General features: G+C 39.0%; 1 long non-coding RNA gene across 2 annotated transcripts; it reads right to left on the bottom strand.

Moving 5' to 3' along the window:
• Positions 1-17,668: 17,668 nt before the first annotated feature.
• On the bottom strand, positions 17,669-64,807 carry LOC124227789 (uncharacterized). Of its 2 annotated transcripts, XR_006885557.1 has the most exons (4): positions 64,674-64,807; positions 58,941-59,070; positions 31,104-31,207; positions 17,669-17,770 (listed from the first exon to the last, which is right to left on the bottom strand). It is a non-coding gene; the product is annotated as an uncharacterized LOC124227789 (long non-coding RNA). The 2 variants fall into 2 exon arrangements; XR_006885556.1 differs by lacking the exon at positions 17,669-17,770 and having other exon boundaries at positions 30,988-31,207.
• Between the last annotated feature and the right edge of the window lie 7,282 nt (positions 64,808-72,089).

Below are 72,089 nucleotides of genomic sequence, written 5' to 3'. Positions count from 1 at the left end.
CACATTTCTTTTTTCTTCCCTTTCTGGACTCCCTTGCTTCAAACTAATAAAATAGGCTGCATAGTTCAGGGAGTTCCAATTGATGCCTACATCGCCTTCTAAAATGCATCACCCATTTACAGGTTCTAACGTCTCTGACTGGATGAGGTTGGCAAGCTACTAGCAGGGAGGAAATCTTGCTCATTCTTTGATAAAGGCTTTTAATCAGTTCAATTACATTAAATAGTGTATTATACCCTGCCCACCTGAGCAGAGGAAGACATGGGTCAAGCTTTCTGCACGTGCAACACACATCACAATTTTCTCTTTGAAATTTCTGTCAAGGATTGTGCCAAGTTCATCACACCTGTAGGTGGGGAAGTTGGGGAAAAGGAAGAAAAATCTCAACAGACCATGACAGAGTGTCTGTTGTTCTCTGCAGCCAGAGGAAGAGACATAACTCCTTGCATATAAACACTTTGACTGTCTGCTAATCGCTCCAGTCACTTCAGCTGGGGTTTCCTGAAACTCAGATACCCATCTAATGACTACTCAGTCCCAAGAAACTGGTTCCTTAACTAAACAGGAAGCATATCCCAAACACTCACCTGGAGGCTTCTGAACAAATGAATGTTTCTATCAGAAGAGTGCTAGAGAATCCTGCATGCCCCACTCAGAGCACATCTTCAAAGCTCCTTCAGGAAATATGGTCATCTGTAGTGTTAATTAAAAGAATCTCCCCTCCCCCGCCCCATGCATTCTGCACCTGGCTAACGAAAATATGGTAGATAAGAACCCTTAGAACTATTCTCTTAATAGTCACTTAGGTACTTCTATCTGGGAAACTCCCCTCCTTTAACTAAAACAAACCTTTAGAACAAAGATTTTGATGAGATAGTTTTCAGGGAAACCAGTCTGCGAGAATTGCTTTCTAAAACAAGAGTTTGCCTATAAAAGGGTTAGCCTAAAGGAGCATCTTTAGGTGAATATTAAACTAAAGAGGGGAATGAAGTTATTTAATATTAAGCTGAAGTGGTAGCATTAACAAAGCCAAGAAAGAAAGTCTGTTTCAATACAAATAATTTGTCATTCATTTATTCAACAAATATTTACTTATTACCTAGTAGGTGCCAGACACTGTACCCCTGATATAGACAGAAATAGGCCCCACACTTCTGAAGCTTATAGTCAGGTTGGGGAGAAACAATAATGAAGTAAACCAAGAAGTAAACTCTTCAGATGGTGATAAGACAATTTCAGAAAGTGATAAGACAGGTGAAGTCCATAATAGAGCTTAGTATAACGGTGTGTGGCTAAGAAGGGGCTACTTTAGCTGAGCTTCTTAGTGAAGGGCTCTCTGAAGAAGCAACTTCTGACTGGACAATGGAATGATGATGATGCTGACCATGCCAGGAAGTGGGGTCAGAGCCTTCCAGGTAGATGGAAGAACAAATGTGGTTACCCAGATAAAAAATGACAGTGAGGTTACAGCTAAGAGAATAAGAAGGAGATTTAAATCATATGTCACCAGAGAGGTGGGCAGGGACCAGGCAGTGTCTACAGGGAAGGGACTTGGCAATTTAGTTGAAGCACAGTGGGAAGCCACTGGCATGCCTTAAGATGCGGATGAAGTGATTTGACATATATGCAAAAGGATCACTTTTGGTAGTAGTAATATGGCTAGAGCAGAAGCAGGAAGACCACAGGAAGCAGGAAGGTAATTGTCACCAGGACAACCAACATCAAACCCTCAGGTTCTGAGAAGCAGAAGAGTGAGTCTTAGCTCCATCATTTATATCTAAGTGTCTCTGGTCAAATCACTTAGTTTCTCTGAGCCTCTGAGTTTCATAGTCTGTAAAATGGATATTCTAGTTACCTAATGAAGCTGTAACTACTTCATAAGGATACTAGGAGAATCAGATAATATATGTGGAAGAGTTCATTATTCCTGAAGCACAGTAAATTTCCATTACTACTAATAAAGTATATTTCCTTGGATCCTACGTTTGAAGTTAGTGCCCAACATGTCAGAAGGATATAAGAGAACTAAATGGTAAAATAAGCAGATATACAAAAAGAAGCATTTATGTTAAGTACATATGAACTTTTACTTTTTTTAGTTTCTACATATTTTTCTGGATACTTGAGGTTTATTGTTCCCAAAAATAATGATAATAATAATAAAATTTTGAATGCCTACAATTTCTAAGATACCGGGCTAAGTGTCATATTGATTAACTTCCATGAAATAGATACTACTATCCTTCCCATTTTACTAAAAAAGAGGACTGGGGCTCAGAGAGGTCAAATAACTTTCACAAGATCAACAGCTGTTGAATGCATTTGAGTCCAGACATTCTAATTCCAGAGTCTGTGCTTTTAACTGCTAGCTCTGCTGCTTATAATAAATTTGAGGGTTTTCTCAAACTAGAAGTCAATTTTGTCCTACAGAAAGATTAGGTATTTGATATATCTTGGTAGTAGCCAAAGGTTAAAAGTAGGTGAGTGTTAGCTTCTTTTCTTAGATCAAACTCTGCTATATGAACAAATATTTATTAGCAAGCAGACCCCAAATGTATGTACAATGTGAGCTTATACTTTATGAGCTCACAGCTCTCATCAAATCTTTGGTCTTCTGAACACAATTTACATTATAGGTTGACCTGAAACGAATGTGACAATAGCCAGTGGCAGAAAGCAGCAACAATGCCTCTGTCAGGCAAACAGGTGTTCCAAGAATCAGAGGCAGAATACAGGACAATTCAGGGATACAACATAAGGCACTGATCCTAAAAATATTTCATTCCTAAGTATTTTATCATTTCTGATGCTATTGTAAATGGGACTGCTTTCTTAATTTCTCTTTCAGATCATTGTTAGTATATAGAAATGCAAGTGAGTTTTGCATGTTGATTTTATATCCTGAAACTTTACTGAATTCGTTTATTAGTTCTAACAGATTTTTGGTGTAGTCTTTAGGGTTTTCTATATAAAAGATCACATCATCTGCAAACAGAGATCATTTTACTTCTTCCTTTCCAATTTGGATGCTTTTATTTCTTTTTCGTGATGGATTGTTGTGGCTAGGACTTACAGTACAATGTTAAATAAAAGTGGTGAGAGTGGGCATTCTTGTCTTGTTCCTGATCTTAGAGGAAAGGCTTTTAACTTTTCACTGTTGAGTATGGCAACTGAAACCACAGAAATACATCAGAGAGGATCATAAGAAACTACTATAAACAACTATATGGCAACAAACTAGACAAGCTAGAAGAAATGGAAAAATTCTTAGAAACATACAACCCACCAAAACTAAATCAGGAAGAAGTAGAAAATATAAACAGACCAATTATTAGTAAGGAGATTGAATTAGTAATCAAAAATCTCCCAATGGACAGAAGTACAGAACCAGATGGCTTCACGGGTGAATTCTACCAAACATTTAAAGAACTAATACACGTCCTTCTCAAACTCTTCCAAAAAATTAAAGAGAAAAGGAACACTTCCAAACTCATTTCATGAGTCTACCGTTACCCTGATACCAAAGCCAGACAAAGACACTTACAAAAAAAGAAAATTATAGGCCAATATCCCTGATGAACACAGATGCAAAAATCCTCAACAAAATACTAGCAAACCACATTCAACAGCACATTAAAAGGGTCACACACCATAATCAAGTGAGATTTATCCCTGGGATGCAAGGATGGTTCTACATATGCAAATCAATAAATGTGATACACCACATTAACAGAACAAAGGATGAAAATTATAGGATCATCTCAATAGATGCAGAAAAAGCATTTGACAAAACTCAATATTCTTTCAAGCAAAAAATCTCTCAACAAATTAGGTGTAGAAGGAATGTACCTCAACATAATAAAGGCCATATATGACAAACTCATAGCTAACATTATACTTATTGATCATAAAAATAAAGGGCAAAGAATTGGCTACATTCTGTGTTCCTATAAGGGTGTAGAGGGTATTAAAATACTTTAGTCTGGTGTTCATCTAATATTTTTTCTTTATTGCCCCCAAAGGAGAAAACTTTAAGTTAATTTAACTTAAGGAGAGAAATTAAATATTAAGGCATAATATTTTTTCAGGTGGGGTTGTGTTTTGGAGGGCCGTGAAACCCTTGCAATATCTCAGACTTTTTTTCACCCCATCCCTCTCAAACAAATTTTGCCCACTTGCGGGATATATCTCTCCCATTGAGAGTGCATGCTTTAGTCAATCTCGTTCCTTTAAGCCCCATCATTTCACCAATGAGAGCCCATTTTACCACCATTCACCTCTTGGAAAGTGGGACTCCTGATTAAGTCAACTGTCTCCCTATAGAGGGTAGCTTAACCTAACTAATGTGTTCATAACATCACACTATGCTGAAATATTTAAAAGTAAATGACAGACATAATAACAGGAATCCAGAACAAGAGAGTGGACAGAGAAAAGAGTTGTGTACAGGGAATAGTTCAGACCACAGTAGGAGAGAAAAGATGGGGTTTGGCTCTGGAGGAATATAAACAATGTGTAAATGAAAAGCAGCCCAAATTCTGTCACTACAGTTCCTCTCAGGTATGTGAAATGGCCTTTGAAGGTTCCTATTTCTGTAAGCGCCACATGGCAGTCAGTGAGAATTAGGCAGATGAGAGCAGTAGAACCTGAGAACAGTCAAGGGCACCTTTTGGGTCCTAGTAGGAAGGACATTATTTATACCATGATTTCTTCTCTCAAAAGACGTTGCTTCTGCTGGGAGGAGTTCCAGTAGAGGCAAAGGCATGCTTGCATTCCTAAACTAGACCAAGTGGGAGGCTTTTACGGTGTGGGACCAAAGGCTGGGCCTAGAAATGATAACTTAGTGGTTTTAACTACAGCTGATATGCAGCAGGAATGCTTACTTGGCAAGAGAAAGCCTCACAGTTGGGGCTTTCAAGTTCTTGAAAGCTGTGGATCACCTGCCCAGAAAAAGTATGTAGGCTCACACAAATTCTGCAATCCATTTCAGAAGGTTCCTGGCCTATGACTCCAGTAGGGAAATTGATCTGGAATATGATGAAACTTTTTGCTGCTCAGCTTTAAAGAGATGTTTGTACCTTGGTGAATAATATGGTTGTATCATCATTTGTCACATTTCTATATTTATATTTTCTGGGTTCTTGTCCAGGATACCCGTCTCGAAATTTCAATGTTATACAAATGAGCGTTGTTTTCTCCTCGCTAGTGCATCATTATACTAACCAAGTCTATAAATGGGCTCGCCCTTTGAAATTGTGTACTCTCAGAACAGCTCAGATCTCAGGGCAGCTGATTCTGCTTGGCAGGTGTGGGATGTGTGATTGAGTCATTCTAGAATCTCAAAGAGGTATTTGTTAGAGGGAACAGCACACAGAGACTGATTCAGTAGCTCCTTGGGTTCCAAACAGCCTGGTACTTACCACAGTCGACATTTGAAGGAAACTCCGCTGCTTCTGTAGTGGTTATCAAAAATGTAGAGGAGATGAAAGGAATACAAAAGCAGAAGTTCCAATGGGCAGACACAGTGAGAGGTGTGGAAGAGGGAGTTTTTTGTGGCCTGTTTTAAAACACTCATTTAAGATAAGGCTTAGGTAGCATGGGATGAAGAGCTGGCAGTTTAGCAGCAGATGTGGTCAAGTCCGTTGGGGCCCTTTTAGACTAAAAACAATAGAGCAGAGTGTAGCTCTGCCTCTGAAGCTGGGCTGCTTGCCTTTGAACCCTTGTTGCCGTGTTCCGTGTCCTTTCATCTCTCTGTGTCTCTGTGTCTACATCTATACAATGGAGAAGCTACTAAGAGTATTCACTTCCAAGGCTTCTTCTGAGTATTCAGTGGGAAAATACATGCAAGGCACTTAGAACAATGCCTGGCAAGCAGTAAGCTCAGTGCCTATCTGTGCTCAAATTCACTGATACATTGCTTTAGAATGATCATACCTTGTGCTGTGTGGTCACGGCTGTCTGGGCCATTGAATAGAGAGATTTTATTGTTTCAAAGAATTTTCACGCTACAGTTACTACCTATTTAAAAGTATGAACTAGATATTCAAAGGAGAAAATCTCTGGCCACCATAGCAGTCAAATCAACTGGGACACAAGAGTCCATTAGTGCCTGTCATGTGTTTGGTCCTGCACAAAGCACTGAAGAAACCTACTGGAGGTGGATGTCCACACGTCTTCCTTGACTTCCATGAGTTTCTTATCTGGTCTCTTAATCAGAGTTTGGCCTACACAGTTATACATGCTTCTTAAAAAGTTACAGAAAAGAAGTGATGCAGGATGTCAGGAGGTATAACGATGTTAAGTATGGTATAAAATATTGAGGAGTTTAGCGGGCAGGAAGGATGCATTTGAAATGGGATAAAGTATACCTGTAAAGGCTTCTTGAAAGACAAGGACTTTGAAAAATTAGCAGGCCTTTGAGAGGGAGATTCGAGAAGAAAATGGATTCCAGGCAGGAAAAATAAGGCCATTGAAGGCCCAGAGGTGGGAATGGAGTGGAGTGTGTGTGTTGGTGGTGGTGGTGTTAGAAGAAGGGGTGCTGAAGAATGCACGGTCCCAGCAGAAGAAAACTGAACAGCACAGGTGAGAGAAGACCTTGTCATTGATGCTAAAGCTGCAGAGAAGGAAGAGGCTGAAGGAAAAGGGTGGATGATCTTGAGTGCTGAGTGCTGCTGTTATTTTATGGGCAGTGGAGGCTCAAAAGGTTTTTGAGCATGATTAGAACTGTGCTTAAGGCACCATTTGTAAACCACTTCATTCTTTTCAAAGTACTTTTTCATACTTTTTTTTGTTTTGTCGTTAGAGCAAGGCAGTGCGATACATAAAGGAGCCATTATTTGCCTCCTTTTTGCTTCATATTTGCCTGGGCATGCCATACACATTGCAGATAAAGCAGAAAGATCAAGAAATTGTCCTGCTCATGCCCAGAGAAGGATTAGGAGGAAGAGGATGGGATGATATGGACCACCTGTGGACCACTCTGCAAAGCTACTGGTTTGGAAGCAAGTCTACTTTTGTTCCAAACTGTGTCAAAAGTTTAATGAGAATGATGGCCTTATTCATAAAGTGTATCCATATTGTCATGATATCTTTAATATACCTATTATATTATAATTTAAGTCCTGAGACAAAAATCCAACATTTGTACACTGCTTTTAAATCAACGTAACATCATTTTATCATTTAATCATTTGACTTTCCCAGTAACTGACAGATAGATAGGTTAAAACGTGATTGATATTTCTATTATGACAAAACTAGCACTCAGAGAGGACCAGTGGCCAGTCAGAGGTGGCACAGTTAGCAAGAGATGGACTCAAAATCAAAGCAAGAACTTGAACTCTAGATTCTTTCAAAACTTCCATAGTCCATCGTATTTTGCCAGCTGTTTCCGCTTAACTCAGTTAAAGCCATTATCCATCATTAGACAGTAAGCTTCTGTAGACTAAAGGGTATTTTCGGCTGTTACTAGAACTTTTCCTTGCCTGATTATTTGAGGCCTGTGGGTGGATGCCAAGATGGAAGACTACAAGTGGCTCATCTGAAACGGGGGCTGGACCTCTCTGCATGACACAGAAACTGGTCACCAGCATCAAGTGACTCTGCCATGGTTGACTTGGCTATGAGACATGTTACACTTTGTTGATTTTTTGGCCTGCCCTTCTCTCCTCCCATCTTCTACTCCCTTCACTCCCAGGCCAGAGGAGCTGGAGAATCTGACACCGGAGCTCTACCTTTTCTGGCTGGTTACCCATCTGTGTCAAAGTGGTATTGGCTTTGGCGCCCCAGTGGCTGGACTCAAGACCATTCTTGGGCAGCTGAGATGATTTCTTTCTGATGGATTCTTGACCTAGGAAGCCAGAAGAAGGTTATTTTTGCTTAGAGAGACCTCACAATTTCAATGATGAGTTTGGTTTTGGACATTTTTTAATGTCCTACTCAGTCCTTAAGAAATGAAAAGGGCTAGGTCATTTTCAAAGAAGTGACTTTGCAGGTTGGCATGTCAACGAGTGGGCCTGCAGCTGAGCTCATGCTCTCCAAGGCATATTTGTCCAAGATGAGGCAGAGAAACCAATAACCCCCCTGTTGTTTTGCATTACCTAAAAGCCAACCCTCCCACGGGGCAGAGGTGGATGTAGATTTTGGCATTCACACAAAAATGTTGAGAAACATTTGCAGCCTCTTTAGAACCTTGCAAAGTTAACAGTTTACCATGAGAAGGGACTGCTGGAGTGGCACATCCAAATTGAACTGAAAGGAGTAACTGCCTGTGGTGGAGATTAAGTAGTGTGATAGGGGAAAGCCCAAGATGAGTCCTGCCCTATGCATTCCATGGGATATCCTTGTGTATTCCAAACAGCAGGAATCTTCTCCTCTGAAACTATTGCCACTTAGCACTAAAGAAGTTTTGTTGAGTGAATGAATGGCTGCCCAGTGCATTCATCACTAAGACTTTAATGAAAACTTTACCATTCCCCAGAAGGCCCTTTGATGAATACATTTGTTCTTACATTCGATCAACAAATGTTATAAAAATCTTCTAGACATCAAGCACTGTACTATGGTTATGATGGATATGACTAAGTCAGGGTTCACACGCTTGAGGAGCTTATCATCTAGTAGGGAGGACAGATAAGTGACAAATTGAAACAAGGTGAAAATGATGAGCACAGAATGCTGTGGAAGTTTATAGTGGGAGAAAAAAGTCCAGAACTGGCAAATCAAGGAGAGGGTCCAACGGTTAAAATAAACAAACAAACAGGAAATCAACTAGAAATCAATTCAGGAGTTACAGATAAAATGATAAAAGTAATGAAAACTACCATTTATTGAATATCCATTAAGTTTAAGGCCTTTTACATACATTGTTTCAAATATCCCATTTTATAATACCCATTTTCCAAATTAGGAAACTGAGACTCAAAAACTCACTTGAGTCCACACAACAAAAGATTGCCAGGGCTGAAGTTAGGATATATCTACCACTAAAGTTACTAAATACCTTGTGACTACAAGGTTGGTCATTAATTAATATTTCAATTTTTTACCCACTTCTGTGATATTCCATTATCCCCCCATATCTAATTCCAACCTAATTCTTTCATTAACTCAAGGCACTCTCTCTTTACGCATCTTGCCTACCTTATTTTTCACTGTAACACTTGTCACAATCTAACATACAATATGCTGTATTTCATCAATTCTAAGATCTCCTTTTCATATTTTTACATCTCTAAAGTTAGGATACATCAAAACATTAATGGCATGGTAAAGTTTGTGATGTCTTTTTCTTTGTTTATACATAAAAGTAACAGTGCATTTTCAAATTGATGGCGTCTGAAATTCCTTAAATAGGCAGTATTTTGCTGATGTTATATTGCTTATTATGTGTCTCCCTCCATTAGAATATAAGCTTTGAGAAGGTAGGGTTTCTGTCTGTCTTTTTCGTCCTTGTTCTCCCATCACTTGGAATGTTGTTGAATAAATTAATGATTGATTAGATATAGACAGTCTATTACATATCAGTAGCTCTGCGAAGTGCTAGATATAGACTGAGAAATAAAATAGATGTGATCCTTGCTCTCCTGGAAGAGATGCAAATTAAACAAACAAATAAATACATAAATAAATGTTCAATATTATGTTAAGAGTTGGGAGAAGTGAAAACATTGAAGATACCATGCAAAGAATAAATGGGATAGTTTCTAAATTTAGGTTGTAAAGTCAGGGTGGCCCTCTCCAAGCTGATATCAGAAGGGTGAAGGCAATAAATCCAAGAATCCAGACTAATGTGCATCCTGACACATACAATAGGCAATCTTAACCATCCCAGTCCACAATGTTTTCTCCCCATTTGCAACAATCTATGGCACTTATTGTATTTGCATGCACTTTTAGTTATATTTTTGCAGATATCCTTTCTATCCACCTGGATTACAAATGCATTCATCCTTCTGGTAGAACAGAAGGAGCGCTGGATGAGGAGACAATCAGCCTGGGTAGTACTTCTAGCTTTGCCCCTCCTTTACAAATTGAGGAAGTTATATGAACTCTCCAGACCTTAGTACCCTTACCTATAAAATTAGGAGATTATATCTGAGAATCTCTAAGGTGTCACTGAGCTTCAACATTTAAATTTTGTAATTAGCAACCCATTTTAACAAACAGTTATTGAGGAGCTACGACATGCTAGGCTGCTAAACTTTCTGCAGGACACTGGAGGAATTAAGACGAAATAACGAAGACACAATCCATTTATTTAAGGTGTTTATGATCTTAAGGAGGAGACTGATACTTTGATGACTTCAGTATAACGCAGCAGATAATTTCTTTTGCTTCTGAACTTTCAACGACTGTCATTGTCTTTCCTAGGTGTGAGCAACGTTTACCCTTTAGTAAAGGCATTTAACTCTTCCTGCCACCAACAGATGGGTCAAGTGGTCACATCAACTAGACACAGCTGTATCGGATTTGAGGGCTAATGGACAAGATGGAGCTTTGAGAACCTAAGCTGTTTGTAGAAAAAGAAGCCTCTGTATGCCAGGGTAACATGGGAATTGGAAGAAAGGGTCACTTTGCTCCACCTGAGTGGGGATGAGAGTTGGGGTGCTGTGGGGTGGGGCAAAGATGCTATTAAGGCAAGTTTTGTAGGGCTTTGATGTCTCAGTTGAATTTTGAAGGAAGAAGGAGCATTAAGCAGGTATACCAGTTGGCATACCTTCGACTACAAAATATAGACTACCCAGCTGAAGATAGCTTCCATAGGAAGTACAATCATTATTCCACATAATATGAAGTACAGAGCGGAGAAATTCCAGGTTTAGTTCGATCGCTCAAAATGTCATTGAAGACTCAAGCTCTTTCTACTTTTCTGCTCTATTTTCCTCAGAATACTGGTTTTTGTTCTTAAGCTTTTCCCCTTATGATTGCAAGATGGCTGCCAAATGCCTTGGCATAGTATTTTAAGCAACTGGATAAAAAATAGCTGAAAGGGGATAACTTTTCTCAAAATCCTTTTTATCAAAGCAAAGAACCACATTTCCCCCACTTTCCACCCCAGTCTCAGCCGATTTCCTTTCAGGTCCCAGTGGCCATGACTGGGCCACATGTTGATGCTCTAATGCAAAGGAGGCTGAGAAAGTATGTACCTGGCATTTTCAGTCTCCATATTAGATGGCAGATTGTGTCTGCTGGGAGGAAGTGTGTGTGTGAAGCGGAGAAGCGGTGAATGGTGTGGTTGCTGGGTAAGCCTCCAACACTGTCTTCAAAACAGGAAAAGAAGGAGTGAGGAGTTAATAATGGATCTCATGCTCAGGCCCTGGCACAATCTTTTGCTTTCTGAATTGTAGGCATTCAATTGATATTTGTTGATTGTGAGATCATTGTCATAGAAATAGAAAATCAATGTCAGGTCAGGGAAGTGAGTAGTAAAATCAGTTATTCTTTCCAGCCATGACTGGCCGAAAAAATTTTAATTTTGTCACTTGAATTGGTGACTGTTGATATTTCTACTGGGTGGCTAAACTAAAATACTAACTCAACATCAGGAGAGGTAGTGGTGGTGTTTTTTTTAAAACCATGTCTAATTTGGCAACAGTTACATAATCTAAAAGCAAATCAGGGAAAAATCTGAGTTCAATGGAAAAAGACCAGATCCTAGGAAATGAAAGTTTACTAAAAACACCGTGTGTGGGATTCTAATGAAAAAAACAGAGTGTAAGATGGTCCTGGGGCTATGGAAAAAATTTAGTACGTCCTACTAAAGTACTTAGTGTCTATTGGTTACACATGGAAACCCACAACGAGGAAGCAGAAGAGGGCACCAAATTAGTCCATTTTTAAAATCAACTATATATCCAAAGCAGATGTTAACATTTTTTTAAAACTTTCTTTGCCTTTCTCACAAGTACAGACAAAACAGAAAGCCAAAAAGTTGTCTTCTGACTATAATAAAAACAACAACAAAAAGGATATTACACAGCGACTGAAAGAAGACATGAGTCATTGTGTTGGAGGGGTGTGAATTATTTTAAATAATTCATATGAAATAATACAGAGAGACTTCGAAATCAGATTGAGCATGTTGCAGCACACTCCACTGATCCTTTGAAATGACTTCTTTCCATGTCTTTTTAAGCCTGTTAAATCCTTTCACAGAATTGTGAGAGGTTGTCTGGAAAACGGAAAATGTTCGAGATGAGTTAAAGGTATGGGGTCATTTCCCACTGCTCTTTCTTCGATGAGATTGCTCCATTTTTAAGTCACTGGGGCTATTTAACTCCAACCACAATGTATTTTCAGTGTTGTTTTCATCTGGAGTTTTATTCCTTTGCTGCACTCCGCTCTACTTTTCTTCTCACGAATGCAAAGGCATGCCATAACTCAGGAAAAGAGGCCACAGAGGACCATAGGTGGTTGACTCCTCTTTAAATATTTCAAATATCATAGAGTTTGCTGTGATGTGTCAAGCCAGGTACCACTTTCTGCTGTAAATTTTTCTTTCCACTTGGACTAGATTCACAGACTTCTTGGAGTTATTATATGCTTTTGTTGATCCACTTTCTAAGGCCACTTGGGAGTTCCAAGATTCCTCCAAGTCCTTGAAGGTGATGATGTGATGTCTCCGCTTCTTTCAGCACCTCATAAGACCTGGTGCAGTGATTCTTCCTTAGGAGTCTATGTTAGAGTTATATAGGGAGCTTTTACCTGCACACAAGTGTCTGCTTGCCTTGGCACGCAAAACCAGAGTCTCTAGGGTTGGGCTTGCCAAATATACCTGGAAATGCTTCTTTGAGCTATTCTGATGGATAGGTGTGGTTCAAACCATTAGTCTGTTGGAAATCATAAATTTACTCTCAAAAAAGAAAACAAACAAACAAACAAAAGAAATAGAAAGAAAAAAAAGTCTGCATAGGCCATTCCTGCATCTGATTACTACGATACCTAACCAGTGTGGTAATAGTAGGAACTGGAGTGGTATAATGGTTAAGAGACCAAGTTCCTGGATTCAAATTTCTACTCTACTGTGTGACCTCCATCAAATTAAGTAGCTACTCTATGCTTCAGTTTACTCATCTGTGTAATGGGTATGATGATAATGCCTGCAGTAATTTTGGGATTAAATAATGTGCTAAATATAAGATTAAAAATTTATAACGTATTTGCTGATAGACTGGCATAAAGCAATTATCTAAGGTCAATTGTTATTATCCCACACTGCTCAGAGGCTCAGATTGTAGTCATAAAGTATTTTTGATAAAAAAATGCAAAAGTGAATGATTGTAAATAAGGGCATTTTATTTGATAGGCAGAATATTTAAAAATCTGAGATCCATAGTGGGATTTTGTTTGGGTCCTTGGTATTATGAATGTTGGGTCCATATTTTAATTAACAATTATATGAGCATTGAGAATGCCAGAGTCCCTTTTAACAGCATTTGTAAAACCCTAAGGTATCATAAAATGACATCTAGAAATCACTGGCTTGGGTAACTAAGGATGGTGTTATTTCCTGCAGACCAGGAATGCTTTGGGCTGCCCTATCCAATAAGATTAAGAATGCATTAAGGGCCAGGCCCGATGGCCTAGTGGTTGAAGTTTGGGGCACTCCACTTTGGTGACCCAGTAGGTCAGTAGCTGTGCTACGGTGGTGGCTCATGTACAAGAACTAGAAGGACTTACAACTAAAATATACAACTATGTACTGGGGCTTTGGGGGGCAAAAAAAAGAGAAAGAGAGAGAGAGAAAGGAAGATTGGCAACGGATGTTAGCTCAGGGTGAATCTTTGCCAGCAAAAAAAAATATATATTATGAATTAAAAAAAAGAAGAATGCATTTAGTGTATTAATAAGAATGCATAAGAAAACGGCAATTCTTAAAATGATATTATTCCATAGAGATATTTGAAAACAAGCATTCAGTAGTCATCATAAATAAAATCGGACATTTCTTGTAGCCCTTTATGTTTATTTTGTGCTTTAGAGCTTTTTTTTTTAAATTATGAAAGGAAGTTGGGCACAGTAATCTAGTCAGTGCTTGGGAGTCTCCCACGGTTCTTAGCCTGGTCCTGAGCCTCTTCTGGGGATGTGTGAATATGATGTGAGTGACTTTTTAACACTATCTTCTCATAGTGATAGTATTTTGGGGTGGAGTTAGTAGAAATGTTGTAACAAAAATCTTTGCTTTTACCCCCAAATGTACAACATAGACATTAAGGCATCTGGTTCATTCAACAGAGAAGAATCATCTGACACAAACTTCTCTTTCAGCAACTCTGATTTACCATTGTACAGCTTTGTTAGCTTGGTTTGTAATATACTGTAAGCTCCACAGACACAGGACCAGATGCTCGCCGCAGTTCCTAGCATCAGCATCAGCAATGAGAGCATTCCAGAATTTTAGAATTGAAAGGAGTCTTATGGTGGGCCAAATATGATCCCTCAAAGATGTCCACATCCTAATGCCCAGAAGCTGTGAATACCTTAACCTTACGTAGTAAAAGGGACCTTGCAGACCTGATTAAATTAAGGGCCTTGAGATGAAGAGATTATCCTCGATTGTCAGGTGGGCTCAATCTAATCACAAGGAGCCTTATAAGAGGGAGGCAAGAGGATCAAGGTCAATAGAAGGAATTTGACAATGTAAGCAGAGATTGGAGTAATGGGGCCATGAGCCAAGGAACACTAGCAGCTTCTACATGCTGGTAGAAGCAAGAAACTGATTCTCCCCTGGAGTCTCCAAAAAGAATCAGCCTGATGATACATTGATTTTAGCCCCATAAGACTCATTTTGAACTTGTGACATCCAGAACTATGTAATAATAAATCTTTGGGGTTTTTAAAAAGCCGCTAATCTGTGATAATACATTACAACAAAAATAGGCAACTAATACAGACCTCTTAGATTATCAAATTCAATCCTCTTTATTTTTTTTTGAGGAAGATTAGCCCTGAGCTAACATCCACCACCAATCCTCCTCTTTTTAACTTTTGCTGAGGAAGATTGGTCCTGAGCTAACATCTGTGCCCATCTTCCTCTACTTTATATGTGGGACACCTGCCACAGCATGGTTTGATAAGTGGTGGGTAGATCTGTGCCCGGGATCTGAACCAGCGAACCCCAGGCCACCAAAGCAGAACGTGTAAACTTAACTGCTATGCCACTGGGCCGGCCTCTTCTTATTTTTGATTGAGTGATAGAAGGTCCAGAGAACTTGGTTATTCATTTATTCATTCATTCAACAACAATTTACTGAGCTGCTAACATCTGCTGTGCACTGTTAGCAGTAAGCATATGATCCATTCTATGCCTTTCTGAACCTTTCTCCCAGGACCCTGGGGACCAGAATCTGAAGTGGAGAGACACCCAGAAGAAAGATATTTGGAGTTGATGAATTCTGATGGTGGTACACCTGATCCCCAGAGCTACAGTCTTTCCATTCCTTCCAGAGGCTTAGTAATTTGCTTTTCCTTTGATATTTTGAGACACCTAGGTCCTTATGATAAATTCCTTCATTTGTGCAAGTTGGCTAGAGTGGGTTCCTGTGGCTGTTACACCCACTCTAGTAAATTATCTAAATAGTCAGTTGATAGCATCCTCTGGTCCCTCTAAAGTTTGTGATGGTGTTTTAGATCAACAATTTATTTTTAGCAAGATCATCGTATTCCACAGAAATAGTCTGCAGATCATTAGCCAACTGATGTTTACCCCAACAAGCTAAGTCCACAGCCTAATTGCAGCATTTGGGAAATATTTTTCTCTGTCTACGCGGAAAGAAAAATGTGAGCCACACACTGAATTTGCAATCCTCTGATATCTGAGCTGCTAAAATCTGTTATGGAAAGAATAGTTTTGTTATAAATATGAATTTCATAAAATTTCCATGAATATTATCTACCATCAGCAACTAAGAAAATTGCCTTTGCTGGCTAACTTCTAAAACATAGCCTCAAAAAGGGTGATGGCAGATCTTTAATGCCTTAAATAAGTAGCTGTCATTCTGTTTAAGGAGTAGCAAGTTCTTCTAATAAAGAGAAAGGATAAGTCAGAGAGCGGAGGCACTGCCTGTATGGGCACAAGTCTATGAGGTTTGGCTGAATGATTTCAAGCACAGATCCTTGATGAATCTGGTCCTAGACACCCTTGAGACATCATTGTGTCTCCTCATACAGAACTTGCCAGACTCCAACGACAGCAAGGTTCAACAGATTGGTTTAATGATTGAAGTTGCTCCACTATTTGATTTTCTTGATCAACTCAGTTAAGCACACTATGCCTTGAGATCCTTGACTAAAACATAGGACCACTAATAGTGTCTACATTCTAGCTGAATTATAAGGTTTAAATGAACTAAAACGTGGATGGTAGTCATAGAGATGTTCATAAACATTCTGATTCTCTTCTTCTTCTAGACAAGATTGAACATTCTCACCCATTTTGGAATGTGGTGGCCAAGCGACTGACTTTGGCCAACAAAATATGAGCAGAACTGACACCTGTCACTTCTGGGAGGAAGTCTGTAAGAGCCAGTGTTAGATTCACCGTCTCCTTGTCTGCCTTAGCAACATCGGTGGTCCAGATAGTGACCTCTCCATCCACCGGGTCCTAGAGTGAGGGTAATGCGATGCTGAGCCCCTAGCTGACCTGAAATAAATCTTTGTTGTTTTAAGCCACTGGTATGTTTTGGAGCTGTTTACATCTACCACATAAGCTAGCCTGCCTAGAATTCCATGGAAAGCATTTAACACCTAGTAACCTGTCAGCCTGGATGAGTGGTGAGGTCACAGGGGTGATTAATTTACTCACTTAACCAAAGCTTACTGATCATCATCTCTATGCCACACACAGTGAATTCCACGGTGAGGGGGCAGATAGAGTCCCTGACTTCATGGAGGTCACAATTATGCTGAGCCTGCTACCATTCCCAAACTGAGGTTAGCAATCAGAAAAGTTTCACATCCCTGCAGGAGAGGAAAATCGATGAAGCTGGGTGGGCCAAAACTCTTCATACAACAACAGAAGGGCAAAGAATAGTTATTCCTGACAAAACCCAGAGATCTAATGGGGACAGTGGGTTGATGTAGGTTCTGGGCATACCCCAAGATGTGATTCCTGCCTAGCTGTGGCCCCATTCTTGATGTTTCTTCTCTGAGTTCCCTGACTCAGTGTGTTACTACTGCAACCAATAAAATGGCCTTCTTTTATGGAACTCATTCCTAGTTCACTCACATGAATTCATACCCTGCCTTGCCCCTGCTAACCCAGGAGATCAAAACAAAACCAAATGTTTACCACCTTGATGTACCATCTGTCTACGCTGGTGTGTTAGACCCACCTGAGCTACAGCCTTAGGACAACTTTCTGAAGAAGCTGAGAAGCAACAAATCAAAGGGCTATTTACTTCACTCTCTTTCTGGAAATCAATGGCATTTGGTGAAGCATGATGACCATCCTCCCTGGGTTCCTGGTAGAGGGGCTGAGCTCTGTGATGTGGGGTCTCTCTTCCCTGGGGTGGGAAGGCAGAGGTCTCTGTTGCAGTTTTGCCTGCTCCCACATGAGAAGGAGTGCTGGTGGTGTTGGACTTTGAAAATCAGGGCAGGGCATCCTTTCATGTTGAATCCAGCGGTGTGCAGTCTAGGCCAGGCAGAGATGCCCCAGGCTTGGCTGCTACTCTGGGGCTTCCAGGTTTTCTCCTTGGCACCTCACAGAGAAGGAGAGAGAAGTTCTCTAGGAGAGTTGGTGATCAGCTTCTTCTTCATGCCCAGGAAAACTCTGAAATGAAACATACAGTTTTTCTGTGTTCTTGGTGTAACATTAAGCAGGATTGATGATTTAGGGAGAAAAACACATTGACTTGGGATTCATGCTGCTTCAGTACAAATCCTGGTCTTGCCACTTACAAAACATGTGATTTAGGGTGAACTGTTTGTTCTCTCTGAGTCTCGGTTTTCTTACCCATAAAATGATAATATTAACATCTATTTTACAGGTGGCATTCAAAGAATTAAATGAGATAATATGTATTAAGCATTTAGCAGTGTCTGGGGCGTATTGTATCCTCAATATATGTTGGTGCCTTTTCCTTTTTCCTTTTAAAGCAGGGATGACTAAGTACTTGCTTTTATATCTTTGGGAGATCATTAGAAAGCATTGTGGCTTTTTGTATTGTACAATGTCTTTCACATGCATCATAATTTTTTATCCTCCCAATAACTTTATGAGCAAGTACTATTATGCTCATGTCATAGATAAAGAAACTGAGACTCAAAGAGATCAAGCAATTTGATCAATGATCACAAAGACATTACTTGTCATCGGTATGCCTTGCACTCAAGTCATTAGACCCAGAACCCCTTCTCTTTTTAGTCTTTGCTTTTTCTTTGAGATTCTGTGGGGTCTGACATTGTAGTCGCCAAAGATCAAGCCAGGTGAACACTGTCTTTGTCTACTAGTCTTCCTATTCCCACTGCCATTAGAAACACCTTGATCTAAGGTCAGCCCAGGCATGATGAGCCTTCATTGAGGAAGGAGGAGTTGTGTAAATGTTAGGTTGAGGGTGGCCCCCTTATTCTTTAAGACTGGGACACCACATTTTAATTCTGGTAGGGTCTCAGACAGGCAATCAAAAAGAGAAAAAGTGTACCTGCTATCTTTCCATCCCTCATCCCCAAACCCCACCTCCATCCCAGGGATGCTGATCTGCGTGGGCTACACCCCTTCTTGCAGGGTCACTGCTGGATGGTTGGGTTTCTCTACTGAAGGTTACTGCTTGTCTCAAGGTATTATCATTTTCTTCTGAGTTCCTTTGATCATGCTGTCTCCTCATTTTAGGGGGCCTAGAAGTGGTACCAGTCTCAGGATACTGTACACTCTTGTAAATTTTGCCTTATTAAACCTTCCTCAATTTGGCCTAATTTCCCGACAGGACCCTGAGTGACACAAGAGGTGGCTCCAAATGGTGCTAGGAAAATGTACCTTAAAAAATGGTAGATTATGGCTGTCAATATCAATTTCCTTACCCATCACCAAACCAAAGTCCTTAATTGCACAGTTAAAAAAACAGGACTGTTTTTCTCTTTTGTAAACTTAACTGCTATGCCACTGGGCCGGCCTCTTCTTATTTTTGATTGAGTGATAGAAGGTCCAGAGAACTTGGTTATTCATTTATTCATTCATTCAACAACTGAGATGCTAACATCTGCTGTGCACTGTTAGCAGTAAGCATATGATCCATTCTATGCCTTTCTGAACCTTTCTCCCAGGACCCTGGGGACCAGAATCTGAAGTGGAGAGACACCCAGAAGATATATGGGTATGCCAAAGGGTAACTTTGGCAGTATTTTAATTTGGTTTTCCCTATACAAGAAAACAGTTGGGATCCGGTGATGTGGACATAGTAAGTAATTTTTGATAGAGCTGAATCTCAAAAAACAGCCTAGCTGAACTTCAGAGGCAGTAAAATGTAATTGTCTTAGTCTACTTGGGCTACCATTAGAAAATACCATGGATTGGCTGGCTTAAACAACAGGACTTTATTTCCTCACAGCTTTGGACACTAGAAGTCCAAGATGAAGGTGCCCTCAGGGTTGGGTTGTGATGAGAGCTCTCTTCTTGTGTTGCAGATGGCCACTTTTTTGCTGTGTCCTCATATGGCAGAGAGAACAAGCTCTGGTGTCTCTTCCTCTTCTTATAAGGCCACTAATCCCATCATAGGAGCTTTACTCTCATGATCTCATCTAAAGCTAATAACCTCCCAAAGGTTTCACCTCCTAGCGCCCTCACATTGCGGGTCAGGGCTTTGACAAATGAATTCTGGGGGGACACAAACCCTTGGTCCATTACAATAATGTAGTGAGAGCAGAGGAGTCAGATTTCCTGGGTTAAAAAATCTCACTTCTATGACTTGCTAAATATCTGACCCCGAACAATTTACTAAATCTCTTTGGACTTCAATTTCATCTTTTAAAAAATAGATTTTGCCTAATGAAGCTATTATAAGAATTAAATAAGTTAATATACCCATAAGACATTCCTGAAGATGGATGTCTATGTGTGAGATACCTCAGGAATGCAAGAAAGTAAACGAAAATATTGGAATTGCTCTGAGTTATTGAAAGGACCACACAACATTCCTTTAAAGTGACATGGAAACTACACACTTTGTTCATATGCTGAAGATCATACAGTATTGCTTCACAAAAAAGAAAATACATTTCATAAGTTTTTCTGAAATAGTTTCATATATATTTGTCCGCCTCTCATCTCCTAGTGACCTCTGTCAGAGAAATGCAACATCTCCAGGGAAGTTCTTGGTGCCTTATTCAGTAAGTAAACAGCAGCGTGTCACCCACATGTTACAATAAAAATTCTCAAAGCGGATTGCATCAGGAGCTTCGAGATACCTCTGTCCCATGCTCCCACTGAAACCGGACTTCCAACCTCCATTATCTCAGAATTGATTCCTACTTTACTGCCTCCCACTCTTACATCTCATCCCCTCATTTGTATTGGTAAAACTGAATGGATTGGCTTCCTACTAATGCCGTTTATGTGTCTCCCTCCTACTCTGTCCTCACAAAGTAGCACCCTGTTGGTGATTTGCAGTTTTTTATTTATCCCTTAGTGGCCATATTTTCTTGAGTAGAAAAAATTATGTTGGGCTTATAACCAAATGTTTGATTCTGCCATTCATTTATATGTTTATATTCCTTTCCCACCCAGCCCAGCCAGAAGTTGGAAGGAGCCAGAGACTCTCAGTAATGGAATTTTAGGGCTTCTTGGTAGCTTCTCCTGGTTTTACTCAATCCTTGGCCCTCAGAGAGTCAAGTAAAGAGCTACTTCTATGCTTTGCTTTCCTTTTTTACCCTCTGGGGTGGAGGGTATCTGCTGTTACTATCTCCCAAGGAGAATGTGAGGATGAGTCATGTGATTTCCAAATCTGTATACTCAATTGGGCCTTTCCCCTGAACTCGAGATTTATCATCATCTACTTGGAAGTGTCTAATAGGCATCTCAAACTTGGCAAATCCAAGAAACAACTCTTATTTCTAACATGTATCCTCTTTGTCTCCCAAAAAATGTCAAAAACAAGACAAAATAAAACGAAAAACAGTAAAACCTCTTTTCTTCTAGTCCTCTCTAGTTCAGTAAATAATAACTTGAGTTGCTCTAGCTAAAAATCTTGGCACCATCCTTGACTTCTCTCTTTCTCTCATAGTCCGCATTCAATACACAACAAAACTGTGAGCTCTGCCTTCAGAATCTGTCTACTTCCCAGCATGGTCAATAGTGAAGCTCTACTTCAGGTTACTGATGCCTCTCACTTGGGTTACAACTCTAGCTTCCTAACTGTTCTCCCAGATTTCACCCTTATTCCCTGTATTAGTTATCTAAAGATGGATAACAAATCACCAAAATACTTTGTGGCTTAACACAACATACATTTATTATCTAACAGTTTCTGTAGGTCAGGGGTCTGAGCAAAGCTTATCTGTGTCTTCTGCTTCAGGGACTCAAATAAGACTGAAATCAAGGTGTGACCCAGGGCTAAGGTCTCATCTGAAGGTATGACTGGGGAAAGGTCACTTCTGAGCTCATATGATTGTAGACAAAGTTCAGTTCCTCATGGGCTATTGGACAGAGGATCTGAGTCCCTTGTTGGTGATTGGCAAGAGGCCAAACTTCTTTGCCATGTGGGCTTCTCCAACATGGTTTCTTACTTCATCACAGTGTGCAAGTCAAGAAAGCAATAGAGAGAGTCTGCTAATCATGGAAGCTACAATTTTGTATAATCTAATCATAGAAGCAATATCCCTTCACTGTTACCATATTATATTGGTTAAAAGCAAGTCACAGATCCTGTCCACACTCGAGGGGTGGGAATTACACAAGAGCATGAATACCAAGAGGCAGGAATTATTGGGTGCCATCTGAGAAGTTGCCTACTGCATTCTCCTATAGTTTATTTTTTGTGCAGTGGTCAGAGAGATTCTTTAAAGCATGAATCAGCATTTCATGCCTCTATTCCAAATCTTCCAGGTGTTTCCTATTTAACTCATACTAGACTCCAAATTCTTCACCATGGCCTTGCACCGTCTGCATGTCATCTTAAGCCACTCTCCCTCACTCACGCTGGTCCAGATGTACTGACTCCCTTCTGCTTCCTCAAACTCACCCAGCGCTGTCCTATTTCTGGGTTTTTGCACTGTGATTTACTCTGCCTGGAGCTCTTTTGTTCCAGATATATAACTTTGGCTTCACTTAATTCAGGCTTTTGCTCCTGTGTCATTTTTTTAGAGAGACCTTTCTGGACCATGCTATCTAAAACAGCAATTCCTTTATTTCTTTCTGCTCTTTATCTTTCTTTATTTTTACTCTCAATACTACTTTTCAACCACATAAAATATTATATACCACATTTCATTGTCTGTTTTTAACCACTAAAATTAAAGGTCCATGCAGTAAAGACTTTGTCTATTTTGTCATGCATATATATAAAATGACCTATTTGATAGAATAAAGGGGAAGTTTGTTAGGAAAAATGCAAGCACTACAGAAGGAGAAAAAAGAGAGTACTGATTTCTTCTAATAATTATCCTGTAATCATCCAAAAGAGGAAACCAAAGTACTATGTTCTGATCACTAGAGAGAGGTGTATCTTCCTTTAATTAAGATGAGCGTTCCTTCAAGGACATTCAGTTCCCTTTACTGCTATCTCATCAAGCAACTTTCTATCACTAACTCAGTTTTCTAATTACCTTGTTCCTAGGAAAGGCTGTGAATAGAGGGCTATTGGGCATAAGCGTTCTGATCACTACAGTTGTTGATTCTCACTGTTCTTAATACCTCCCTTAGTAATTCGTAAAGTGACATTACTGTTTATAAGGCAGCATTAGAGCCCAAATTTAGGTAAACTCACAGAATCAACGTTAAGAACCTGGAAAGTCAAGGACTCAGCTCTCCACTGTGATCTTCCTCTCCCCAACATGGCGGGAGCCTTGATGCAATGCATCAGGAAAACTTACCCAACCTTTCCCACTGCTATCATCTGGTATTCCAGAAGGCATATACGTTTTGAGAATGGTTAGATTCAAGATTCAAGTTTAGATGCAGCAATTGCAGATCCCCAAAATTAACCTCAATGAGCTTAAGGTTTATAGTTTGCTGCTGGGAAAAAAGGGAGACATTTCTGTGGCATTGACCACAAAGTTTACTTTTAATGGACAGATTTTCATTTGCAGCAAAACAAAATAAAAATGCAAAGGATATTTTTCTCTCAGTAGCTACCTAATAAAGTGTAAACTGGCCAACGTCCATGCCCTGCAGTGTGTTCCAGAAACACAAACAGGAAGTTAACATTTCCATAGCAATAACAATTCTGTAATAAAAGCTGAGGAGAAACAATAAAACAGAAGGTCAGGATAAAGGCAATTTACATTTTATTAACATCCTAACACTACATCAGCATAGATTTTAAATATTAAAATGGAGTCAAAGTATAGTTAGAAGAGCATTTGTACTCAAATATTTTTTCATTTTTAGGCACAGCTTTGCTCCGGTCTTGTAGTAAGGTGCAAACTTATATAACATTTCCAAATTCCCTCAACTTGTGAATTCTACCACATCATCTCATGGATAATTTTGCCCAAGCAAGTCTCTCTATTTCTGGTGGAAATGTTCTTTTCAAAGAAAAGCCGTTTGATTCATTGTGTTGTTTGTTTGCTCATATGCACTCCATTATTGTGAGACACTATACACTCTAATGAGCATAATGAAGACAGTGATTTGAAGCAAGTCAAACAAATTCTTCAGACATTCCTAGTAAGCCAACAGGGTGACAGATTGTCCTCTGGGCATGGACATAACCAGTAACTGGTAAGCTTTCCTCAATTGCCCAGTACTTGAATCTTTCTTTTCCAAACTGTTAAACATTCCTTCCCTCTAACTATGGAAGATGGAGTTGATTTCCTAAGAGAGTAATAAGATACTTCAACATTGTAGAGAGGAAGGATGAACTGAATGCCAAGGAGAGAGAAAAGGGGACATTCCCAGGTTGAGATGAGTGACCAGGAGATGACGAACCAGTGTTAAGGACAAAAGGGGAAGAAGAGGGAGTTCAGTTCCATAAACCATGAATTTGTGATTATGACCTTGAAACGAGCAAGATTCCATGGCCTTCTGTCCTTGTCAGATGATGGGCTTATAAGACAAAGAAAGTTGCTAACAATTGGGACACTGCTTTAAAAAATTGGAAAGCCTCTCATTGTGAGAGAATCTATCTTTCCTCAATTCTCTTTTGTTGTTTAAGGAATATATATCCAGTTTCTAAAAATGATTGTAAATGCCTTAATAGTAGTTTCTAAGCCTTCGACCCCTTTAAAAAGATCAAAGTAAATAAAATCTAAGTAAATTCTTGTCCCAAGGACGACTCTTCATCCTTGTTTATTTTCCCACTTCTGCTGTACTGAAATGTAATTTTAATGTGGCATATTGACACTGATTTTGAACATTAGTTGCAACTATATACGTTGCAGTTTACACATAATCCGGAGAAAAATAACTCCTTGTAAATCTATGTCCTAGACCTGGAGTGCCCTCACTTAGCTGCGTTGACAAGTGTGTTTTAATATGTCACAGTGCTGATGAGATTGAAGAAGAGTCTCCTCAACTTAAATAAATGCAAGCCTGATAGCCAAAGAAAGAGTAACATGACCTTTCTTTGACTCTAGTTGTGATAAATTTATGTATTCATACTTAAAATAGACAAATTACTTTTCTTAACATAGTCCTAAGAGGGTTAAATACTAGCAAATACTATGTGAGTCTCAAAGTCCTGTAATTTAGTATACTGAGCACTTACAGGAAATTGGGCAAGAAATTGTGTAAATGGAATACTGCCCTCTTATGGTTCCACAAATCCTTCTAGGACCAAACATAAAATCCCAGTCTCTAGTTAGGGCAATTAATAGAAGAATTTAAGAAGTGGAGGGACCTAAAAAATTTAGCCCACACTTTGATGTTACAGATTACAAAATAGAGTTGCACAGAGGCAACTCATTCCAGGTTCATATATCTAGGTAACATAGAGCGAAGAATAGAAGCCAGTCCATTACTTTTCCCATTCTAAAGCATATTTGAATAGAATTTTAATTTCTGGTTTCATAATTCAGATCTTTCAAGGGAAATCATAAAACCTCAATTCTATCCAAGGAATTTGTAACAAGATTAATTATACTAAATCAATACGATGTCAAAACTCCTCAAATGTTAGAGGACTTCAGCATTGTATCAAATCAGAGAATTTGGAAAGTTCTCAAATATCAAACTAAAAAATTTCCAGTTTCCAGGACATTTTACTTATATTCTCCCAGATCATTCTTATTTATCATCCGAGGAGTCACAGAACGGGTTGAAAATTTATCCAACACATGAAAGTCTGTCAAACATTGGATACAAGCAATTTTTTTCTAAAAAACTTCCATCTCTTCCACGATAACCATTTGCATTTTTATTTGTTCCCAGACTATTACTTTTATTTGATTCAGCTTTATCGAGGTATAATATGCATTCGGTAAAATGCATACATTTTAGTGTACAGTTGAATGAGTTTTGATAAATGTCTGCATTCATGAAACTACCATCAGAATCAAGATATAGAATATACGCAACACTCAAGAAAGTTTCTTTGTTCCTGATCTCAGTCAATCTCCCCACTCTGGACCCAAGTAACCATTTATCTGTTTTCTGTCCAAGCTATAAAGATTAAATTTGCTTTCTATAGACCTTCGTATATAAGAAATTATAAAGCAAGTACTCTTTTGTGTCTGGTTCTTTCATTCAGCCTAACAGTTTTGAGATTCATCGTTGTTCTGTGTATCAGTGGTTTGCTCCTGTTTATTTCTGATTTGTATTCCATAGTACAGATGTTCCACAATATTTATCTTCCCACTAGCTATTGGATATTTGGGTTGTTTCTAGTTTTCTGATTATTATGAAAAAACGCTGCTGTGAAAATTCATGTAAAAGTCATTGAGTGGTAATATGCTTTTTGTTTCTCTTAGGTAAATATCTAGAAATACCTTTGCTGGTCATATGATTAAGTGTATGTTTAACTTTATAAGACACTACTAAAGTGTCTTCCAAAGTGACTGTGTGACTTTACATTTCCACCAGAAATATATGAGAGCTCCAGTTACTTCAAAATCTTGCCATCACTTAGCATTATAATATTTTTAGTTTTAGCTATTCTAATGGTTGGTAGGGACATCTCCTTTCAGCAAGGGTTTTAATTTGCATTTATCTGATGACTAACAACGTAGAACCTCTTTTCACGTGCCTAGTAACCATTCAGATATCTTTTGTGACGTATCTGGCCAAATCTTTCGCCCATTTAAAAACATTTGGATTTGCCTTTTATAACTGAGTTGTAAGTAGTGTTTATGTGTTCTAGATGTCGCTTCTTTGTTAGCTATATGTATTGTCAATATTTTCTCCCAGCCTGTGGCTTGGCTTTTCGTTTTCTTAAGGATGGTTATGAAGCCCCATGTGCTATAGATTGAAAGTTTATGTTCCCTCCAAGTTCATATGTTGAAATTGCAATCCCTAAAGTGATACTATTAAGAGGTGGGGACTTGAGGAGGTGATTGAGGCTCCCTGGAGGGCAATCTTTTATAAGAGATTAGTACCCTTATAAAAGAGGCCCAAAAAACTCTCTTGCCCCTTCCACGATGTGAGGACACCTTAAGATGATGTGATCTATGAGAAAATGGGTTCCTATTTGACAACAATCTGTCAGTGCCATGGTCTTAAACTTCCCAGACTCCAGAACTGTGAGAAATAAATGTTTACTGTTTGTTATGATATTTTTGTTACAGCAGCCAAGATGAAGTAAGACACCATGCTCTTGTTTTAAGTACTATAACCTTCCTCTCACTGATCAGTATCCTGTTTAAAGATATCATTTGGTTATTGAGCCTTTCAAAATGTGACTCTCATAAATGACCACAGTCCTAGTAGGTATTCCTTCTTTTTTAAAAAATCATAAGCATATTATTTAATTACAGAAATATGGATGTAAAACTCAAGAACAGGGACTGCTTAATGGGTATTGGGTTTTCGTCGGGAGTGGAGAAAATGTTTTGGAACTAGATAGCAGTTATGGATGTACAACAGAGTGAATCAACTAAATATAACACTGAATTGTACAATTTAAAATGGCTAATTTTATGTTATGTGAATTTTACCTTAATTTAAAAAAAAAAGAAAAGAAATAGGGGAAGAGAGGAGTGTACCTCATTCAATCTCTGAAAGAAAAGTGAGATTGCCTATGGAACAGTTCCTGGAGAGTGGGGAAAAAAAGACCCACACTTAGATACATATGTTCTAAGTAGAACTTTAGAACTCCGTAAATAAAGAGAACAGTCTAAAAGTTTCCAGAGTGAAAAATAGAGAACTTACAAAGCAACAAGAAAGATTGATAAGAGACTCCTCATTTAAAAAACTGATTCGAGAAAACATTTAAGCAATATCTGCAAAATGCTGAGGAAAAAAGATTATGAGACTTGAATTTTATGCCCAAACCAACTATCATTCATGTGAATGGCAAAATAAAGACAGATGTAGATACGCCTGGCCTTAGGACATTTATCACTCCAAATTCTATCTGAAAGGTTTATTAAAGTTATATTTCAACCAACTTTTTTAAAAACTTAGAAGCTGTATTTTATCAAAAGCATTGATAAGCAAAAAGCTGGTAAAACTTTTTGTTAAGAATAAGTAGTCCTCTGGTTTCAGCTCCAACAGGTACAGCTAAGTGAGCATTCCTGCTCTTATAACAAGAAAAAGCTGGACAAACTCAAAATCAACAAATTTTCTTGGACTCATCAGAGAACTGGGGTCACATGGCAAACCATAACATCCAAATCTGGAGAGATGGTGTGTCCAGAGACAGCTGAGATCCACTGACCTGAAGCAGAAACTGCTGGAGCCATAAACTGGAATACTTAATGGTAATTTTGACACACTGTTGGAGGCTGGCTGTGGACTAGCATGAGAGTGAAGCCTTCTCCATACCGAAGGCCTACTCTCCAGAAGACAGGTCTTTGCCAGAGAGCAATTCTGAAAGCTTATCCCAGCTGAGAGTAGGGAATTCTTTCCCACTTTAGCCCCCTCCAGCCTTCTTGTCTTACTAAGTGAGAAAAACATAGTCAACAGGGGTCAGGCTTCAAGGAAATAAACTGTAAATGAGGCAGCCAGGGAAAGGAGTAGGAGACAGGAGAGGGAAAGCAATGCTACTAGAGAAACACTTGTGAAGGTCACTGCCCTAAGACACAGACCCACTAAAAGACCAACATCTATTTGTAAGATTATAGAAAATTCCTCCTCCTCCTCCCACACATTATCACCACACCAGCAGGGCTCCAGCACAATAGTAGATTACAGCTGAAAGAGCCACAAGACTCAGACTCTCCCCAGGGAGGAGTGCATAGGAAAACTCTGAGTCAAGAGGGGATGTAACAGCAAGGACACTAGAGGACTATGGAGCCTCTGATGCCTATAGTTACAATAAATATGAAATATACCCCAACTCCCAGCCAAATTAACATAAGTCCTCACACTAAAGGCCTATTTACCTCTGTTCCTATCACCCAATAGAGGATGTCTGGTTTTCAACAGAAAATTACAAGGCATACCAAAGGCAAGAAAATAGCAGTCTGAAGAGATAAAGCAATCATCAGAAACAGACTCAGGTATGACATAGATATTGAATTATCACACAGAAAATTTTAAATAACTGTAATATGGTAAAGGCTCTAATGAAATAAGTGGACAGTGTGCAAGAAGAGGTAGGCATCATAAGCAGAGAGTGAGGTACTCTAAGAAAGAACCAAATGGAAAGGCTGGAAATCAAAAACAATGGAACAGAAGTGAAGAATGGCTTTGACGGGCTCATTGGTAGATTGGACATGGCTAATGAAGGGATTGGTCAACTTGAAAGCAGGTTAATAGAAATTTCTCAAACTGAAATACGAAGAGACAAGAATGAACAAAACAGACCAGAAAATCCAAAACTGTGAGACAATAAATAGCAAAATGTGTAACATAATTACATAATTGGAATACTAGAAGGATAAGAAAGAGAGAATGAAGCAGAAGAGGTATTTGAAGTAATAATGCTCAAGTGCTTTCCAAAATTAGTGACACCAAATCAGAGATCCAGGAAGCTTAGAAAATACCAAGCAGGACAGACATCAAAAAACCCCACAAGTGGGCATAAAATATTCAAACTGCAGGACACCAAAGACAAAGAGAAAATATTGGAAGAACAAATAAAATCATAATCTTGAAAATGCTCAGATCAAATCAATGTGGTAGTAGTATTTGGTGAATGGATGAAAGTAGGTAAAATTTTTCTTTATGGGGGTAGGCGATATATACAGATTAACTCTAGATGGTAATAAATTTCATATACTGTATATATAAATACTGTAAAACTGTAAGAATATAAACTTGGGAGTTTGAAATGGAACATATAACTTCCAAATCACTAGAAGAAAAAAATAGATAAAAGACAAAACCTTATCAACAAACTGTTACGTCTATACTAAAGAATTTGTGGTCATTAAAAAGAACAAAATAGATGTATATTCACTGAAATCAAAATATCTTATCCCATATTGTCCAATAAAAAACTGTGTGTGTGTATATATATATATATATATATGTATGTATATACATACACACAAAAAAAGCTGAGACGTATATATCTCGAAGAAGAGAAAGGGACTTGAATTAGGGAAGAGAGAAGGAAGTTTTTTTTCTTGCTGTGTTGTTTAACCTATATATACAAATGTATATGTATATTCGTTTACAGCTTATGTAATTTGAAAATGATTTTTAAAACCTATAAGCCACTCTGAATACATTATGTCTTAATATTGAAGAAAGAAGGATGGATTTGAATTTCTCATTCTTCTTTGCAAATGGAATGGCAAAATTAAGACAGAGAAATATGTAAAAATAAAAATTATTTCTCTCCACAAAACCTTCAAATGTCATGTTAGGAGATAGAGCTTCAAAGGGAAAAAATTTGTTCCTGGAACACAATTTTTTATTTAAACACAGTTTTCATTTTGAAGAGAAAACAAATGGGTGCAATATGACCCCTCTGGCCTTATGCCCGCTCATGTACCACAAGTGCCGTAGGAAACCATGAAAGGAACCACATCAAGGCAAATGAGACCACTGAGAACTTCAAGGAAATCATGTCAGCCATGCATGATTTATCCGTGGACCTTTGTTAGAAAAAGCAAGCTGAGTGACCCAGAGCTAATGGGAAAAGTTGTCAAGTTAGAAGTCATCTTTTGAAATGACATGAAGGAACAGCAATCTAAAAAGTCTGGAAATGCCATCAATTTCCTAGACTTGGGACTTTCTTTTAGGGCATAAAAAAAAAGCATAATGCTGTTCAGTGTTCTTAAAGGCATTATTATCCTCGGAAGCTGGACAACCTTTTATTCTCTCCGTTCAACCTAAGAAAGAAGTTTTTAATTAGTTTGTTTTTATTTTTACACATTAACACATAATAAATACATAATCTTTTGCGCATTTAAAATATTTCTGGAACTTCACATATATCATTTATAATCTGTAAGTCAGTGTTGTGCAGTGCGTGAAGACACTGGGCTGTAAAGACACACCGCCTAGGCTGGCACCCCAGCTGTACCACTTCCTGCCAATGTGACATTTGTCAACTTGAGACAAGCTGTCTTGGTTACCTCAACTTGAGAACGATAAACTAGTACACATTTCACCAACTTGCTGTGATGATTCAATGAGATACAATAAGCAAATTTTTCACAATCCTCCCTGGTGCAAATGAACACCAACAAAGAATAGCTATTAAAATCCTTATATCAACCCATGAAGTAGAACCATAGGCCATGCATAAGGATGCTGAAACCTTGAGAGGGAAAGTAACTGGCCTAAGATTTTACAAATGGTGGATGGAAATGGTGGAGACAGAATACAAATCCCGTAGAGTCTGACTACAAAACCTTTGCTCGAAGCACTCGTTAAAATAGATCATTTTGTAACCTTTTCGTACCACAGTCTTTTGCCTTTACTCTTGGATGTAAACTCCAGGAAGCCAGGAACAACTGTATCTTCTACTTCTTGTAGGTTTTCTTGTATGGCCCCCAGTTCAGTGCCCTGGAAATACATGACAAAATTGCTGAAAGAGAGGAAATCGACATTTATAAAGCATTTAAGAAATGTCTGCCAAGAACAAGGGCCAGATACTGAAATAAATTATATTTGTATTTAATCTTTACAACACTCTCAAGAGGCAGGTGTCAAAATCTCTGTTTTACACATGTTGCCTAGAGGATGAATTTTTCTTTCTTCAGACTATACGTTCTCCTTGTGGAAGGCCCACAGTCATTGAGAGCAGGATTTTAAAACTGCTACTTACTTAAGCATGTGATTTTGAGTTATTAAACTTCTCTGAGTTTCATCTGTAAAATGCAAATAATGAATACAGCTTATATCGATGGATAAAGCCCCCTACTAGAATCATAGTAAGTAGACAGTAAATGTTAGTTACTATTATTATTGTTGTTGTTAGCACTATTAACATGAGTTTCAATAGCATCAGATGAGTGAAAAGACCTTAACTAAATTTTAGCCTGACTGCCAGTGTTTCCTTAAACTGAGAAATATCCTCTCTAAAATGGAAAGGTTTTGGAGGTTAATTATACAGGTAATTGCATCAGTTTAAACAACTCCACTGGACAGTACTTGTCCAAAATAATCATTGTTTCAGTAAAACAGTTGGTCGAAGTTTTAAATAAAACTGTAAAAATATTACTTCCTGACAGGAGTGTGGCCTGAAGTTTATAGGAATAGACAGCACGTGATGTGCTGATAGAAACCTGTGTGCGACAAGCATTTCTTCTCAAGCTAAAGGATCTGAGACCTCAAAAAGGACTATACAGCCAAACCTATGGAGATTTGATCATTTAGTGATTGCACTTCAGAAGTTCAAAATCGCTTGGGGAGGAAGAACTTCACACATACTAATTTTATCTCATTCTACTTTTAGAAACTATGATAAACTACTATTTTTTTTTTTTCCTGAGGAAGATCCACCCTGAGCTAACATCTGTTGCCAATTGTCCTCTTTGTGCTGGAGGAGGATTCGCCCTGAGCTAACATCTGTGCCAATCTTCCTCTATTTTGTGTGTGGGTCACTGCCACAGCATGGCCCCCAAAGAGTGGTGTAGGTCTGCGCCCAGGAACCAAACCCCAGGCTGCCAAAGCAGAGCTCACCAAACTTAACCAGTAGGCCACAGGGTCAGCCCCTGATAAACTACCTTTTATCCAGAATTATCAGTAAGTGGAGAGTGCTAGTTATAATCAAATAATATTTATCAAATGTCCTAAATTAATTAAAAGCTAGAATATTCATATCAAACATTTTACTGTAAATAGTATACATAACCTGAAACTTTCAGTGAATAAAATGTTTTCTTTGATTGTTTTGAAACCACTTTAGAATCTTAGAGTGTCCTAGTATTATCATTATGAACCTTAATTGTTATGATAACATAAATTTCAGCACAAAGTAAGGAAGAGTTTTTCAGAGAGAGAGCAATTGCAAGCTGGAATGGGCCATGCTGGAATTCTGTGGGTCCCTTTGCAGGGAGATTCAAACAAAGGCTGCAGGATTGCTAGCCTAGAAGTTTGCAAAAAAGATGTTCACATAGGATGAAGAGTCCAGAATTGATGTTGCCCAAAGCTGATTATATTTTTGTCCTAGGGCTGCCGTGACAAAGTGGCACAGACTGGGTGGCTTAAGCAACAGAAACTTATTTTCTCCAGTCCAAGATCAAGGTAATGTCAGGGTTGATTTTTTCTGAGACCTCACTCTTTGGCTTGTAGATGGTCATCTACTCCCTGTGCCTTCACACGGTCTTCCCTCTGTATGTGTCTGTGTCTCAATCTGCTCTTTTCATAAGGACAGCAGTCATATTGGATTAGGGCCCACCGTAATGATCTCATTTAACCTTAAATACTTCTTTAAAGACCCTATCTCCAAATAGTCACATTATGAGCTATGGGGGGTTAGGACTTCCACACATGAATGGGGCTGGTGGGCACAATTCCGTCTCTAATGCTGGTTTTGCAGGAGAATCACTTGGGGTCCTGGTTAAAGATTCAGAATTTCTCGGCTCCACTATTGAAGATTGATTCATTAGGTCAAGGGGGTTGCATTTGTGACAATTGTCTAATAGTTAGGACGTGTTCTTTCGCAAGTGGCATAAGATCTACCTCAAGCTGGCTCAGTCAAAATAGAGACTTTGTTGCTCACGCTACTGAACATTTCAAGAACACGGTTTTAGGAGGACCTTGGTCAAGAGCCTAAATGATACTATAACATTATACTATAGTATACATGATACTTTAACAGCCCAGATTCTCTTTTTACATTACTTCCATCTGCTTTCTCAGTGTTGCCTCATTTCTCTGTTTCCTTGTGGTTGCAAGATAGCTTGACACAGCCCCTATGTCTTCTGAGGTTCATTTTCAGTGGAGTTGGGGGTAAATCTGGTTAACCTTTTACCTGTGAAGTGGCAAAAAGAATGTTAAGTGGATCCTAAGTGGCAAAATAAAGAAGGCGTAAAAACAGGTGAATTTCTGTGCTTTTGGGTAAGGTTGTCGGGTGACCTAATACAAGACACAAAGCGTATGATTTTACAAGGTATAATTCAAAGTTTACTTTAGCAATAGAGTGATAATACTGAGAGTGTTTAGTTAGTGCTTTCTCTGGTAGCCTCTAGGCTGAGTGCTTCTCAGGTATCTTTATGTGCACATTAGGTGCAATTATTATCACCATTGTACCGACATGGAAAGTAAGTCTCCCAGAGGCTATCACTTGCCCAAGATTGCAGAGCTAGCAAAGGAGGCAAAGCTGGGATTTACATCTCAGCACTTTGGTTTTAAAGTTCCTACTTCTAAATGTCTTTTTTTGCTGCCTCATTAACATATAACTATCAGAGTTAGCTCTCTCTCTTTTTTAAAAAAACGTTACTTTTAAAAAGTTAATTAGGGCCAGCCCTGTGGCCTAGTGGTTAAGTTCAGTACACTCTGCTTTGGCAGTCCAGGTTCATTTACCAGGTGCAAATTTACACCACTTGGCAGCAGCCGTGCTGTGGCAGCAACCCACACACAAAATAGAGGAAGGTTGGCACAGATGTTAGCTCAGGACAAATCCTCCTTAAGCAAAAAGAAGAAGATTGGCAACAGATGTTAGCTCAGGGTGAATCTTCTTCAGCAAAAAAGAAAGAAGAAAGAAAAAAAGAATAATTAAATTAAAATTAATTAACTGAATTTCTTTTCCTTGTAATTTTTTTCCTTAAGTTTTATTGAGATATAATTGGCATACAACACTGTACAATTCTAATAACTTGACTCACATATGTTGCAAAATGATTACCACAATCAGTTTAGTTACCATCCGTCAGCTCATATAGATACAAAAAAATGTTTTTTTCCTTATGATGAATACTTTTAGGATCAGTTCTCTTAGCAACTTTCAAATATACCATAAAGCCATGTCAACTATAGTCATCACGTTGTATAGTACATCCCAGAGTTAGTGTCTTTAGCAGCGCCGAACTCCTTCAATTTCAATAGTTTGATAGGACAGTAATGTCGAGGATGAAAGGAAAACACTGTTCTTTATTATAATTATCTACCTGAACTGGAAAGACCGCTTGACCGACTTTATTTTGCAAAGTTGTCTTCCAGACTCAAGTATACAATGGTCACTATATCTCACAGCACCGACCACAGGAGTCTTCACAAAGTGACGACTTATTCATTCAATCCAACGTGGGCAAAAGGAAAAAAAGAGTCCAAAAATGCTTCTTTATCCCCTACTGAAGCTATGCATCCTACCTGATGACTAGGTCACCTGACAACCTTACCAACTAGCAGACTGTGAAGCCTAAGAAACAGTGTTACAAAGCCAGTGTGTGTTGTCCTTACTCAGCTAGGTACATTTGTTTAACTACCAAAGGGCAGCAAAGGTGTCTGGTAGGTCTTTCCCTGGAATTCGAGCTGGATGCCTTTCTCCTATTGCTGAGAAAATGCATATAAATGCCTGAGCCAGTTTAGTGGTCTTTACCCAAAATAGCTTGGCCTTTTGACTCACCCAGGCTGCCAGTAAATTCTGTTGTTTTTTTTTTCCCTCTCCACAGATATGCTAAATCTAGTAACATCACGTCAGTGCATTCCGAATTGGATGCAACACTGAATTTGCTTTAGTTTGGGAATCCTTGTTATCAGTTCATATGTTGTATCAGAGAACATTGGAACGAGAAGAATCTGGCAGATATTCGATATGCAGCCCAGCCTCATAGATCTATAGATAAGGAAACAGAAGCCCAGACAGGTTAAATGACCCATACAAGGCCACATTGCTGGTAAGTGGCAGACCCAAAATAACTCTGGGCTACTGATGCGTGAGGCAGTCTATTTTCTGCCAGAGTCTCAGCAGGAGGTTTCATGGGTGGGATATGTCAGGTCCCCTCAAAAGTAGTTTGGATGAGTGATGGCAAGGTATGAGTCCCGGCTGCCACTGTATTTACAGAATTTTCATTTTGCCATGTGCTGCTTTAGCAAAAAGGAGTGTTTGGGAATCAAATGATGCAAAACTTTGGAAAGCAAATGGATATTTTAATGCTCAAACTTGGCCGTGGGTGGCTTTCTTGACAAGGAAGAAGACAATTCCCATCAGCAAGTTGCTCTGAGATCTTTCACGGCACCTGAGGCGTTCCTGTGGCTTTTCGGAGGGCTCGCACCTCCCTGGTGGACCGAGTCCACTGCTTTGTGCAAGGAAATGAGACTAGCAGCCTCCCATCACCTGCAATCAAAACCTCTGTGTTTCTCTCCATACATATTCATTTTGATACAGATCTTCCTTTTCCTCTCTTGGGTCTTCCTATCATCTGCTTGGATTTCAGGATACATTTTTTGTTGTGTTTTGTTACTAACCGAGAAAGATATGAATTATTTCTATTTTAGTTCAATTTGATAGACCTGTCTATTATGTGAAGGTAGAATCTGCAGTTAAAAAATAAAACTTGGTCACACCAAAGAAGACAAGTATGCCTTTGCTGAGTAGATATTAAATGTCTCTTTAAACAAACATCCTTAATATAACTAAAATCTGTATAATAAACATTCCAATTTTTTTTTAAAGTAATTCGGGGATGGATCATGGAGCAGCATTTATTGTGCGTGCACATTTTGCAGGTGAGGAAACTGAGCCTCAGAAAATAAGGAACGTGGGCAAGGCTGCAAAGCTAGGAAATAATACACAAGGCTCACCAGATCTTTCTATTTTGCTTGACAATCAGCCTCTGCTGACTTGACTGTCAAATGTTTGACTTCAGGAATAGGAAAATAAAAATCTGGTGCAAGTTGTCTTCAAATTCATTGTGTCCCTTTGCTCTTTCTAAAGCCTTGGGAGGAAACTAGATGTCATTGTCCCCATTTTAAGAATGGCTGTCTGAACTTCAGAGAACTTAGCTGACTTACCCAAAGTTGCCCACCCAAAAGTAACTGATGGGGGACTCAAAGCAAGGTCTTATAAGTCTGGGGTGAAGAGGATTCGGTATGTGGGGTCAAGGGACCCAGGTGCAAGTTCTAGCTATTCATTCTATTTGTTTGAAGTGCCTCCTAGACAGTACTTAAATCTGTGATTCAGTTTCTAGCCATCTGCTAAATGAGCATAAAAATAACACCCTGTTGCCAACTTGTTTACTCAATGAAACAATAAATCTAAAATGCCCTTTAAGACTAAAAAGTAATTTATAAACATTATAAGCAAAACAATTATTAAAAGTAATAACTTTTAAAACTCGAGAGTTCTTACTTTAAAACAAGTAAAAAAAGTTATTAGGCCTATGATGTGAATGTGGAAATTCTCTTTTGCTAATAAAGATTGTTGACTTTTTTACCAACTTGATCCTCATAGAAGGATATCCATTTAAGTATTTTGGCCATTTTCTCTTCTAATTTGATAACTTGTAAGAGAATAGAAACACTCAGCTTCTTCCTTCCAGGATATCAGTATAAGTTGTATTGATGGAAATGCGCCTTAAGCAGGTTTCTAGATTCTGATTATTAATGTAGTTTATTTTCTAGTCTTTTTTTCTTCTGTTCTTTCTAACAATTTAGGGCCTATCTAAGAGAGGAAAAATATTATGTAGATGAGTAAAAGATGACATTTTTGAAAGAATAAAAGAGGCAGATTTTTAAAGGAGTCTCTGCATTTGATACATGAGATTATGCTCATTTATCAGCAAAAATCCCCTTGAGGAAATCAAAGCAATACCTCTCTAAGAGGCAATTGCATCTTCAAACCAAACATAATCAAATTATGTATTAAGCACTTGCTTTTAAAATGATGTTTTAACTGGGTTAATACCTTCCATACAGTTTTCCTGCATTGAAATTTGCAATTAATTTTAAAAGACAAGATGAATGCATTTGAAACAATTAAAGAACAAAATGGAGTACATTTTTTATTTTAATTACTCTCCACTGCATTTCATAATGAAATGCCTCGATGGAATTGGTCTTCCTTCTTCCTGCGAGGTGATATCTTTAACCAAAATGACCTAGGAGCTATTGAGGGGCTGCAGGAGGAACAAATACTTATTAAGCACCAATACTGTGTGAGGCACTTTTAATCCTCTTGATGACTCTGCGAATTAGACTTCAGTGTCCTTGTTTTTAGATGAGAAAATGGATTTAAAGTATTTATGCTTCAAATGACATAGCGAGGTGGTGATGACCTAGCTCTGAGTGATTCTGAGAAGTTCTTTATTCACTGCCTTATAGAGAAATCTCTTTGTAGAGTGCTCTTTTGCCATAGTCCTTTCTCCTTTGTTGGTCATGCTTTACAACTGGTGAGTGTTTGGGCATCTTATGCCCTATGGAAACTGTCGAGTGTTAATGGACCAGGTTTCACGGTATGTAAAGTTATATACAGTAGACTAAAGAGCAGATAAGTGAGCTTCTCTGTCAAAGGGTGTTAACAAAACCTTTTAGAGGGCAGTAAAATAGAGGTATTGGTGTTAACAAGTGAAAAACAACCTGTTTGGTTTCATATAAAAAAATTAGTTCATCATAAACTCTACTGAGGCAACAGCACTAAGGACTAACAGTGTTTAGTAGATCAGCAATCAAGAGCTGCATTCCAGGTGTGAGTTTACCAATTACAGGCCATGTGACTTTGGACAAGTCAATTAACATATTTTCACCTATAAAATAAAAATTACCGTCTTCCTGCAACCTCACAAGGTTGACTTAAAGACATTGTATATGAAAAGTGTTTACATCCCTACAAAACAGTATGAATTTAGAAGGAATATGTTAAGTTTGCCTTTGACCTATGACATGTTCCCCAAAGGGGGTAAATATTTCAATTATTCCCAATATGGATAGACTTAACCTCTATGTATGTATTTAATAACTAACACCTACTTTAAGCTTCTATTCATTTGGCTTCATTCCTATGTAAAATTAAGGGCATGGAGGGCTTTTGGACATGTGTGGTGGAGCCATGAAACCACCTCCTTGACCTAACAAAGAGCTTAATGCTTCAAGCACTGTGCTGGGAAAGCTCATGAATAGAAGTTCTTGAAATGTCCAGTGATTTTTATAATCTTGTGCATGTAATCTTGGGATGAAAATTTAAGGATTTGCTTGAATTAATTGTGTTTTCCCAAGTAATGACCCATCCTTAATATAACTAATATTTATTGTTGTGTTAGCATTTATTGAGTGTTTCCTATTTGCCAGGCACTATGCTAAGTGTTTTGGATATGTTATCATTTAATTTTCATAAGAACTCCAGACATTAAGTAATGTTATCACTTGAGTCATAAATACGTTAAGTAATTTTCCCAAGGTCACACAGTAAGATATACATGAGATATATACAAGACTATCAAAATGGTTGCATTTTTGCCATTCATTTCTTTATTCATTAAGATTAATTGAAGCACTCCGTTTGAGGAAGGTGGGTGTTGGGAGGCATTTGAAGCCATAGGAATAGATAGAATCACTTCAGGAAGAGTGTAACTAGAAAATAGATAATGGCTGAGGACAGAGCCCTAGAAGTTTCCTATAGTTAGAGGTCTGATAAAGAGAAGGATCCAGGAAAGGAGATTAAGGAAGAGTGTCCCATAAGAAGAAAGGAAAAACACATAAATATGGTCTCAAAAGCTTAGCAAATGACATTAAGAGAAGTGAGTGGTCAGATTTCTTGAATCCTACTGAGATGTTGGACAAGGTGAGGCTAGAAAATTGACCATTGACTTTAGAAAGACGTGAGATGTTGGTGACCCTGATAAAAATGATTTCGGTTAATGACTTTTCAATTACCGTGAGGAAAGATAGAATGTAATGAGTATAGAGAGTTCTTTAATGGATTTTGTTGTGAAAGGGAGCAGGTATTGAAATAATAACTGGAAAGGGTTATACAATCTTTTTTAAAGATGGGTATTAAAGCAAATCTGTGGGCAAATAGGCATGATCCCGTGCAGAGGAAGAGAATAATATTTTACTAAATATCAGTAAATAGTAAAGACAGGAATAGAGCTGGTCTCCAGAGAACTTACTTGAAAGCAGGGACTCCCATTCCATAAAAACAGGGAGAAAGGCAGAGTTTGCTGAGGCAAATGAAAGGTGCTGGTATTGGAGATGAGAAAATGAAATTGTTCTTTTCTGAATATATATATTTTTCTGGGAATTATCCTGCAATGTTTTTGGCTGAGAACGAGAGGAGAAGAAAGGTTAGTTCTCTGAAAAGGGGGTACGGTGAGAGTGAGGAAATAAATTTTCTGGAGAAGTGTGGTACGATTATCAGACATAGCAGAGAGTTGATTTGAGACTTGTCGTCCTAAGTTTGAAGTGAGGTCCATTAGCACACTTGTGTGCTTTTTTTCCAGCATCTCAGCAACTCAGGTGTAGGCACAGAGCAAGTCGATAGTTGAGTTGAACTAAGCTTGGGTTTCACTAGGCAAAAATGGCAGAGTAAGGAAGTCTTTTGGTGTTCTGATCATCAGTTCCAATGTGTGTGCGTGTGGGCTTCCCCACACTAACAAGCAATTCTTAGACACCAACAAAGTGTCCCAAGAATTCAACTCACTTCTGGTACCAGCTACCGGAGGTAGCATCAGATTCTACAGGTAGAGGGCTCCATCCCAAAAGACTGCCCTCCACTTCAGACACCAACTGCAAGACCAGTTTGTTACCTGTGCTTCTGAACAACTGACTGGCTACAAATTGGAGGCATCAATGACCCTTCCAATGCAGAATGCCAATCACAATTGCAGTTTGTTACCTGTACTTCTGACCAACTGGCAATAAATCAGGGGTTCCCACAACTCATTCCTTGGGTTCAATTAATTTGCTAGAACAGCTCACAAAACTCAGAAAACCAATTTATTCACTAGATTATTGATTTATCACAAAGAACATTAAAGGATATGAATCAACAGCCAGATGAAGAGATACATAGGGCAAAGTCCCTAACGAAGGAGCTTCTGTCCTTGTGGAGTTTGGGGCCCAGCACAGTGGAACTTGGAAGAGTTCTGGCTCCTCAACCCGGAAGCTCTGTGAACCCCCTCCGTTTGGGTTTTTATGGAGGCTTCATTACATGGCCAAGATTGATTAACTCACAGGCCGTTGGTGATTGATTCAACCTCTAGCCTCCCTCCCCTCCACAGAAATCCAGAGATGGTACGGACAGTTCGAACTCTTTTCATGATTTGTTCCCTTGCAACAAGCTCGAATCCTTAGGCACTTTCCAGAAGTCACCTTCACTAACATAAACCCAATTGTGGCGGAAAAGGGCTTGTTATGAATAGCAAGACACATATTTCACCTTTATGGCTCTGAAGTGTTTTCAGAAACTGAGGACAAGAGATCAAATATTATTATAGTATTAACAAAAGATGCTCCCATTGCTCTTATTTCTCAGGAAATTTTCAAGAGTTTTAGGAGCTGTGAGACAGGAACTATGGATGATGACCAAATATATATGAGAAATACATTTTGGTCATCTGAATGAGCAGATGTGTATGTTTCTTATAAATCACAATATTGCAGTGGGCGAGAGGGAAAGGAGAGTTAAGAGTGTTTGCAAGGGAGTGACTACGTTTCTGAACATGGGATCGCAGGAAAAGGAGCACCAAGAAGGTAGGATATGGTGATGGATATTAGAAAAAAAAAAAAGTGATAGAGAAAGGCATGGAAATCTGGATGAGTTTACGGAATTGCTTAATTGGGTGTATTAAGAGTAAGTGAACTGGAATAATAGGACATTTCCAAAATAGCCCAGTTATCAGGCAGAATGGGTGTTCATATGAGCGGGTTGTTGAGATGACTTAGAGGCCAAGGTGATGAATACATGAAAATGTTGAGCTCATTAAGGATGATGGCAGGAAATGTGGTGGAGAGGAAGACACTGGGCCTGGTGGTGAAGTCAACCATGAATTCAGGGGAGTGATGGAGACCACAGCCAGTTCACATGAAATTCAAATGTGTGAATTCACATAGGACACAAGGTGTTAACAAAAGAGTGGAGGAGTAATGGTCTGGACGTCATTGTGATGGTGGGGAGAACCCTGCAAACCCTGAGCCTTAGTGAATATGGGAGAATCAAGAGCTTCCTTGTGAATGGGCTACAGGGTGCAGGCATCCAAGGGTAGAATCAGATCTTACTGAAATCAGAATGCATAGGATGCATTAGGCGATGAAGTTGTGGATTTTAATAATTGAATTGGAAATTTTGGTAACATAGTAGAAAAGTTTAGAAAGGAGATGAGGAGTAGGAAATTGAAAGAAGGGAGAGAAAGCACAAACTGACGAGAGTACAGTAAAGGAAATAAAGATGAAGTCTGATGATTAGCAAATGGTGTCCTGAAGCAAGGTAGGTTAAATTTTGCCTGAATGCTAAAGCCCAATAGCGCTGTTGTAAATCGGAGAAGGGAGAAGGTCTCTCATGATTTAGCTACTGCCTTGACAGAAATCCCTGGTTCTGGCCATAGCGAAACTGTTGCATAGAGATAGTGGACTGTAGTGGTCCAAAGTAAGGGACCAAGTGCCATGTCATGACACAGCAGCAAAAGGGAAGCAGCGACTGCAGTAGGCTTATAAATGGGTGCTCAAAAAATACTTGTGAACTGAACAAGTGCTCCCTGACTGGTAGGCCTTACAAAGCTTATTGATTATTTGAATTTCTCTAACTCTAAACCTGGTTCTCTATTCCACTTTTACCAGGCACCAGGCAAAACAGTAATTCTATAAGTAGTTAAGAGTTATTTAATATTATGTTTTATGTATTTGTTTACAAATTTGAAGGAGGAAGTAAAGTTAACCACTTATAGTTTTTAAAAATGGAAACTTACAGGGCCGGCAGCAGTTAAGTGCCCACGTTCTGCTTCTCGGCGGCCCGGGGTTTGCCAATTCTGATCCCGGGTGCAGACATGGCACCGCTTGGCAAAAGCCGTGCTGTGGTAGGCGTCCCACATACAAAGTAGAGGAAGCTAACACGGATGTTAGCTCAGGGCCAGTCTTCCTCATCAAAAAGAGGAGGACTGGCAATAGTTAGCTCAGGGCTAATCTTCCTCAAAAAAAAAAAGAGAGAGAAAAATATATTAAATAATTTGTTCTCAAAAGGAATTGAACAACCGTGGGTTGGGTCAGGACTCATCTGTTAAACAGATTTAACCATTACTTAATGGACTAGAATAAATAGGATCATGTAGACCAGATTTTCTGGATGATGGCATTTTATTTACAATGCTTGAATGTTCTGTTCTACTGATCAAATGCCTTGAAGACTCTATAAGTGTTTATCTGGTCAATTACCTTGCTTTACAAAGGAATCCCATTAAAAGGGTGGGTGGAATTTACCCAGGTAGACTAGAAAACAGGAATCACGTAGTATTTGGCCAAAGCTTTGTTGAAATAATTGGCCAAAACGTACTATCTGGCTAGTATAGAAAAGTGAAGCCAGAAATAGATTAATGGTTTTAGATTAGGCACAGAGAGGAGATTGAGGAACCAGCAATTTTCATGATGTTGAGAAAAAGATTCAATTAAATTAGGTCCAGGAATAATAAGCAGCTGTCGTTAGAGGGGAAATTCAAAAAAGGGAATTGGGTCAGTTCTGAGGAATTAAGTCTCATGAGGGTGGGAATCCAGGTGAGTAGCATAAATCATTGAAGACAGCTATGAACATCATTTCAAAGCCCTGGGCTTTTGAACTCATCTACACCTGGCTTTGATTTCCTACTCTGCCACTTAGTAACTGAGTAACCTTGGACAAGTCAGGGTAAGAAAGTTCTTTACATAATCATGTTTGATTTAATTTTCTCTTCATTGACTTAGTTCCAACTGAATTTGTACTTTGCAAAGAGAAATATTCTGGCTGAATATCATAACTAGTTTTAGGAACTGAAATGTATAGGTAAATATTTGGGAAGAACTCTTTGTGTGACCAATTATAATAGAGAGAAGTCTAAGTCTTTACCAGATGATATTTTTCAACTGCTTTTTGTAAATCTTCTAAGTCAGATGACTTTAAGATCATGCTTAACAAGAAAGCTGTATTTCAATGTGACTTGAAGATTCAATGTCAGGAGCCGTATAGATGGAGATTGTGTGCAGAACAAATTATACTCTGTATCAGGTTCTCGTTCACTGGTTTTTAAGTCTCCTCTTAAATACTTGGTTGGGCCCTGAATGGTACAACTCTTTTCAGAAACAACTTCTTTTTGATACAGTCTTAACAGGTGAATACTTTCTGATGTCATCATCACAAAATGATTTCAGCATAAGCAGAATTAATCCGTGATTGGCATCACCGAGCATAGGATGAATTAACTGGATGTGCATTTTATAGAAGGATGCTTGGAAAGCAGTGTGGGATGATTTAGAGAGATCTGGAAATTTTATCATCTCTCTTCTTATTTGATCTTGGTTGTGCCACTTAACCCATATCCTTATCCCTAAAATTAGGATAATAATCCAAGCAAGTTGCCCAGGTTCTCTATACTCTTTTCACATCTCAACACACATAGAAAATTGTAGTATTCACCTAGCTCACTGAAACAAATGGATGAGGCCAGAGGAAACTAGCTAGGGGTTCTCAACTATGCTAAGCTGGCTAGCCTCCCTGAGGAGATCAATATATCAGCATATTTATAACGAGGATGACCATACAATTTATCATGCAGATATGGACACTTCTGAGAGTGAAATTTGGTATGATAATAATAATACTGGGATTGGCATATAAGGCACAAACTGGAATTTTACTAGGCAAACCAGGACATGTGTCTAACCTAACTATAACCCATCCTCATCAAGTGGCATAGTTTTTGGGATGCTCTAGACTCAAACAATACCTGATATATTAAGCACTCAAAAGTGGTTAGCTGTTGTTGTTATTTACAGGAAATCTAAGTGCGGAGAACTGTTTTGACCCCTAGGGAAATAGTTTCCTCCAAATGAGGCAATAGTTCAGTAGTGATGTCCACCATCTATTCTAGCTACTCCAACTATAGGATTAAGGAAAAAACCCCAACAACTATGACCCCATGAATCCTAAGTCACCTTCGCTAGTGTCATGGGCTTATATTGCTTCAATTTCAATCTTCCCCCTTTTCTCTTAGAGCTTCCCAGAACCACCCTGGGGAGAACCCCATGATTGAGCAGCAATCTTTCTGAGGCTGTTGTTTTTATTTCTCTCAGCATACCACCTGTATGCTACTAATTCCCACTCTATCCAGCCCAGGTCTCTTTCTTGAGCTCCACATGGATATTCTCAAATCACTCCTGAATATATACATCCAAATTTCCGACCGATTCTCCAAACTCTACCTGCCCAAAGTGAACTCTGTAGCCAAGGCTTCACTCACACTAGCCAACTTTTTCCTAGCCTGTTTCTAACTTGTGTATGACACAATCAAGTCACCCAATTTCTCACCTCAGAGTAATCCTAGATTCCTCTCTCTCCTATACTCTCCTTGGATAACTCAAACCCAGTCAATTGACTCTTTCTCCAAAATAGCTTTTGAGTGAGCCTTTTCTCTATATTCTTACTGCCTGGATTTTAACTATCATCACATCTCAGGATTTTACTGAAAATAGTCTTATTTGTTGGTCTTTTTACTGCTAGTTTCAACACCTTTCACACTGCCTACAAACTTGTCTTTATTGTTCTAGCGTGCAAATATGAGCATATATTTTCCATGCTCAAAATCCTTCAAAGACATCTACTAAGGGATGAAATCTGAAATAACTTTCATCACATAGAAATATCCTTGGCATCGGGCCTCTGTGTAAGTGTCAAGCCTAATTTTGCTCAATCTTTTCCACATTATACTGCCTCAGATATTTCTGGTGTACCATGTCAAATCTCCAACGTTATCTCTTATTTCAATAACGGTCGTGTTACCATGACCAGTTCTATGTATAACTTATCTGGCTTCACTCAGGTGCATTCTGAAAATGCCTCACCTGTCCTGAAGCCACATAATTCATCTTTCCCTGGGGCATATCTGTCATCAAAACATGGGTCTCTCTGACGAAGCCTTTCACCATCAAACTTGGACAACCCAAAAGAGTGGGAGGTTCACACACATGGAACCACCTTGGTGTACAGGGTGGGTAAAAGCCTGGGCCAACAGTTCAGATATATTTTATAGACCTCTTTCTATTGCATGGAGGTTTGAACACGTGTCGCATGTACCAACTCAACAATTCACATTTATTTATTTTTCTCTCTTTTCCTTTTTTACTCCCTCTTTCCATAATTCTTGATTCAAGAGATTACTTCCCAAATAAATTACCTTTGTGTAAGCCTTTGACTGAAGCTGCTTTCAAAGAAATATGAAAGACTGCAGTTACTAGGAATGTTCATATAAAACAGGCTCTTGTGATGCAATTTTAAAGCTGGATTACTCATAGATCAGAAAGGAATAAAACTCTTATTACTCTTAGGAAGTGGGTGGTAATAATCTTTGGCATGCAGTAGCATGCTTATAGCTTAAATAATAACTATTAAGCTATATAGCTCAATAATTATTAAGACTATCAGATTAGATTGTGCTGAAGTATGTGTGGCAGGGAAATTGGGTTATGTGGTAACTCGAGCATTTGATTGGCATAGAGCTCTCTTAATCATGAAGATTCCTCTTCATATCACACTGTTTTGGATATTTCTGTAGAGTTGGACCTTGAGAGCATCAAGTAGCCAGAAATATAAATATTCCTGTAAGAGACATGTGAGCCAGAGCCAGAGGATAAGAAATGAACTTCACAAAGACTGAGTACTGCCACATTAATGAATATTTTGGTGTTGGTGCATTATATTGACAATAGTTTAAAAAGACTGCTGCCACAACACAGACCAAGTATAGGTATTCCTAAATGAGATTGGTCGAAAATCCTCCCAGTGGACAGAGTTGTGAGTAAAACACTTATTTTGCTCAAATGTGTGGAGGGAGAACTGGCTTGAGGTATGAATTTGTTTGGATTTGTGGCCTTTAGAAAATAGCTTGTCTATTGGTCAGGAACTTAGAATGAGTAAGATAAGAAGGGCAAAAAGGAAGTCTGTGTAGGTTTCATATTGATGGACCTATGGTAGTAGACTCAAACCATGAAAAGAGTGTGAACCAGAGAAGAGATACTCAATAATAATTGGAGAAGATGACAGTCAGCCTCACTTTATGACAGCCCAATGCTGGCACAATGGGCTCATGAATTAAGTGGCCACAGTGGCAGAGATAGAGGCTATATGCCTGGACTCAATAACATGGGATGCCTCTTTCCAAGGCTGATCTAGGTACTGCTATGGCTAAATACCCAATCTGTAAGCAGCAGAGATCAGTGTTGAGCCCTTGTAATCGTACTCTCTCTCAATGAAACCAGTCAGTCACTTAGTGGCCAGTCGATTACATCAAACTTCTTCTACGGTGGAGGGAGAGATGATTTATCCTTGCTGGCATTGTTATATGGAAAGATATGAGTTTTCCTTTTCTGTCTGCAGTGCCATCACCAGCACCACAATGTGGGGGCTTATACAGTTCCTGAAATACCATCGTAGTCATGAAAACTACTTGACTTATTATACAGCCCACCATCAAGAAGCAACTGACGTAACAGAATAGTGGACAGGCTTATTAAAAACTCAATTAATGTACCAGCTTGGTAATATTGAACTTAGAGTTGCAGCACTATCTTCAGAGCAGAGTAAATGCTCAGAGTCAATGGTCAAAAGATGGTGCTGGATCCCTAATACGTAAAATACATAGATTCATGAACCAAGGGGTTTACGTAAAATTAGGCACTCTTATCAACACTGTCTGAGACCCACTTGTAAAATTTTGTGCTTAACCTCTGCTGGACTTGAGGTCCTGTTTTCATGAAGAGATAACCTCCAAAGGAAGAGTTCCACTCTATTGGAAGCTAGGACTACCATTTAGTCACTCTGGATTCTTCATACTAGTGGACCCACAAACAAGGAAATGATTACAGTACCGCTGTGGGTAATTGATCATGATTGTCAGGAGGAGAAGGGTTGCTGCTATGTGTTGGAGAGGAATAAGTCAGGGAATTCACTTGGAAATGTCTTGCTAGTTCTACACCCAGTGAAAATGGTGACTGGGCAAGGATAACAACCATGACTTGACAAAGGCATGAGTCCAAAGCCCCCAGGATTGAAGTTCCAGGCCATCTCACTAGGTAAGCAGCCTAGACCACTAGCGAAGATTACTAGACCAGCCAAAGTGCTAGCTAAGGAAGAAGAAAATATTAAATGGGTAATGTATTAGTCTTCTTGGGCTGCCATAACAAAACACCATAGATCGGATGGCTTAAACAACAGAAATTTATTTCTAACAGTTCCGGAAGCTGAGAAGTCCAAGATCAAGGTGCTGACTGATTTGGTTTCTGGTGGGAGCTCTTTTCCTGGCTTGCAAATGGCATCCTTCTTGCTGTGTGTTCACATGGCCTTTCCTTGACTACTTTGTAAAGGCTCTATGTCGAAATACAGTCACATTGAGGGCTAGGGCATCAATGTGTGAATTTTGGGGGGACACAAACATTCACTCCATAATAGGTAGTGTAGGAGCGAGAGAATGAATTTGAAATATGTGCCTCAGGACCAGGTATAGCAGGAGGAACTGGAGCTAGTCCCACCAGTCCACTTTTAATAACTGGCTAGCACTTTGAAGGGGACTTGGTGATGAATCAGACTAATGGAAGGCACAAATGGATGTAAGAAGTGTAAGAGGTGGATGGTACTGGAAGCAGATGATGTTGGATATCTCTTGTGTGCAACTTCAAATTCTCTTAGAGCAGTTTGAGACACATTTCATAAGCGACCAATAATGACTCTCAGGCTCAAGCAACAGTTGCCTGTATCAGGGCCAGCTAGACAACGCATGCTTATAGAGGCTTATCTCCCTTTTCTGTTTCACTTTCCCCTGTCCATCGTGTCTGCTTTTTGTGGTCACTTTCCAAATACACTATCTTCACTTAAGAGTTTGTCTCAGGAACTGTTTTGGAGGAAACTCTGTCTAAGACATCCACTTTAAACAACCTTACCAAAATAATTACAGCAAAGGGACTGACACATGGTGTGAACCCAATAAATATTTATATAGTGTATGCTGCTCTCTGGATGTAACAAGCTCTTCCTGGATCTTTGGCTCTGTCTGGATCTTTGCTCAGGAATTTCTTTTTATCCCAGTACCTCCATCAGATTTATCACCTGTAAAATTTCTGCTCATTTTTCAAATCTTAATTTGTTTGTAACTCTACTATGTAAACTCCCCTGAGTTCCAAAAGGAAATATAATGCAATTTGTTCACCAAACAATTTGATTTCTGGAAGTACTGAAAGAATACATTTCCCAGTCAGCATTGCATGTAGCTGGGACAATGCGACTGAGTTCCAGCCAGGGAAATGTGGGCAGAGATGATATAAGTGATTTACAGCCCTAGCCATAAAATTATATGCATCAATTTCCATCCTCCATCTATCTCTGTCTATGCAGTTAGAAGTGGAGGATTAAAGATGGCAAAACTATAAGACGGAGCAGCCTGGTTTCTGGTTCATCACTTGGAGGAGAGTTGTCCATGAATATCAACAAACCACATTAGACTTTACTTGAGTGAAAAATAAACGTTCTTTGTGTTAAGCCACTGAGATGTCAGGCTTTCTTTCCACATCAGGGTAGCCTAACATATCATAACTAACATACCCAAGACAGAATAGGATTCCTCTATGTTCCTCCTGGACTCCAGATGTAACTATATTAAATAAATGAATATTTAATTCTAATTGTCGCATTTCATTTCCACTCCTTTGACTGTAACTTCTTTAGATTTCCCAATGCTGGTACTATATTACATATTTATTGATCAGATAGATGGATGGGGAAGGACATATAAAATTATTTTGTTGGATTTTAGGACAAAAATGTTTAGAAATTATTGGGGGGTATATTTTGATTGACCAGGAAAGAGAAACTTTCTAAAAATTCCAGCCATGGAACAATGGTAAAGGGCTGCTAGAGGCGATGAGAAATTTATTTCTGGGGGTCTTAGTTGGCCTGGAATTAAAAGACCATTTGTCCAGGGGCTGGCCCTGTGGCTGAGTGGTTAAGTTCGCGCGCTCCGCTGCAGGCGGCCCAGTGTTTTGTTAGTTCGAATCCTGGGCGCGGACATGGCACTGCTCATCAGACCACGCTGAGGCAGCGTCCCACATGCCACAGCTAGAAGAACCCACAACAAAGAATACACAACTATGTACCGGGGGGCTTTGGGGAGAAAAAGGAAAAAATAAAATCTTTAAAAAAAAAAAAAAAAAAAGACCATTTGTCCAAACTGTTCAACTTACTAGTGAAATTCAGGGAAGTCGGAGGACTTGCCCAAAGCCTAACTTAGAAATGAAGCAAAGAAAGCTTAGCTTCTTAATGCTGTCTTTGTTAAAGTTAATGATAATGACTAACCCTACAACACACAGTATGTGCTAAGGAACTATCTAATCCTTACAACCACCTAGCAACAGGCCTGGAAGTGAAATTGAATCTCCTGTCTCTGATGCCAGTACTTTATTAAGTAAAAATTCAGAGAGACTGAGCAACCAGAACATGAAACAGTACCGATCTGAGTTCAAATCCTGATAATTCACCATGTGCCTTTTGGTTAATTACTTAATCTGGCTCAGGAAGGTTTCTCATGTATAAAAATGGGATATGATGCTCTGATGGATTTTCATGAAATTGTGTTAAACCCTGAGCCTGGTAAAAGGTTGGGATTATAATTATCATATTTATCATAATTTTAGTTATTACAAGAAATAAACATTTCTTATTCAAATCTATTATTTACATTTTACTGGAATGGTACTAAGTACATTTCAGCTATATTGCAGGTCAGAGTCTTTGGCAGCTAAGTCAAGAACATGAATCCTATGGAAAAATGCAGTTTAAGACCCAAACAACTGAATTTAAGTGAATTGTGGAACACAAGGATTTTTTTCAAACTGGGAACTCTCTGGAAAGACACTTTTATAACAAGCGTGACTCCAATTAATTTCAAGCAGTGAGTGGAGAGAGATAAGAAAGAGCTAATCTGGGAATTCAGATGACTGTGAAGGCTGGAAAGTCCCAGAACACCATCCTCTCCTTAAATTCCTAGTTCCCATATTTTGTTGGGGAGGGGTAGTATTCTTCAATCCTGGTTTCATGAAAATGAGTAATTTAGTAAATGTAGCACTATAGGATCAGGGAAGGACTAACTTGACAGAATCATCATCAAAAGGGTAAATTTTTGCTGTTGGGATTCAGCTTGTGCTTAAGTTTTGGGTCCGTGATAGCTCAAAGATCCACATTTATTTGGGGAGATGCTCCTAGAGAATAAACAGTGGGATGATCACTCCAGGAACCTGGCTGTTCAGGATGCTGGTGTGTGTCTCATGGGTGACAGTAAGACAGGTGTGTGTGATGACCTAGATTCTGACACACCTAGGTAATGAATCCTGGCTACGCCTCGTAATATCTTGTAAACTTGAGAATGTGACTTAAACCTTCCAAGCCTCAGTTTCCTCATGTGTAAAACAGTGATGATGATACCTGCCCCATCTGATCATTGTAATGATTCAATGAGAATGAATATGCATATTTTATTTAGCACAGTACCTGGCACTTAATAGGTGGTCAATAGCAGTTTCTTTCTTCCTTCCTTCCTTCCATTAAGCAAGAGTAAAGAGACATGACTGAAATTAGCAAATACAATTAGCAAACTCATTGAGTACTAACTTGGAAGTATTGAACACAAGCGCATACACTGTTCCAATTTTCTTTTAGGCAGGCGGGTGCCTTTCATACCCTGATCTCTTCTTCTTCTCCTCACCAAAGCCCCCCAGGACATAGTTGTATATTCTAGTTGTGATTGCCTCTGGTTGTGCTGTATGGGACGCCACCTCAGCATGGCCTGATGAGCGGTGCCATGCCAACATGCTCCTGCCAACATTTGCCCATAAAATTCACCTTTGAGATTCACTTTGATAAAACCCCACAGACAGAGACAGGTGAGGGAGGGAGGACAGGACCACTGGCTCAGACCCTCCTGTGCAAATCCCCTTCCCCCCGTGATGGATTGTGTGGGAAGTTAGAATAAAGCCTACAGACGTGACAGATTCGTAGGCACAGCACAAATGGGGGTCTGCCTTTTGTTTCCTGCTCCATTCCTTTGGGAAGCTGGGTAAATCACCACTGATCTGCTTATCTGGGGATTAAGGATTAGAGTCACTTCAAGAAGACTGTGCTTTGGCTCCTGATGGTTGGAAAGCGGTTTAACAACTTAGAAATGAAGCAAAGAAAGCTCAGCTTCTTAATGCTGTCTTTACTGAAGTTAACGATAATAACTAACCCTAGAACACACAGTATGTGCTGAGTTATCTAATCCTTACAACCACCTTATGATCTAGGCATACTATCATTCTACCTTTCACACATGAAGAAACTGAGGCACAAAAAGTCCAAGCAACGTGTTCAAGGACACGATACTAGGGAGTGGTGGAGTCAAAATCAAAATCCAAAAAATGTGACTCCAGAGACTTTGAGCTTCACCATTATGTTCTACTGCCAAGTTCTTTTTTTTTCAAGCACCACCACATGGGATGGTATTCTTTTTTTTTTTTAAAGATTGGCACATGAGCTAACATCTGTTGCCAATTTTCCTTTTTTTTTCCTTTCTTCTTCTTCTCTCCAAAGCCCCCAGTACGTAGTTGTATATTCTAGTCGTGAGTGCCTCTGGCTGTGGCATGTGGGATGCCGCCTCACCATGACCTGATGAGCGGTGCCATGTCCACGCCTAGGATCCAAGCCAGCAAAACCCTGGGCCGCCGAAGTGGAGTGTGCGAACTTAACCACTGGGCCACGGGCCGGCCCCAGCTTCTGAGTTCTTTTAGCAACTCTTCATTAAAAGACAATGCCTCACAAGAAAATGCCTTGCATTCTTTTGAGGAACTTTTGAGGTATATTTTACTTTCAGTGAAGTCTTATTTGGCTTCACAGAGAGTAAAAAATACCAATTATTTCACAAGATGCTGGCCTCATTAAAAAAACATTATTTTCATTTTATAGCTATATATTTTTCTTCTACAGGTTTTTTTTTTTTGAACCTATATAAACCCCATAGAAGAGATGCCTTCTATATGAGGGGTGAGAACTCCAGAGGTATGTATATGGCAAGCCACTGAGAGGTATGCACAGGGCAAGACACTCGGGTACAAAATAAGCAATACTACTTATTTCTTATTATATAGTATCTATTTATTCTGTCTCATTTTTAAAAATGTTCCCTTGTTAGTGTCTTTTAATAAATAATATATTTATTATTATAGTAGTTCTTCTATGTAATTTATAAATTAATATTGTGCCTATATTGGAGATGAATCCTCAAAATTTTTTCTTACTAATAAAGGTGAATATTCAAACAAGTTTGGAGGCCACTGTTTCAGGGACCCTAGAATTTAAGAAACTAACCTTTAATGCTTTATTGCAATGAATCAATTCCATCACTTTCACAGGATGAATTAGTCTTCAACAGACTCAGTGGATTTATGGGCAATATCAAAGTTACTTACATTTCTGAGGGATTCATTATAATACAAAATTTTGAGATTTCTAGCATAGCATCTAATGCATAATGAACTCAAAGAATATTATAGGAAGGAAGGAAGGAGAGAGAGAGGGAGGAAGGAAGGAGGGAAGGAAGGAAGAAAGGAAGGAAGGAAAGAAGGAAGGAGAGAAGGAAAGAAGAAAAGGAAAGTTGATATCTTTCTTACACAGCATTTTAAGACATCTTTAACATCACAGACTTTTACAGGGTCTTGATCTTTTCCCCACAGCAAGAAAACTTTTTGATAAGAAACACAGACTGTCCTTGGGTTCAGCATATTGGGATGTTCACCCTGAATCGAACAAATCTGGCGGTTTGGTAGGAGTTGGGGAAAACAGTTTCACAGTGCCAAGGATCTGGCACATAGCAGATACTCAATAAATGTCTCTTTAGTTAATAAAAACATATCTTACAGTTATTGTGTACTATGTTATGGGCACTGTTCTACAGGCTTTACTCATATTATTTCCTTCAGGCCTCACAGCATTGTTATGAAACAGGTTCTATTATTAACCTCATTTTACAGATGAGGAAACTGAGGCCAGAGAGGTTAAGTAACTTGCCCAAGGTCACACAGCTAGTGACAGATGTAAAATTCAAACCCATGTAATCTGGTCTCCGGGCCCTTCCTCCTAACCACTACATTATTGCTCAGGAACTCTCCATCACTTCCCTCTTCCCTATTTTTAAACTTCTTTTCCCTTTTAAGAATACCTTTGATTTTCATTTTAACATATTTATGCTGGATTTTGCAAGGTGGGGGTGGGGATTGGGTTGGGCTGTGGGAGAGTTCCCAGAATACTATGGAAAGATTAGTTAAAACAATAATACGAAGAGGATAATGAGGAACATTATCATGATAACCCGCACCTTGTTTAGCACTTCAGTTTTCAAAGTACTCAAGTATATAACTGAACATTATACTTAACATTTAACACTTCCAGAATCTTCTCAGGTAGGCCATATTTTCCCATTTCTGATAAAGGAAGAAGCTTTGATGGAAAAGGTTTAACCACAATCATAAAGCTAGCTCGAATTTGGATCATCTTATTCCTGGTCCTGTGCTCTTTAAATAATCTGTCCAACTGACACCCTTTGACAATGGGCTGTTTAGGTTGGTACTTGTTCTTAAAACGTACTAATAACAATTCCTTACATTTGTGGAGAGCCAGATTAGCAAGTAGGTTCCATACCAGCTCTTACTTATTGGTTGTAATCAACGGTGTTAAGAAGGATTCTGAGGCTGAAACTGTGGGAATGAGTGCAGTGGTTGATTTGTCGCATCTTTCACGGCGACATGTGCAGTGGTTGAGGGAACACGTCCAGCGTATTCACAAAACTTCTCACTGAGATTAGCGTTTTGGAGATTGCTCTCTTATATATTGTTTCTTCCAGATACAGCTATCCTTTTAGGGATTCCACAGCACTATATTCATACTTCTGTGTTTTTAGGTTAATAACTACATAAATATCTAGTGGTTTTTTTTCTCACTCTCTTTCGAAGTCAGAGACCTCCTGTATCTTGACATTCCTTCAGTCTGACAGAAATCCTGGCACATAGCAGGACTCAGTAAATAGTTATTGAACATCTTATGACTAAAAATAATTTTGTGAGAGGACCATTATCAGCTGTCAGTTTAAGAAGGCTGAGAATTCCATGAAAGCCATCTTGAGTTGGCACAGAGTTCATGAGCTTTTCTCCTGGACTATCTCCTATTCCTAAGACGTAAATGGCTTTCCTCATGATCATTGGGACTTTTCCAGGCATTGGTATGCTAGGAGGGGACCAAAGATTTCTAAAGTTGCTCCCTCTAACTGACCTACTGTACACTGTTTGGAATTAAACTGCCTGTGTTTCCTGCAAACTTCATCAGTTCCCCACAGACATGAAAAGAAATCGTTTCCACTGAGCCATTTTGCTAGGAGACCTCTACTAAAATTGTCCTGAAGAAGAAATTATTCTCAACCCCTGGGGTCACTTAGCTCCAGCCGACTTCTCCTTTTTCTTTTAATCTGTTCTACTTCACTGCCTCCTTTTTTGTGTGTTCTTGAAGGTATCGCCTTATTTATCTTGATGGTTTCTCAACTAATTGAATACAGCACCGAGCTCTTTCTCCCTTGACTCTTTTGGATGTTTCTGCTACCCCAAGGGGAAGGGTCTCCATCAGACAGCTTGACTTTGAGATACTAGCTTATTGAAACTACTTTAAAAGTTATTGTTATTTATGAGGCTGTTCAAAGTTTCCACGTTTAGCTAAACATAGAGAATGGAGAGATACCAGTCTTAGCTCGTGGTGGTAGCATTCCTAATTTGTGGATAGGGGAATAGTTTCTGGAAACAAAAGGATAGATACATCTTGTAGCTTGATTTTTAGGTCTGTGTATATTGTCACCAAAGGGTCCTAATGTGATTTTTTTTTTTTAAAAAAAGCAAGGAATTACCTGTATTTGAAGATAAGGAACACAAAACATAAAGTCCAAATGACACAGAAACATTACATAGGAGAAAGAAGTAACTGGCTTAGACCTGAATCTTTCTTTCTGACTTGGAAAGAACTTGCTTCTGACCCCATAGTTAGCAAATATTTTCTGGTTCTTTAACACATGCACACATGTGTACACACACCCTCCCCTCCACAGAAAAGGAAAATATTCCCAAACTGCTCATAGTAGTACATATTTTGCCACTCCTTTTTGTCCATCCTCATCTACCAAATCCATTTTATGAAATACTTTCAAAAACATTTTCATCAAGGTAAGGATTTTATTTGAAAAGCTACAAAATTCTAAGAAAAGGTTCCTACTACCTTCTCCTTCTGCATACTGCCCCGTCCCCAATGACTCCCCAGGGCTCAGGATTTTCCAGGCTTCTATCTTTAGTATGCTGTATGTGTAATGAATCATAGTGTCCACCTGTAAGTGTCATAAACAGATGGTATAAATATGCTTGCATAATGTGACTCAAAACACATCTCCAGTTTTAGCTGGAGTTCAAACAATATTCACAGTTCCAAGAAACCTGTGGCTTGCAACTTCAGGGTCAGTGGGAGGAGAATACCGGAAAACTGAAAGCCCGTATTCTCTGTTGCCTGTCAGTGCAGGCTGTACGGAAGGGTCCGCCAAGCAGAAGGTGCAGTGGGAGAGGAGTGACAGGAAACCCTATTTTCCATTTGCTCTTGAAGCCAATCATTTTAAAGACTCTCAAGAAATTGGTCTCTGGAGTGGGTGGTTTCACACATGATCTTCCCTCTGCCTGGAATGTCCTTCCCTCCGTTCCACCTCTCTTGTTTTTCCCTCCTTTCATTCGTCAAGTCTCAGCTGCGAAGTGCTTTCCTGCAGGAGGTCTTCCCAGCCCACAGACCAAGTGAAGAGGTCTCTGCCTCACGCTCCGATGACACACTAGAATGGGAATCCTCTAGGGCTGGGATTGTGCTGTCTCATAGACTGATGAACGCCCAACATCGGGCACAGACAGTGCTTGGCACTTAATACATGTTATTCATTTGAAGGCCTATCCCAATAAACAAACAACTGAAAAAGCTAAACAGCCCCATTAAAATTTCAGTGTGACATTACCTGACTTCTTAAAGAGTGATAAGGATTGACTTTTGAAGAAAAAAAAAGTAAACAGATTTTTCATTGATTGTGTGAGGTTTCACTCATTCCTCAGTATGTCTCTCTCACAAGATCCAGATCAAGTGTCCTATCCTCTTCGAATCCTGTCTGACCTCCCCAGGCAGGCAGTAGCTTTCTCTTCTATGATCACACAGTGCTCACTCATAGCCTGGCTTTCTTCTTTCTTCTTTTTATTCTCTCCTAATAAGTCACTAGCTACTTAAGGTTGTGAACTGGGTCTCTGGTTCTTTGGCCTCATTCTGCTTTTCCTAAAAACTAGCATATAGCTTGGCATAGGGCTAACATTCACATTTGCTGAAATGATTGAAAGACAGAACATCTATTCATTTAACCAACATTCGATAAACATTTATGGAGAGCCCAACTGTTTACCAGCTACTGCTTTAGGTGCTTGAAATACATCAATAAAATATTTCCTACTCAAATAAACATTTGGGAGGTTTTTAACCTTTCCAAAAACTAGAGAAACAGTTTCCAGGTTTGTTTTGTAACTATTTACCTAAGCAATGCACACAGATACCTACTACAAGTTGCTAAATATTAGGTATTGAATTCTAAGGTTGTGTTTAAGAGTCAAGTTTAGTAGCATCTCTTCAGTTATGGATGAACCTAGCACCTTGAAGACGTGTATTGAGTAATGGAAATACAAGAAGTAGCTAAGTGAGCATAGAATCTCTATGTTTACCGGAGTTACCATGGGCACATATATCAGTGAATTGGTGAGGATTCTTTTCACTTTTTCATTATAAGCAACTTAAAATGTCCTGCTTGTTAATCTTGAATCAGTACTTAAAATTGTACTTAATTAAATTTCACTTTTTAAAAAGTGCCTAGTCCTTCATAAAAAAATAATCCTCTCTTTATTATATTTAAATTAAGTTCACCTAGAAATAGATTTTTTGGATGTTTAAGCTAGAATCATTAAAAATGCACAAGAATTTCGTGCTGTGCAATCTTTATCTTTTCTAATGATGCTACTTTAGCTGAGGAATGTTTAAACAACTAGAACTTGCTCATTATCGGTCATTTTGACATCGTGAATGATGTATGGAATATAGCACTTCATATCCGTTATTATCCACTGGCACACTGCATTTCTGAGCCAGTAAGCAAAATTTTAAGGAGCAAACTTTCAGTGTTAATTGGAAAAATCAATAAACTTCTGATAGTGAATTTCATGCCTTCTATTTCCCTAATTTGAGAAGCTGCCTCCATTTAAATCCATGGTGTTAACCCCATTAATATTATTTTGTGGAAAGGCAGATGGTGACTTGTCATTCTTCTAGGCTGTAAAGGAGACATGTATCAAATTTTTGTCAGATTTATACTAACAGGGCTTAACGTTTCTTAAAGGGCTTCGTAGCACTGCAGACTTCATGAACAGGTCCTCTCGTTCATCGTAGAATGCTACTTCCTGTATAGATGAACTACAGGAGCAGTTACATCTAAGACAGGGATTCTCTGATGCCGGTTAGGGGCAGGGAATGAACATCCTCTACAATCAAAGCATAGGGGCTGGGAGGCATTACTCTTGCTGGAGCTGGTAGAGGTTGAAGACTTTCCTCTGGAGGGAAATGGAATAGGCAGTGTTTTATCCTGCCTGCATCCTCATTTCAGGTCAAGCTTTAGAGATGCTATAAACTTGTTGAACTCCACCACCTTTTTTTGTTCTTGGGAAGACCCATCCTTAGCAAGACTGTGAAATAAAACAATGTTCATTTATGGTCCACCTTCTCTTTCCAGATCCATCAATTGCAACAAAGAGGGACATGCCTAGATCCCCTAGTAGAACTATGATTGGGATTAAATTCTGAACCCAGTTTTGAGCCTGGCTCTGTCATTTGTCAGTGGTATGACCTGGGGAAGTCAATTCACTTCCTTGAGACAATATGCTCCTCTGCACAATGCAGCCGATAACACATAACTCACAGGTTTACTGTGAGGATTATATAGGTTAATGTATGTAAAATAGGGCAGTCAACTGAGAAGCAATCTATACACTTGGTAGATAATATCATCATTACCTGTAAAGCTGGCTCTGGGACAAAAATTGGCAAGACCATTTCATGGTTGGTATTCCTCCCTCCGGCAATCATCTTGCACAAATGCCAAGATTCCTCTCAGCTCTCTCGCAGCAACATCCAAAAGTAATATCTTGATGTTTCAGGGGAAAAACAAAAATTGTAACTGTCAGATCTGTGATGGAATTGTCAAAAGTAAATTAAATCAGTTACATAAGTTGTGAAGCAAGTATGGGTTCTATTTGCTCTCTGACAGTTTAAACACTGGCCTGTTTTTTTAAGGAGAGCAAATGAAAAACAAAGAGACTATAAGCACCCTCTTTTAGAGAGGCAGGCCACTCCCATGGTCAAGTAGCTGTGCCCCGTAAACCTTTTTTTTTTTGACTTGCTAAATCTGTGATGGATGAAACAGCAAAGATAGAAAAATATAGGTGAAATGTTAGCGTTACATAAAAATCATTTCAACACTAAGAAAAAGAAACTGCTCAAAGTGGGAAAGACATAAAAGAAAAATTTATCATTCATGCAGCATAATGACATTGGAAAAGGTTAGCCACTTTTTCAGACCCCACATCCAATCTCTTGTTGGCTCTTCCTTCAAAATAGATTTAGAAAGTGACCAAGTGAGCACTTTTTACCAACTCCTCTTTGTCCACTGTTGTATGAATGACAATCACCTCTTGCCTGGATCTTTGCAGTAGCTCCCTAACTAGCTCTCCCTCTGTGGCCACCTCTTCTGTCTATCCTCAACTCAGCAGTGAGAGTAATCCTTTTAAAATGTAAGTAGGGTTGTGTCGTTCTTCTGTTGAAAACTCTCCAATGGCTTCCATCCCACTCAGAGTAAACACCAAACCCTGAAAATGCCCAGGAGGCCCTCCATACCCCACTTCTATCTCTCTGACATCATCCCCTATTAGTCTTCTGTCTCTCACTCTGGATGCCTTGACCCTCCGTCTACTCAATAGTCACCTTTTGCTTGAGGGTCTTTGCACCAGCCACTTGCTCTGCTGGAGGTAGCTGCAGTAATCCATGCGCTTCCTCAGACACACACCTGGCTGTACTTTGACCTGCTTCAAGCCTTTGCTTAAATATCACTGTCTCAATAAAGCTCACCTGAAATACCTTGTTTAAAACTGCAAACAGCACCCCCACGCTTCCTGCTTCCCAATATTGCTGACCCTGCTGTATTTTTTCTTTAGCATTTATCACCATGTAAGAAACCATATAATTTATTTATTCTGCCTACTTGTTGTGTATTTTCCATCCATTTCCCCAAATATAAATTCCAAGAATGCAAGGATTTATGTCTATTCATTTCATTTGTCTATCACATTTGTAGAAAGAATAAATGGATGATATTCTTGGCCAGATACGTTTTTTATTTTCTCTTTCTTTTTTTTCCCCTCCCCAAAGCCCCAGTACGTAGTTGTATATTCTGGTTGTAAGTCCTTTTAGTTCTTCCACGTGAGCCACTGCCACAGCATGACTACTGATGAGTGGTGTGGTTCAGCACCCAGGAATTGAACCTGGGCCGCCAAAGCAAAGCATGCCAAACTTTAACCACTAGGCCATCAGGGCTGGCTCCTGATCAGATATTTTTGAAGGTGGTACTTCCAAGGAAAGCTTTAGAGAGAAGCACAAAGCCTGGCACAGAGTACTTTTGAATGGAAAAAACAAAAGAGAGTGAGTTATAAAAGAGAAATGGTGTAATAGAATTTAATGAACAGAACTAAAACTGAGATTATAAATGTTCCAAAGATTTGTTTTAAACTTCCAGTTTCTAAACATGTTCACTGCTCAGCTTAGTTCTCTCTTTGGGCTTTCTATGAAAATTGGAAAACAGTCTGGTTTTAAATTTTAGTAATGTGGAAAGAGTAGATAACATTTAGTGAAATAAAACAATGATGTTGTTTCTGTTAGAATACATCTCAATTATTAAGTCTTACAGCAAAAGCACCAGCTCATTCTGTATTCGTCTTTCAATCACCTTGTTTGATGTTAACACATTTGGTGAAAGCTGCAATTATATACCATCCTTTGGAATCAGAGGAATAGCTTTTTAAGAGGCAAAAGCAGCATTTTTGTTGCTGCTTTTGTTTTAGAAGAGTGAGTGACAGTCCTATGCTTTAGCTGCTTCTGTCCAGAGTCAGGCGATGCAGGTCAAAACCTCACATCCATGCATATTCTTCTGGACAGTCTCACTTGTCAGAAACAGACTCACATGCCAGTGTGATAAGGGCTGGAAGGTGAAAGTATGTAGTACAGTTCAGACATTAAATATACTTTGTTCTCAGTTTTTCAGGTTTCCATTCCAAGAAAGTGTTTTAAACTTTATGTTTCCATGCTTCTGTTTGGGTAGAGGGTAGTAGCATTAGTTTTTAACAAGACAAAGTTGATGGTTAACTATAGTTATTTCTCACCCATGGCTAGAATATCCTTGGGGACCTTTGGTCTCTCCTTTTATGAAGAAAGGATTCAAGAATTGGGAAAGGTGAAAGTGAAACCAACTAGGAAAAACTGTTTTTCTTATTTTTAGAGCTTCCCCAGAGATTGGGGCAGATGACATTTTACTGGTTTTCTCTAGCGGTGGGACCCCTTGTGGAGCCTAGGTTATGAGTGTGACTTCAGATGGCAATGGCTGCGTGGAGCATCTCGGGATGCCGCACACTGAGTGTCAAGGTCCAGGCCTCAGGGTAAAACCACCTCCCCAACACACACACATGCATATACACATGGACACACAAATGCATGTGCGCACACATATGCATGCACGCACATAGACACACGTCTGTAATGATATGCAGCCTCCTGCCTTTAAGAGTAGTGGGCAGAGGGTCTTTCACTGAATGTTCTAGATGACATGAGACCTCCACTGTTCTTGTATGACAATAAAGTGAGGAGGTATCATACTGAAGTCTGCTTGCATTGTCTCACTTTTCCCAGAAACATGGAGGTTCAGAACAGGCCATCTGATCTACTGAAAGAGAATAATATGAAGTTCCTTGCTCCCAAATTGAGTATAATAAAAGTTAAACCTGCTACAATGGTTCAAAGAGAAACTGAGGAAGGATTTATAATTTATCAATTACAAGTTTTCACACTACTCTTTTTTAAGTCACAAGAGGTCTGGACAAGACCATCAACACGTAATCTCTCAACCCAGTTACAGTGACCTGGGACTTTACCTGGATTATTGTAACTAACAAAAAGATCCCACTTTCTGTAAGCTATTCATACAATTGCAGTAACACATATTTGCATCTGCATAGTACCATTTTAAAGAGCTTGGTCTCTAGCTCAAGTCTATGGTCTATTCCTTCCAGAATGTTGCAATACACTGTGAAGTTATGCATTTTATCTTTGCTTTCCATAGCTAAATGGAGAGAAAGTGATACTAAAGTATCCAGCGATTCAATCCACTGAGTGGAAAATCTGAAATGTTCCAGTATTCAACATTTGCTTTCAAATTTACCACAGAGATTATTTTTTAAAGTTTCGGCTGCTATTGCCTCTATTACATAATGCTCGGTATGGCAGTCTGCTGAGGATAAACAAGCACAGAGAAACACCAGCATTTTAAACATGGATTCTGTGCTCTGTGGGTTCGTGGGAAACACTTTCTGTGGTTAATGCCTCTGGGCCACCCACCCCTTGTGGCCTAGGTCAGGAACTTCTTACCTGAAACAGTTCCTGGTGTTCTTCATAGTGTAATGGCAGGGCAAGATGTTAGGGGAAACTCTGGCTTCCAAAAAATCGACAGTGAGGACACATGGCACAAAGTGACTAAGCGCGCGGCTTGACCACATCACAGTGTGGGATTTGAGAATTCACTTTATGGAACCTCCAGTTCTTGAGAAAGGAGAAGATGTGATGCGAATGGGTGTTCACAGAGGCTCAGATGTTTACTTAAGATTTATTGCAAGCCGTATTACTCTAGGTTCCCTGTATGTACGCGGCAGACATGGACCCAACTCAACCTTGACAGATGGGCAACGTTAGAAAACATCAATACTCCATCCTGGTTCCTTTCAAAGTCAAGCTCCTTGACAGCAGAGTTTACAATCACTCCTCCTCTTTACATTCTAAGCTCCTATTCTTCCTGTAACACAGGAATGTAGTTTATGCCTGCATTATACCATGTCAACAAAACTCACTTAGATTGTTCAAACCTTCCCATTGCCAAAGCCATTGAACACTTTTTAGTCCTTATCTCATTTATTCTTCCTTTAGTAGTTGATGTGGTTGACTAGTTCTTGCTTTTCTCCCTTGATTTTGGCAGTACCTGGTTCAACATCTTCTCAGTTCTCTTTTTTTCATTTCAAGTATATTTTTACTGAATGACTGTTCTGCATCATGAACTAATACAAAAAGTAGAAGTTGTAACTTGTCCATTTGTGAATCATTTTTTGCAGTGCTGGACATTGCCCTGGGGTCTTTGATTTTGCAGAACTATATAGAAAAGTGTTTAAAACCACGGCTATTACAACCAATCTGAGTTCAAATGCTAGCTCTGCCGCTTGGAGGCTATTCAGAAGGGAGTCCTCAGGGAGAAGACTCTGAAATGAAGGTTAGTTTGTAGGACGTTTATTAAGGAATGTTTTTGAGATCAACACCATGGGGGTTTGGGAAGGAATCAGGATTGGGCAAAAAGAGAAGTCGAATCAAAGCATACCTCATGGGGATGTCTAAAGCTGGGATGCGCTTTCAGAGTTATCTGAAGCTGGGGAGAGGAGGCCATGCCTTTGTAACCTGCATCAACAATCATTGGTTGTAGGCTGCCCATGGAAAGGGTGTCATGACTTTGGGCACTGTGACTCTCTTCTCCTAGCAGGGCTGAGAGCTGAGGGCTGTCAGTCAGCAGCGCTGCTAGCCATTAGGGGAATATGTTCTGATCCTGAAGGGAATCTGGGAAGAGCCTCACAGTTTCCATTAGTATAGGTCTATATCCTTGGGAAAATTATTTAATCTTTCTGTTCCTCACTTTCTACAGCTATAAAATAGAAATAATGACAGTATAAACCACATGGGTTTGTTGTAATTGCTTAAAATGATATCTGACATGTAGTAAGTGAGTCCTCCGTAAAATTAGCCACCCAAGGAAGTTGCAGAAATAAGCCTGTGCTACAGGGCTAAATTCAACAGATTGGCAAACTATAACCTTGGACTCACCCTACACCCGTGCTCACATTCAATTCATAAATTCTATTGACTTGTTCTTTTAAATATCTTTCTTAGTGACTCCTTCTCCAGCCTCAACAATACTTTCCTAGTTCAAAGCCTTATTTGTTCTTGTCTGGGTTATGTCTTTGCTTCTAGTCTTTCTCCTTCCAAATAATCCTTTGTAAATAACTAATGGTCTTTTATATAAATTCAAGTCCAACCGTCATTTTACTACTTAAAATGCCATTGCCAATAAGGCAAAGTACAAGTTTCCTATCAGAGAGACAACCACTCCCTTATATGTAGCTAATTCTCCAGCAATAGCTAATTGCTTTTATTTTTTTCCTTTTTTCTCCCCAAAGACCCCCTCCCCCCCGGTACATAGTTGTATATTCTTCATTGTGGGTCCTTCTAGTTGTGGCATGTGGGACACCACCTCAGCGTGGCCTGATGAGCAGTGCCATGTCAGCGCCCAGGATTCGAACCAACGAAATACTGGGCCGCCGGCTGCGGAGCGCACGGACTTAACCACTCGGCCACGGGGCCAGCCCCAATAGCTAATTACTTTTAACTCACCTTTTCCAGCTCTTGTATTCCTCTGGGACCTTAACCAACTGTTCTGTGAGTTTAACTCCTCTCCACAGCTAAAATATCTTCTCTTCTATGAAGCCTTCTCCAACTCATACATATGAGTGCATAAATGCACACAGAACTTCCTTTCTCTGCCCATGGAAAAATTACTCTCTCTCTCCTCTCTAATACCCTGTGTCCTCTGTTCAGGTCTAGATTAAAGCACTTAACATATTGTATCATAGTGTGATATGGTGAGCTCTGGAATTAGGCAGTCCTAAATTTAAGTCCTAACTCAGCTCTTATTAGTGGAGTGGCCTTGGACCAATTGCACTCTTGACTTTCTCAGCCTACCTTGGAAGGTCCATGTAAGGATTAAGTGAGAAAATGCATACAAAATGGAGAAAGTGTGTACTCAGTATTTAGTAGATACGAATATTATTGTGTTGATCTGCCTGTCTCCTCCATTTAGTGAGAGCTCCTCAAGAGAAGGAGCCTTGTCTTATACATCTTGGTTTCCTTGACATCCAGGAGAGTGTCTGGCATATTAAATGACTAATTGCTGGATACATGGGTAAGGAAAGTTTTGATGAATATCATATATCATATTGAAATTGCACAACAGTGTAAAGGACAGACTTTTGGAAAAAGTGAAATGTCAAGTGTATGACACAGAAACTTAAGGAGTTATTATCTCTATTCTAAAATGAGAATGCTTCATAATCTTCCTTTTGAAAAAATGAAAGCTGTTTCAAAGGTTAAATCATATGTGGTTGTGTCATCTCTGGTAGACAAACATTATTTTCCGCTGCTGACAGGAATAAAAATCACCATGGCTAGTTAATGGTAGTGTGATACTTGTTTATTCATTCAATAAACAGTTATTTGTTGAGCATCTACTAAAAGTTAACCATACTAGGTGCAGGTAATTAAAAGATGAACAAAGGCAAATATGGTTCCTGCTCTCATGAAGGCTACAGTCTAATTAGAGGGGATGACTGTTACAGCAGTAGGTGATGATAGTCAATGTGGTAAGACCTTTCACAGGGATGTGCAAGGTGCCATAGTACCATGTAACAGGGGCACCACCAACTAGTCTGGAGGTAGTCAAGGGAAGGAAGAGTATAGTATAGCAGTTCAGAGCACAAACTTCCCAAAGGGCTTTGTAATCCACATCAAGCCTTTAGACGTTATGCAACGGCACTTTCTAAGTTTAAGCAGGGGAGTAACATAATCAGATTTCCATTTTGTGAAGACCACTCTGACTTCTATACGAAGATTGCATTAAAAAGGCCAAAACTGAAGCCAGAAAGAGCATCTGGGAGGCTACCAGCAATCTGGACAATCAGGTCTTTAGTCTCTGAATCTGATTTCCATTCACTATTTCTTTGCCTTCCAAGGAATGAGTATTATGGTAATATGATAATTAGCAACAGGTATCATAGGTATTATGACAATAACTTTGTGATTATACAAGAAAAAACAAACAATGTAAATAACCATTCAGAAGCCACTTTCTCTACCACTCTCACTTTTCAATGGAGAAGTTTTGACTCACAAATTTAGGTATCTCACTAAGTACAATCCATGTGCTTTGGACTATCCCTTATCAAGAAGGCAATAGAAAAGAAATAGAGGATGTGTTCCCTAATTCCGAGGAACTTTTAATCCAGTTAAAGAAAATAACTAGCTCTACCTAAGTGACTTGAAACCAAAGATAAAGAATGAATATAACAGCTAATTGTGTTCCCACTACACTAGCTAAGCATTCTCCATGCCCTTGCTGATTAATGGGAAATCTTCATGGGCCCTTTAACTCTAGGCAAACCTATATAAGCTCATAGCCTGCAGTAGAGTTTCTCCAGGAAGCCTACTGTTACTATGTCTGAAGGAATTTTAGTGTGTTCTCCTCAGCTATATGCATAGTTTGCAGAAATAGGGATGGAGTTGGAATATGTTCCTGTTTATCCTCCTTTAACTTCTCTCTGTGTGGGGTCCAAATTCCATTCAGATGATTAGCTGCTTGGAGTCACACATCTACCTCCTTGTCACCAGTGCAGACAATGGAATATGAAAGGCGTGAAAGTGTGAGGCCACGTGGTTGGATACCATGGAAATATTTTAATTGTGGTCATCATTCGGAAGAAGACTTTTAAGAATATCAGATATGTAGTTATTGGGCGTAATGTTTTTATTACAATAAAATGTGTTTTTAAAGCACAGGTAGTTTCCAATTTTTAACATATCATTAATAATTTAATGTTTATAAAGCAGTATTTCTTAAATGTTAAATGTTTCTAAATAAAAAAATACAGCCCACAAAGTGAAAATGTTTTAGTACTTTGTAGTGGTTTGCTCTGGAGTTTGAATCCTGCTTCTACTCTAACCATGTGAATATAAACAGATTACTATTCACCTCTGTGCCTCAATTTCCATTGCTAAGATAAAGGTAATAATAGTAGTCACCTCACTGAGGTTGTTGGGAGGATTAAACGAGTCAATACATGTAATGAGCTTAGAATAATGCTTGGCACATAAATTGTACTTATTATATTGTCATTTTGAAAGATTTTGAGAAAACATGGTCTTATCCATCAATAAATTTCCATAAAGCTATGAACATGTGAAGGCATGACTCTGGAACTAACCACATTTCATCGTAAAGACAATAACTACCCTATCCCTCACTTACAATTCTGGGTTATTATGTGGAAAAGTATTTGTAATTATTCATCCTGTATTTTATATGAAGATTTCAACATTCCACCAATGACTCTGAGATGGAAGTTGTGAGAGAGCGTTTTATCGTGTTGGGCTCTAATCATCCCAGATGGAAACCATACCTAAAGGTCAAACGGATTCTTTGGAATGAAAGATGTAGGGCGGTGCCAGTGTTGCATCATATTGCAGACCGGAGTAAAGGTCTCTGGAGGTGTGGTTGCGCACACCCTGCTTTATGGTTGTGAGAACGCACTCCACAACCAACGGCACATGGAGCTTCCTCCACAGTTCCATCTCTGAAATACGTAGACCCATGAAAACTCATGTGGCAACAAATGATTATCAGTCACAAGAGTCTGGAAGGTTCTCATTCATTAAAACAAATCTTTTGAGTACATACTCTGCCAGGTATTAGGATAAGCATGAAGATGCTGATAAAAAAACACCAACCCTCTAGACAAGAAAGTTCCAATTAGTGGAAGAAAGGTATAAGTAAAAAATTCCAATGCAGTATAATAATAGAGGTATGCAAAACTCACAGTAACGAGACCAGGGAAGTGAGAAGCGCTGTTAGACTCAGAGGAAGCTGTCCTCAGGTGGGTAGAATCTGAACTGAGTCTTGGAAGGACAAATAAAGTTACAATCAAACAAGATAGTGTCATGAGAAGAGCATTTCTGTTAGAAAGAATAAAGGCCAGAAATCTTGGCATGTTTGGGGAACTGCAAGTATTTCAGTATGTCCAGGACATACAATCTGAGGTAGGGATTGATGGGAGTTGAGGGTGGAGAAGGCTTTTTGTCTTGTGTGTCTTGCTGAGGAGTTTAGACTTTATTCTGTGGACAGTTGGGCTCCTTCATGATTTTTGACAACACAGCAACACCATCTCATGTTTTGTTTTAGGAAGATCCCTCTGGAGGCAGAGTGGAAAATGAGGAGGGAGGAACAAGAGGAGATTCCTGTATCATTAAGGTGATGAATAGTGAGAATCAACATTTACGTCATTATGGTGGGAATGGAGAGAAGAGATAGATTAGACACAGATGCAGTGATAAAACTTGCAATACTAAGTCACTGATTGGCTGAAGTGTCAGATGAAAAATGAGAAAAGTAGAACTCAAAGATTACCATATTTCTGGCTTATGTAAATCAATTGGTGAACAGTGATGTCGATGGCTGGCATGGGATATGCAGTTAAAGAAGATGGCAGGTTGGGTGAAGGGCAAGACCACCTCCAGAGTGCCTTCCCATTCCTCTATGTCTTGCTGAAAACACTTGTCCTAGTTATTTAGAACTCTTTCTCCTGATCGTGTTAGAAGCTAATTCAGAAGGGTAAATAGAAGGAAGAATTATGGATAGATTTCCATTATGTTATACTTGACTTTAATTCAACTTGCACTGAAAAGTGAGCATTTGTAGAGCGTAAACGTAATTTTTAAAGCCCACATATGTCACATTTCAGAGAATAAGACATTGATTTGGAAAGCACTGCATTAATAATAATGATAATAACTGATATTAAATGGCACATTGTGTATCAAGGACTCTGTTAAGCCCTTCACAGGCAACATTTCATTAAACCTCACAACAAATCTATGAGGCAAGTACCATTATTGTTCCAATTTTACAGATGTGGAAACTTGAGGCTTAGGGAGTTGGATCACTCACTGTTAAGAAGTTAGCCAGGATTCAAAGTGAAGTCCTCTCATGTTGTGGAAGAGCAGAGGATTGAGAATTCCGAAACCTGGTTTAGAATCCTAATTTAAGTATTTATTGGCAATGCAATAGTCACGTCACCTTTCCTCATTTGTAAAATAGAAGTTGAACGATGGGTTGCTAGGGCAGAGGGAAATTGGAAAAGTTGAAATCAAAGACCTCTGTAGCCCCTTCAAGCGTTGGCATCCTATGGTTTTAATTGGGCATAATGAAGTGTTCATTCAGGTCATGACTCTGTGCCCAAAGGGATATGGTGACTGATCCATACCATACAGTGAGAGGGCAAGCATGTTTCTGAAAGGAAGACAGACCATTGCCCAGTAAATACGATCATTGGTTTAACTCCTACGTTTATTAAAGGCCCTCCCCAAATTTCTCCTGGCTATGGTTTTATACTCAGCCTAAGGTATTATTTGGATTGTTCCCCTTTCTTTATAGGAAAAGGAGTAGGAACAGTTTCTCTGGAGGGGGAAATCTTGTTCCCGCATAAACAAAGGTCTTCTTGGTTATTGTCTGTGTTTTAAAACAATTCAGAAAGGGACTTTTTGTGATGTATTTTCTTGAATTCTGTCATCTCTCTTTTACTTTGTAGTTATGCTGCCCAAATATGGTGGAATGAAACCCTTCTAAGTAGGGATTTGGAGAGTATAAATATTTCCAGGAAAACCCACAGAAAGGGTCTTTTCAAACTGCAGATGGGGGCAGGAGAGTGGGGAGTAAAAATATCAGCAGTTTCTAACTTTGTTCTTTTACATTGAGCTTTGAACTGCTGGTTCATTTTGGCGACAGGCAACTGATTGGGGCTTTTTGGTAATTCTTTTTCTTTGGAGATGAAATAGTGGCCACTTTGGTTATTTAAAACTCTGTGATGTTAGTCCCACTCTTGGTGTTTAGAAGAAAAGACATAAACACTGAAGTCACAACAGCGGCTCTGCCACTTATTAGCTGTGTGATCCCACATAATGTTCCTGAACCACCATTTCTCATCTGTAAAACGGGAATCAAATCTTTATTTCAAAGGTTATCACAAGGTTTAAATGCAATAACATATGTAAAGTACTGAGTCCAGTGTCTGGCTGAAGTTCAGTAGATGAGAACTAAGCACATTGTTCAAAAATAGCAAAGACTAGTATTCCATGTTAACAGAAGTAATGCTAATAGTGTAGTATTCCCTGTTCATTGGGCATAACCATCTACAAAACATTTTCTCCCACCTTGCGTATTTTGCCTCTTTACAGCACACATGAGTAACAATAGCAACAGATGCTGCATCAATAAGCAAACAGAATGGAAAATAATTAACGCAATATGCTTGTGTGCTTGGAAGTTTCTATCAGAAATTACAATGCTTATGATCTGAGTTCTTCTAGAAGGCAGTTTAAGCTCAGAATGGCTTTGTATGTGCGTTAGCTATTATTTTGTGCACCTTCAGGAATATCTGCTATCTATGGCTGGTTGTGATTATTTGTGAAAAGCAGACACGGGAAGAAGAGATATGAAACTGTGCTGGATTAATAAGAGTGCCTGAGGCATGGGCAGAATATTAATACACTATGCACAAAAATGGGCTGACCCAGCTGAGTTCAGATATCAACCTAACTTTTTAAAAATTAATGTATTAAATGAACAGAATAAAAAATATCATATGAGAAGTTTTTTGTTATTTTTTTAACTTGCAGAAGGATGGCAGGTAACAATAAGTATATGTAACAGAACTAGTAGATAATGGTGGTAATTTTCATATTTAGAGAGCGAGACGGTGTCCCTTCTTAATAAATAAGAAACTACATGAGGATGTTAATTTTCAGTGAAAAACCTTGGACCGATGCCAATAAATTCTGGGAAAAGAAAATAGTGTTATACAGATTCTTTCTCAGAGATCTTTGCTGTCCACAGAGAAACCCTTCCTGAAAAGACAATTATTTTCTTCTTGGCTCATCTTTGAGGATTGCTCGAGTAGGTCATTTTGCACCCAAAGACCACCACAAAGTTCAGAGAGGGTAGGAGGGGCCTTCCCTTTATATTCTTGGTCAACCATTCGCATTTTCCAAAAGTTAGTTGACAATTACAAGGTTTTGGGACTTCCAGTTATAATTGTATTGCAAAAATAATAAGAGAGAAAACAAGCAGAGGTTATGTTAACATGCCCCTGGTGGCTGTCAAGGACATGTGGTTCAGCCTTTGAAGTCAGTTTCAATAGATATTCATGTGAAATGAGTGGAGGAAAATGCTCCCATTTCAGGTTCTGCAAGCGATATTGTTTAATGTACGGATGTTGTTTCTTGTAAATTTGTTTTAGGGAGTTATTTTATTTCCTCTGAATGACTACTATTTTGGAAATCGGAACTCCTCTATTAAGCTAAGCAAAATAGGGGGTTGAAATTACATCTCTACTTCTATTTTTATGTTATTTAATAAAATTAATTCGGGCACATGGTTTTTTAAAAATAAAATGGACAGAGAAAGCTAAAAGAATTTGAGGTATGAACCTCCCTTCCTTAGCAACTCTTCCCAAAGGTATCCCTTTCAATATTTCTTTTTCTATATTCCAAAGCAAAGAAACCAAAACCCAAAACAAAATAAATTGTATGTGTAGATCCATTCATATGTATATTGTTTGTTTTACACAAATAGGTATACAACAGATGTATTGTAGGGCACATACTTTGATTTCTCACTTAACATATCTTGGAGACTTTTCAGCTGTATTACATACAGATCTACGGTATTCTTTTTAACATCTGCATAGCATTCTGTTGTTTGGATGTACCATAATGTGTCTAACCAGTGGTTTCTGTATCTTGTTATTATAAATTATGCTGTAGTGAACAGGGTAAATTATTTGGATAGGATTTCTAGGTCAAAGGGTAAGTGCATTTTAAATTTGGGTAGGTACATTAATTAAGCTCCTATGAAGAGTATGTGAGAGCACTTATATTCAGCAGGTATTGTACTGTCTCTATCTGTGTGCTCTCCTCTATGCTTGG

Source organism: Equus quagga, chromosome 16 (genome assembly GCF_021613505.1).
Source record: "Equus quagga isolate Etosha38 chromosome 16, UCLA_HA_Equagga_1.0, whole genome shotgun sequence".
NCBI lineage: Eukaryota > Metazoa > Chordata > Mammalia > Perissodactyla > Equidae > Equus > Equus quagga.
Note: the sequence above shows the minus strand (reverse complement) of the source record. Positions and strands in the feature narration are given on the sequence as shown.